The sequence below is a fragment of the Drosophila subpulchrella genome, unplaced genomic scaffold (genome assembly GCF_014743375.2).
Source record: "Drosophila subpulchrella strain 33 F10 #4 breed RU33 unplaced genomic scaffold, RU_Dsub_v1.1 Primary Assembly Seq38, whole genome shotgun sequence".
Taxonomy (NCBI): domain Eukaryota; kingdom Metazoa; phylum Arthropoda; class Insecta; order Diptera; family Drosophilidae; genus Drosophila; species Drosophila subpulchrella.
Genome location: NW_023665601.1, coordinates 506,878 through 578,966, shown reverse-complemented (window position 1 = coordinate 578,966; position 72,089 = coordinate 506,878).

Here is a 72,089-nt window from a genome sequence, read left to right as displayed (position 1 = left end):
AGAATCAAACAATTTCTGTGCTCAATTTGCAAACAGGTTTAATGGATTTAAAAATGAAAATAAATATCAGGGAAACAACTTACGATTTGATCAAAAAAGACAGAACAATAATACTAATAAAATGGGAAATTATTGGAGTAATAACCAGAATTATAATTGGCCACAAAAGGGAAATTTTTGTCAAAACGATAATCATAATAACAATCAAAAGCAACAAGGAAGAACGCTATGGTCGAGTACCTCGACTATCAGATACCCGTTACTCACCTAAAGGGACCAAAGGGAAATGGAGATATGCAAGCAGCAAAGCGAGATTTAAATGCGCCACCTACCGGCGGAAGACAGATTTAAGCATTGTGGGCGTTAGGGTAGGCGTGGCAAATTTTTTTAATTAATCGATAGGCATTGACGAGACCAATACATTTCAGTTAAAATTTTTAATCTAGCATAAAAATTGTGGGCGCCACAGGCTTGGGCGGTTTGTGGGCGTTAGAGTGGGCGTGGCATATTCGCATAACAAACTTGCGCTGCGTACAAGGCTACGGAATCTAAATCTGAAATCCCAATACTCTATCTTTGATAGTTTCCGAGATATCCGCGTTCATACTTACGATTTTTTGACGTTTGTGGGCGGTTTGTGGGCGTTAAAGTGGGCGTGGCAAACTTTTTTTTAAGTCAATCGATAGGTATTGATGAGAACAATTCATTTCAGTTTAAATTTTTACTCTAGCATCAAAACTGTAGGAGCCACAGTTTTGGGCGGTTTGTGGGCGTTAGAGTGGGCGTGGCACTCTACTGAATCTGCTCGCCAAATCTCAATAGCCTAGCTCTCATAGTTTCCAAGATCTCAGCGTTCATCCGGACAGACGGACAGACGGACAGACGGACAGACGGACATGGCTAGATCGACTCGGCTAGTGATCCTGATCAAGAATATATATACTTTATGGGGTCGGAAACGCTTCCTTCTGCCTGTTACATACTTTCCGACGAATCTAGTATACCCTTTTACTCTACGAGTAACGGGTATAATAAAACCAGTACAACAGCCCATGCGAAGGATACCAATCGCATTAGAAGAAAATGTGCGCGAAAAGATTCAGGATGCTCTAAGGCGAGATATTATTGAACCTGTAAATGGACCAAGTGCCTGGATTTCACCAATGGTTCTAGTTTTTAAAGAAATTGGAGACATTCGATTATGCGGCGAGCAAATCAAGCCATTTTGAGGGAAAATCACCCTTTACCGACATTTGAAGCGATCATGACTCAACTCAGAGATGCTAGATATTTCTCCAGGCTAGACCTCAAGGATGCATACCACCAACTCGAGGTACATGAGCAAAGCCGAGAAATAACAACGTTTATAACTCCGTTAGGATTATTTCGTTATAAGCGATTGATGTTTGGAGTCAACTCGGCACCAGAGATATTCCATAGAAGGCTTGAGCAATTATTGTCGGGTTCCTCAAATGTCTTAAATTACATAGATGACATCATCGCTTTTGGAAAAACTGGGGACGAGCACGATGAAGCATTGAAAAGAGTTCGTGGCATTCTAAAAGAAAACAAGGAAGAACGCTATAGTCGAGTACCTCGACTATCAGATACCCGTTACTCAGGTAAAAGGACCAAAGGAAAATGGAGATATGCAAGCAGCAAATGCGCCACCTACCGGCGTTTGACAGATTTTAGCGTTGTGGGCGTTAGAGTGGGCGTGGCAAAGTTTTTTATAAATCAATCGATAGGTGTTGACGAGACCAATACATTTCAGTTGAAATTTTTTATCTAGCACGAAAATTGTGGGCGCCACAGGCTTGGGCGGTTTGTGGGCGTTAGAGTGGGCGTGGCAACTTTTTTTTAGATCAATCGATAGGTATTGACAAGACCAATACATTTAAGTTAAAATTTTTTATCTAGCATGAAAATTGTGGGCGCCACAGACTTGGCCGGTTTGAGGGCGTTAAAGTGGGCGTGGCATATTCGCGTAACAAACTTGCGCTGCGCTCAAGCCTACGGATTCTAAATCTGAAATCCCGTTTCTCTATCTTTGATATTTTCCGAGATATCCGCGTTCATACTTATGATTTTTCGAAGTATGTGGTCGGTTTGTGGTCGTTAAAGTGGGCGTGGCAAACTTTTTTTGGTTCAATCGATAGGTATTGATGAGAACAATACATTTTAGTTAAAATTTTTATTCTAGCATCAAAACTGTAGGAGCCACCATTTTGGGCGGTTTGTGGGCGTTAGAGTGGGCGTGGCACTCTTCTGAAACAAATTTGCGCTGCGTAAGAAGCTCAGGAATCTGCACGCCAAATCTCAATAGCCTAGCTCTTATAGTTTCTGAGATCTCAGCATTCATCCGGACAGACGGACAGACGGACATGGCTAGATCGACTCGGCTAGTGATCCTGATCAAGAATATAAATACTTTATGGGGTCGGAAACGCTTCCTTCTGCCTGTTACATACTTTCCGACGAATCTAGTATACCCTTTTACTCTACGAGTAACGGGTATAACAACGCATTATTTAATGAAAAGAAATGTGTCTACAAAGCCTCTAAGTTAAATTTTTTTGCAAAATTAACACCATCACATCGTTTTGACCTCCAAAGAACAAGAAGGAGGTTCAGGGAAATTTATTCCAGAGCTAGCAAATAAAACTGACCCATTGCGACGACTGCTCAGAAAGGATGAGAAGTTCATCTGGGGTGCTAAGGAACAGGATGCGTTTGATAAACTAAAATCCTGTCTGGCGAAAATTCCAAACTTGCAGTATTTTAATCCAAAGCACAAAACACAGTTAATTGCAGACGCCAGTCCGGTTGCATTAGGATCTGTATTGCTACAATTTCATGGAGACGATGAACCGAAAATAATATCTTTTGCTAGTCGAAGCCTGACAGATGTCGAAAAGCGCTATTCGCAGACCGAGAAGGAGAGCCTATCATTAGTGCCTTCTACTATCTAGCTGGGATAGAGTTCGAACTAATTACTGATCATAACCCACTAGAGACCATTTTTTAACCATCTTCGAAGCCACCGGCGAGAATCGAGAGATAGCCAGCTTTCAAGGATATTGCTACGACATGAAAGGCGAACATGGCATTCTCCACGTTATCGAAAAGGCGACTCCGTCGTCCATGACGATCACTGAAATTGCAGAGTTAAGCATTCACGACGAGGATATCGTAGATGCAATGTCGTGCCTGCAGAACGAATCGTGGAACGCATCATCGTCAAACAGTCTGTTTCCGTTTAGACATGAACTCTCACTTATTGGGTCTTTTATGATGCGAGGAACCCTCATAGTTATTCCATCGGCGTTAAGACAGGCGATTCTATCGTTTGCACACGAAGGCCATCCAGGAGAGTCAGCTATGAAGCGATGATTACCTAACAACGAACACATCCTAGTTTTCATCGACTATTATTCGAGGTATATGGAATACAAGTTTCTAAAATCGATCTCATCAATGTCGTTAATCAGTGCCATGAATGAAATTTTCACCAGATTGGGCCATCCTAAAAAGCTAGATACTGACAACGGAAGACAATATGTTAGTGCAGAATTTAGGGAAAACTGTATGCAATGCGGAATAGAGCAAGTATCATCGCCACCTTATTGGCCTCAAGCCAATGGGGAAGTTGAGAATATGAACAGGTCGTTAGTAAAAAGGCTAAAAATTGCATACACCAACAAGAAGAATTTCAAGGAAGAAATTCCATCATTTGTTATAATGTATAATGTGACTCCCCACGGAACCACAGGGTCTGCACCAACGTAATTAATGTTCCATCGAGTAATAAGAGACAAGATTCCGGGTGTTCAGGATTTAATGAGAGAATACAGTGATTCAGTAGAAAGAGAACGTGATTTGGTAAACAAACAAAAAGGCAAAGAATATGCCGACAAGAGGAGAGGAGCCAAACAAATCAATGTTGAAGTGGGAGACAAGGTTTTTCTTAAAAATGTAATTTTTCCCCACAAGCTTAACCAAATTTGGACACCACCGAATACGTCGTAGAAGTGTCAATAAGTGGACCTCTGATGATCTATGAGAGCGAGAGAGCGAGTCATTATGACTCTTAATAAGGCTATACTTTGACTCTCATCTATTCTTGTTTTCTAGTCTAATTCTGTGAGCCGCAGTGAACAGACCACCGCGCATAAATATATATATAAAATCGATTAACATTTGTTGGTTTATTGGTACGGTTACCGGGTTAATACACATATTATAGTAAATTACCAGATTCCATGATGCGCTTATAGTTTCTACATCCCCTAATGGATCTCAGTATAAGGCAGCCGTCTTATTTATATTATGGATGCTAAATGATTTATAATCGCTTTTTATTGCTGCTGCTTGTGACACTTGACAGAACGAGAGCAATAGCATTACCATTACGGTGCTTAATTTTGAAAGTCTAGGGGAAAGTCTTTTTTTTATTTTTAACTATCTTTTCCATAAAATATTCTGCTTGTTTTACACCAATTAAAGGAAAAATTTTTGTTATTGGTCCTGTAAATAAAGTTTATTGTGTCTTAACTTTTACAACTCGAGCTTTATCATCTTTACCCTTGTGAACTTCTTCTACTTTACCCATAGTAACAATTTTCATCTTTTAAGAGCACAACCTGTCCTTTTTCTATATTTGGGACTCCCTTTTTCCATTTATATCTTTGCTGCAGTGTGTAATCCACTTCACCCAAAAACCTCTTTGCATTTTTTGAATCAGCTTCCACATATCAAGGCTACCAATTTTCTCATGGTCTTCTGTAGACTCAATCACATCTAATGGTGGTCTATCTATTAAAAATTGACCGGGTGTAAGAACTTCATTATCTTCAATATCGTCCCCCGTAGTATATAACAATCTTGAATATTTTCTTTGTAAGTCAAAATATTATCCGCAATGATAAATAAATGATATTTAACAGATTAAACACCTGCTTCCCAAATACCTCCGAAGTTAGGACCTGCCGGCGGGATAAAATGCCAATAAATTTTTCCGTTTTTAAATTCTGAAGCTACTCTACTATTATGTTTAATGGCTTTTAGATATTCCTCATCCAACTTCCGAGCAGCACCTACGAAATTAGTACCATTGTCCGAATATATATTAGTACATTTCCCTCTTCTAGTTATAAATCTTTTACATGCTGCTAAAAATACATCGGAAGCTAAGTCACAAACAGCTTTTAAATGAATGACTTTAGCACACAAACACTGAAATGTAACCTTTAAATGCCTTTTGTCCCCGATTTTTGAGCATTTCAGGTGATATGGTCCCGCATAGTCTATTCCTGTATTAATGAAGGGATATGAAGCATTTACTCTGTACTTGGGTAGATTACCCATTAATTGTTCACCTATACATTGTCGATATCTCACACAAGTAACACATTCTCATAACATTTTTTTGAGCGAATCTCTTAACCTTAATATCCAATATATCCTTTGAACTTGGTTTCTCATTAGATTAATTCCACCATGTAAGGTCTCTGCGTGAGCTTTTTATACCTGTTACTCGTAGAGTAAAAGGGTATGCTAGATTCGTCGGAAAGTATGTAACAGGCAGAAGGAAGCGTTTCCGACCCCATAAAGTATATATATTCTTGATCAGGATCACTAGCCGAGTCGATCTAGCCATGTCCGTCTGTCCGGATGAACGCTGAGATCTCGGAAACTATAGGAGCTAGGCTATTGAGATTTGTCATGCAGATTCCTGAGCTTCTTACGCAGCGCAAGCCCACTCTAACGCCCACAAACCGCCCACAAACTTCGAAAAATCGTAAATATGAATGCGGATATTTCGGAAACTTTAAAAGAAAGAGAATTGGGATCTCAGATTTAGATTCCGGTGCCTTGCACGCAGCGCAAGTTTGTTACGCGAATATGTCACGCCCACTCTAACGCCCACAAGCCGCACAAGCCTGTACAGCCCACAATCTCTCTACCTCCGGTAGGTGGCGCATTTCAATTTCGCCTTGCTGCTTGCATATCTCCATTTCCCTTTGGCCCCTTTAGCTGAGTAACGGGTATCTGATAGTCGAGGTACTCGACTATAGCGCTTTTCCTTGTTTAATTATCAAATCAGATAGGTGACATTTATCTAATCCCTTTAGTTCCAAAAAAAAGTTTCACTTGTGAATCACCTTGTGAATCCCGTGGGACATGTCCTCTTGCACAAGTGAAGAACAAGTGACGCTCCCTATAGAAAATTGTATGGGATGTCCGCATTTTCAAAAGTGAAAATTGAAATGAAAATTTTTCGAACTGCCACGGGATTTCACTTTTTTTTTCTTTTTTTTAAATGCTTTGCTATTTATTTATTGAATCTTCTCCCTTTGGATACTAACAATAATTGTATCAAATCTTAGACAAATTAATCTATCTCACAGTCATATGACTGCTGTTGTGCTAAAGGGGCCCGAAAGTTATAGCTGGCTTGGCAGGTCGTTGCGTTGTAGACGGGATCGGCTGGAAACCCAAGTCAAGCCTCTTGCGAGGCGATTGGGGTGCACAGAGAGTTTTTCGTTGTAGGACGCTTTTTGTTTGTCTATTTCATCTTTTACGGTAAGAATGCTTAGGTCCCTGTGGATGTTTTGGTTGCGAATATACCATGGTGCCCCAGTGATAGTTCGCAGGATTTTTGATTGAACGCGCTGTATAATGTCTATGTTGCTTCTGCTGACGTTTCCCCATAGCTGGGAGCCGTACGTCCAGATGGGCTTGAGAGTGGAGTTGTAGAGCAAAACCTTGTAGTCCAGACGTAGGGGCGAACGAGCGTTAAGAATCCAGTGGAGGCTGCTGGCCTTTAGTTTAAGATGTACTTTCTTGCGTTCGATGTGTCTTCTCCAGGTTAGTCGTCTGTCAAGGTGGACGCCGAGATACGTTACATCGTTGACTTGAGGAATCTGCGTATTATTCAATAATAGTGGAGGGCATGTTTGCCTGTTGAGAGTAAACGTTATGTGTTTACATTTTTGTTCATTTATTTTAATCCGCCAATCAGATAGCAACCTCTCTACTACGAGGAGGTGGTTTGCTAGCTGTGTTGTGGCTCGGCCTGGGCACCTCGAGCGACTTAAAATTGCGGTGTCGTCAGCGAACGTAGATGTTGTTAGCTGCTCGTTCGTGGGAATATCCGCTGTGTATGGGAGGAACAGAGTAGGCCCTAGCGCGCTTCCTTGCGGGACTCCGGCTTTGATAATGTAGTCGTCGGATGTTGTTGTATTGCACCTTACTGCGAAGGTCCTGTTGTATAGATACGACTCAAGAAGCTTGTGAGTGTAATCAGGCAAGTGTGTTTTGATTTTGTGCATGAGGCCATCTAGCCATACTCGATCGAAGGCTTGAGATACATCGAGGAATATTGCGCTGCAGTATTCCCGATGCTCAAAGGCTGTGCGTATTTCTGATGTTATTCTGTTAACTTGTTCGATTGTTCCATGGTTTTGACGAAATCCAAATTGATGGGCAGAGATAATATTGTGTGCTCCTAGATATGGTGTTATGCGAGTTAGAAGGCATTTTTCGAACAGCTTAGACAGACACGATAATAAACTAATTGGTCTGTAGGATGACGGAATTGTGTGGTCTTTTCCGGGCTTCGGTATCATAATGATGATAGATTTTTTCCATTTTTTCGGATAGTAGCCGAGAGTTATAATCCCATTGATAATACAAATAACCTCAATGGCAGAGTTTGGAAGTTCAATTAACATTTTTGGGGTTATTTGGTCACCGCCAGGGGCCTTTTTCGGTTTCAGTTCCCCAATGACTTTCGCGATCTCCTTTGGCTGAAACAATGGTGGTAGGGAAATAGATTCAGATTCGATTTGTGGTAGGAAAAATGAACCAGTGGCAGGGTTCGGCTGGAAGACGTTTCTGAGATGTAAAGCAAAAGTTTCGGCTCTATCTTCGTCGCTGCGGACCCAGATGCCAGATGAGCTTCTTATCGGAGTGACTGTTTCGATTGGAGAGCTCAGATTTGGGTGAGCCCTCCACAGAGGATGTTTTGTACTGGTTGGCGAAAGTTTTTTAATGTACTCCAGCTGTGCATTTTCTGTTTCTTGCTTTAGAGCTCGATTTAGTGTGCGAGTGGCTTCCTTAAGACGTTGTTTTGATGACGGCGATCTGTTGGTTTGCCAGGCACGTCGCAGGCGCCACTTTTCTAGGACTAACCGTTCAATTTGCAGATTAGTTTTGAAGTGGTTGGTTTGTGGTGTTGAGGCAGCCACTAGCCTCCACGAATACTTTTTCAAGAGCATCGGTAAAGCAGTCGATGTCCGCTTCGATGTTGAAGTGAGGGGTTAGTTTGATGTGTGAGCTTACATACTTTTTATATTTTAACCAGTTGGTTCTGTGCGACGTCAGCCTGAGGAGGTGATCTGTGGTTTAAGTGCTTTGAAGAAGAGTTATTAGCACTGGCGAATGGTCTGACGACTGGTCCGAAAGCGCTTTGGCGCTTATTATATTGCGGGGAATGTTTTTTGTCACCGCAAAGTCTATTAGGTCTGGAACTTTCCTGGGGTCTGTTGGCCAGTATGTGGGGCTGCCAGGGGAAACATAGTCTAATTTGTTGTTCGGTTTTATGATTGCATTGTATAATTGCCTTCCTTTGGGAGTCACAAGGCGTGATCCCCAGTGCGTGTGTTTGGCATTATAGTCCCCTGCAGCTATAAAGCGATCTCCAAGCAAGTTGTAGAAGTCCATGAATTGTCCTTCAGAAATTGTAAAGCGAGGCGGGCAGTAGACAGCGGCTATGGTGATGTTTCCGTTGCCTGACTGCACTTTGGTAGACGTGGCTTGCAAGTAATTAGTTGAAAACCTTTGGTGAAAGTGGTGCTTGATGCGTTCCCTGATTAGGATGCCGGTTCCGCCGTGGGCTTTACCATCTGGATGGTCTGTGCGGTAGAAAGTGTAGCCTCTTATTTGGAAGTTTTATTTGTTTATGAGGTGCGTCTCTACCAGTAGCATAATGTCGATATGGTTTTCATTCAGGAACTGTGTTACTTCAAGGTTGTGCCGTGAAACGCCATTGGCGTTCCACATTGTTATTCGTAGATCTGCCATCTGATTATTTGGACTGCTTAGCTACAAGAAGCAGTATCACCATGTTCTGGTTTTGAACCAGTGTTTGCATGGTCGTTTTCATGAATGACATGAGTTCCATCATACTTTGTTGCATGGTGACCATCATAGTTTCCAGAGTTCTTTGCGACTGTACTTGGATCTGCTGAGCGTTTCCTAGATTAGACTGGAGTGGATTTTCCGTCCCCGATCGAAGGGCATCGGCGTATGAGAATCCCTTCTGGGTATTCAGTTGACCAAATGATGATCTTGCAGCCGTGCCGAAAAATACTTCCGGCGTCGTACGCGAGTAAGTGTATGCATTTTGGGTATTCTGATGACGCGTTGCTATCACTTTTCGCATGCGGTCCTTTATCTCCTTGTAGATCGGACAGCCCCTGTAGTATGCCGTGTGGTTACCTTGGCAATTAACGCATTTTTTCTTTTTGGGGTCTTCTTTGTTGGCAAGCCAGTTAGCCGAATTGTGGAAGTCTTCACAAGCTACACAGACTGTTCGAAGTGAACAGTATGCCCTGGTGTGTCCATACTCCTGACAATTTGTGCATTGCACTGGGCCGTTCCTTTTATGTGGCTCTTCCACGTTAATTCTTCGGTGCAATAAGTATTGCAGGTTATAAATGGGGTGCACTTCATTTTTCTTCAAGACTCTGCTGTCTGGCTCCAGCTCGACCCTGAACAGTGGTTGCGGCTCTTTTTTCCTGTTTATAATGTTACTGACGTTCTTTGCAGAAAACCCTTTTTCATTGAGAGCATCGATAACTTCCTTGGCGGTTACGTCGGGCTCGATTTCTTTTAGTACCACTTGCAGGCCCCTGCTGCTTTTTAGTTGGTACGTGTAGTAGCTTTTCCTAGCTTCCTCCAGGTATTTGGATACTGCTCGGAAATGTTCTTCAGATTTGGTCTGAAGCTTGGTTTCATGGATATCCCCTTTTGTGACCGGAACAACATGAAAGTTTCCGTCCCCGGTCAGCGCAACAATTTTGTTGACCAGGGCGTTCGAGATTTTCTCCCTAATGTAAATTGGTGGGGGCTTAGGTTTCGGTTGGGTCTCCTGAGCCCGTTCTGGTTCATTTTCCGCTAGAAGCGCAAATCTATTGCTGTTGGATCTCCCGGGTAATTTATCTTCTATTTGAACACGGTTTATTTTTGCCTTGTTACCTACCGCGGTGTTCTGCGGGCTAAGCTTACGCTTGATATGGATGTACCGATCTAGTCCGGTCTGTATGGCCGGACCCGCTTGCTGAATTTTGTTTTGGTTTTGATTTGTTGTCGTGGTTTTTGTTGCCCTTGTATTTAGAGCTGCGGTTGCAGTCGATTCCGAAATAATAGTCGTAGCTGTGGTTGTTGTTGGTTTTTTTGCCGTAGCTGTAGTTGTTGCTGACAAATTTAGAGCGGATGCAGAAGTTTTACCGTTGCATGTTGTTGGTGCGCCAGGGGTCGAAACTGATGGTGGGGGGGTTTTGCATTGTTGACTCCACGCCGTCGGAGTAGGGGTAGCCGTAAGTAAGCATGGTGAGCAAGATCGTGCTCTTTGGCTATCGACCGACAGTAGGGTCGTTTTTTGCACTTCGCTATCACGCGTTGAGACATACGAAAAGTAACCGTCTCTTCGGCTCGCGGAGCTGAGTCTTTATTCTGTTCGTAGCTCATTGAGCTTTTATTAGCGTGGCACTTATTTATTATTATAAGATGAAGCAATGTCTGTGCTAGTCAAAGTCATTACACCGATTTTGTCAATTTCACTTGTTCCTTATACTCATTTTTCGTATTGCCTGTCACGTGCCGGTGACACGTCCCAAGTGAAATCACTTGTGAAAATCAGTATTTTTCCATGAGCTTTCACTTATGAAATCACTTGCAAGTGACACGTTTAGTACACACAATTTTAATTACATTTTAATTCATTTTAATTAAATCTTATTATTCAGATTTTCAATAAGGAGACAATTATTGTTAGTATTTCTGTTGTTTTGTTTTGTTAGTTTGTTTTTCACGTTCGTCATCGCCTTTCTCAAACATTTGTCCGGGTCCTCGGAGTCCTTGACCAACGTTCCTTAAAAAATGTATGGGCATATGATTTAAAAATGCGTTTTACTTGTTTATTTGTATATTTACCTTTTAGAGCTGTGTATAAACTCTTTGCGGGATTTTTTTTGGCACAAAACATTTCATCATTCACTTTCGGCTAACGGAACCCATTGAATACCTTCAAAATTTACGTACTTTAAACTAAGATCAATGCACAACATCATAGCCTTTATGTAGCACTTATTATATTATTATTATTATTATTATATTAACTAAACGATTAAAGTAACCCTGCTGCGCACAATTAAAATGGATGCTTCCCTTTTAATAACTCAAACAGAATGCACCAAGTCTTCTTCTCACCCCTTTACTTGATTTCTTTTGTTTTCTCTTCGCTGTTGGCGCGTGCCACTGCACCTATACCCTTTCTAAAGCGAAAATATCCGACTATATATTTTTTACTTCTTGAGTAAAATATACAATACGATTTTTTTTAAATGTTTTAAATACTTAAATCAATTTTAACGGATTTAATTTCTATAACTATAACTAAAAAATTATATTTTAATAAAAATGTATAACAAATAAACATAACATTATAAGTAAATTCAATTTACTAAATTTTACTATAATCAAATAGTTTACTTTTATAAAACAATATTAGTTTTTTTTTCGATGCTTTGAATGCTTTTAATATATTAGGGCATTCACATATCGCTGATCCACGAAAATTCCGCCGAAATATTAGTCGCTAGCCGAACATTACGGAGAGACGCAAAAAAAATAACGGACCGGCCGAAATTTGTCTCTGCAAGCGCGGAGTTCAGGCAGATTATAAGACAAGAAAGAGAGGGAAATCTCCGAATGTCTGCCTCTCTTTGTTGCACGATCGTTTTCGTAGGCGGTCTTCTACGCTGCACCGACTGCTCTGCTTACGTCAACAGCGGCACAGCGTTTTAGGCACAAAAAAAAAAAACAAAAAAGGTTTTTGCTTTCAGCCATGTCACCGCGTCCCTTCTGCAGAACTGAAGGGATATTATTGGGTGCTTGACCTCAAATCGAATATTGCTGTTGTGTAGCCTTCACCCCACTCTAAGAGCTCCATCTTTGTCTGTTTCTGACATAAACTGACGCTCCTGTTGTTTTTTAACAATTAGTATTCTAGCGATTTTAAATTCATAAACTGTCAGAATAGCTGGATATGAAGCCTTATTAATTTTAAAATTTATAAACCTTAACACCCAGGCTACAATCAGCTCTAATTTTTTAGGACTTGAATATCTTTCAAGTATTTTAGTAATTTTATTTTTTGTACTCGTTATTTCAGTATTAACAAATATATCTGTTTGTGCCTAACCGAAATAGACACTTCTGGGTCACACCGCGGGACAAGGGGGTAATGATCATGAAACCGCGGAGTTATGAATTGTGTTGATAACTGATTTATTCTTAAATTGAAACAATTTTCTATACTACTTGGAACATGGAAGTTAAGTGTAATGATTAGTGAAATAAGCTATATTCTAAAGTAGGGTCAGTGTTCCATTAAGTCGGTGAGACGGTGAGTTAGTGAGACATATAATATGCTGATCAGCAATTCTCATCTGCAGTGGGTCCAACTGAGCGCCTGGTACTGCTCCCAACTTGAGCACCCCAGGGTACGAACAAAATCTTCTATTTGTTCCAGTTATAACTTTGGCCAATGGTCTTTAGACATTGAAAACCATTAGGCCTGTACGCCGGGGGGTAGCGGGGTACGTCGGCGCTGATAGAATGGCTTGGGAGGCGACGGCGGAAAACTGGCGGCGTCGGCGGGCTGCTGCGCAGGGCTTCGGCGGTTAGCTGCTGGTGCGGCGGAAAGCGTCTAAGCTGTAGGGGAGAAAACCACTCGAAACGCGAATTGCCCCTTGACCGAAATGAAGTACGCGAAAAAGTTCACTTGTAAAATAGGCGGGGGTACGACCGCGGCTTATTCAATATGACTTCCAAAATGGAACTACTTAAGTCTAAGCTCCGCTCTGCGCTCTAAAGCGCAGCGGAGACTTCACGGAGGGGAGCTGGAAACAGCGCAGGAGAGCGGGAGCGCGAGAGAGCGGGAGAGCGAGAGAGCGGGAGAGCGAGAGAGCGGTGCAACTGGATAGCGGGGCCGGTCCAAATTCGCCGGACAGTGGGCCTGAATATTACGCCCCCCTTGCAATCGCTAGCGTTGCAAAAAAAAGGAGACGGAACTTCGGCCAGTCGCCTACGCCTTAAGCCTGCGTACAGGCGCCGGAGAGGATTCACCCGAACACCGTCTTCTGGGCTACTGGCAGTCCCTCGTCGACCATGTGGAAGCCCGGCTGTATCACTTTCGGGTAGACATCCGGATCAAGGAAATAGTGGCTGGCCGGTGGAAACGCTCATCCGCGAGCGGTAGCTCCTTAAACTTCTGGACGACGCTCTCACTGAGCGCACGGATGGGGGTGCGGATGCGCACGTTCGGCTCGATCTTGAGGACCACCTCCAGCTTGATGGCCTCGTCGACCTTCGAACGAATCGTCGCCATGCAGATGCTCTCATCGCCCACGTTTGTTGTCGGCAAACGAAACACGGCGACCAGGGATGCATCGATGGAGCTTGTCGGGGTGTACGGATCGATGAGTGCGGCGGTGTCGAACGTCTTCTCTCCGGTCTCGACGATCACCAAAGCAGTCGGAAGGACATTGACGCTATGACGCTGGAGAAGTGCCGCGAGCGACGGAGCTGGTGTCGAGGATGCTGAGCGCGGTGGAGGGGCAAGCGTTTGGCGAGTTGGCGGATCTTGCCGGCGCGAACGCTGCGGAGAACCGGGCTGTTGCTTGGAGCAAACCGGTCACCGCTACGACAGCTTCCAGTGGAGTGCTCGTGTGCGAGACAGTTCGCGCAGTACTTGCTATCCAATGCCTGAGCGCTACGTGGACGGGGAGCCATTTTCCTGTTTAGAGTGTGGATAAGGAAAAAACAAACAGGGCTGATTAACAATGACGTGGATAATGGCTACGGACTAAGGTGTGTACGAAACGCGGATCGTTACGAGGTAGTTTTGGACGGCTCTCTTGGAGGAAGAAGCACCTTGGTCACTGGACGTTTGACAATGTCGCGTGTCGTACGAATGTCGACGAATGACGACCAGATCGCCGACAAGCAGATTTTCTGTGGGGACTTGCCACTTGTTGCGCTTGTCGAGCTCTTTAAGGAACTCATCCTTCCATCGAGTGCGGAATTGTTGATGGAGAGACCTTAAGTGCTGCCACCGGTTCAGAATGGACTTGGATTCGCCCTTTACTTCAGTTTCCACTATGGATAGAAGAGGTCCACCAACAAGAAAGTGCCCTGGTGTCAACGCTAAAAGATCAGTTGGATACTCGGACATGGGAGATAGCGGTCTGGAATTCAGACAAGCTTCGATTCTCGCTAGGAGGGTGGACAGCTCTTCAAAGGTGTACTTCCGTGTAGCGGTGGACTTGTAAAACAAGGTCTTGAAGCTCTTGACACCAGCTTCCCATAGGCCTCCCATATGGGGTGCCCCAGGAGGAATGAATTGACAGGCGAGCCGCTGATGACTATACGCATCGGTCACAGACTCCTTAACGGCTTGCAGGAAGTCTCGGGAAAGCACGGTGGAGGCGCCGACGAAGGTCTTTCCATTGTCGGACTGGACTTGGCGAGGACACCCTCTTCTTGAGACGAAACGAGCGAAAGCGGCAAGAAAAATTTTTCAGTCGTTAAGTCGGATGTAGGCTCTAGATGGATGGCCTTTGTAGAAAAACAAACGAAAACCAACACATACCCTTTCGTAATGAGACAAGCTCTTCCGGTATAATTTTTTATATCAAACGGGCCGGCGTAGTCCATCCCTGTGTACGTGAACGGACGGGAGAAGGACACTCGCTCTTTCGGGAAACTTCCCATCATCTGGACTTGCAATCTCTTTTTGTGGATAATGCAGACCTTGCAGGAGTTAACCACTACCTTCACCAAGTTCTTTATTCTCGGAACCCAGTATCTGGACCGAGTGAGACGCACCACTAACTGGTTGCCACCATGTAACGTAATGAGATGCGTAAATTTGACCAGAAGCCGCGAGAGTACACATTCGTACGGCAGGATTATCGGATGTCGTTCATCATACCGCAAACTGTCGGAGGCCGTTACGCGGCCGCATGCCCTGATTACCCCTTTCTTATCTAGAAAGGGGTTCAGGGAGAGAATGGAACTCGCCGCGGGCACAGGACGCTTCTGACTCAAGCAGCGGTATTCGTCAGGAAAATACCTGCGCTGAGTGCAAATTGTCATGAGCTCTTCCGCGGCGGCAACGTCCTGGGCCTCTAGACGGACACCGGAAGGCGGTGATTGTCTTCGACATCGTTGGACAAATCGATGGACATACGCGAGGACCCGCAAAGCTCTATCTAACTTGGAAAAGCGATCTAGGAAATCTTCTGACGGCATAGACGCCACATGGACTTTAACGGCACGCTTTTCGATCTCAGTCACCGGCAGGTCGGTTCCCTGGCTGGGCCAATGATCGCGTGGACGTTGCAGCCAAGTGGGTCCATGCCACCAAAGCGGGTTATCCACCAGCTCTTGAAGGGGAACTCCTCGACTAGCCAAATCAGCTGGATTATGTTCGGATTGGACTCGGTGATCTTCGTCACCCTGTTGGCAACGAATGTAGTCCAATGGCACGCTGGTTTTGCTAACCATGCTAGCACAATCTCGGAATCGGTCCAACAATGGAATTTTGAGGTCAGCCCCGGCACATTTGGAAGAATGGCTTCGGCAATCTCGGACAAAAGGAGAGCCCCACATAACTCCAGCCTGGGAAGGGACACCGTTTTGACTGGCGCCACACGCGTCTTGGCCGTGAGCAAGTGCACCATCGTCTTATGGCCCACCTCTACGCGCACATAGATCGCAGCACCGTATGCCTTTTGCGAGGCGTCACAGAATCCGTGATGCTCTACGCGGAACTCTGGACGGAAGGAAACCCATCTGGGTATTCTGACCTGGTCTAGGACCGAATAGCTCTGGAGAAAGCTGTTCCACCTTTGGCACAGCTCAATTGGAAGTTTATCGTCCCAGCCTAGATTCTGAAGCCAAATGTCTTGCATAAAGATTTTGGCACACACAACAAATGGAGCGAGCCAGCCTGCTGGATCAAACAGCTTGGCAATTTGGGAAAGGACTTGGCGTTTCGTGTGGGAGATTTCCGTTGCTAAATCTGGTGGGACGAAAAAGAACTCATCGGACGTCGCCTTCCATCGTACGCCGAGAGTTTTGGCTGTGCTCTCAGTGTCGATGTCGAGGAAGTCGGTTGTCAGAAGATGATCGCTTTGGATATGAGCTAATATTTCTTTGTTGTTGGAGGTCCATTTTCTCAATGGAAGCCCCGCGGAATCTAGAGCACTTTGTAGCTCGCGAATAATGGACTTAGCGTCCTCGGCGGAGTCAGCTCCCGAAAGGACATCGTCTACATACATATGATTTCGAATGACATTGCTCGCTCTTGGATGGCTGAGCTGCACGTCAGTTGCCAACTGTTGCAGGACTCGAATGGCCAGGAATGGCGCGCAATTGACTCCAAAAGTTACCATCTGTAATTCGAAATCTCGAATGTGCCCCTCGCTGTTGCGGAATAAGATGCGCTGGAACGGGGAATGCTTCGGATCTACCCATATCTGCCGATACATTTTCTCGATATCGGCACTGTAGACGTATCGGAAATATCGCCACTTCAGGATCTGGATAGTTAGATCGGACTGTAAGACTGGGCCAGCATGAAGGATATCATTTAAACTGACCCCATTCTCTGAAGGGCTGGAGGCATTGAAAACCACACGTAACTTAGTGGTTGTACTTTCCGGCTTGAGCACGGCATGATGCGGAAGGTAATAACTGGCAAAATTATGGGTAGGACGGACTTCTTTCATGTGATTGAGGTCGAGATACTCTTGAACCACGGAGTCGTATTTGGCTTTCAGCTGACAGTCCCTCTTTAGGCGTTGCTCGGTTCTTAGGAACTGCGACAACGCGGAGGATCTGGAGTGACCGAGGGCGGATTTTTCGTTTTGGGGATCACGAAACGGAAGACTTACGATATACCTGCCGTTATCGTCTCTCGTAGTCGTTCGGAGAAAATTTTCCTCACCTGTCAAATCGGAAGATTTTGTCACTTTTACTGGCAGATCCTCCACCTCCCAAAATTTGGTGAGAAGCCTATCCAGGGACGTGTCAACCGTGTGGGAGATTCGTGTGGAAAATACGGAAATCTGATTTTCCCTTGGAGCAGGAACGGGTCGTGTTAGAATCCACCCGAAAATGGTTTCTTGACCGAGGAGAGAGCCACAAATATTCGGCCGGGTGCCGCTTAGGAGAGTGGATGGCAGTATGTCGGCCCCGACCAGAATATCTATCTGTGCACTCTCGTAGAACTTTGGATCCGCTAGTGACAGTTCGGGAAGATCCCGTAGAAACTGTTGCGGAATCGGACAAGATGGAAGGTTTCCAGCTAATTGAGGAAGAACATAGGCCGTCGTGTTTATTTGCAAGCCAGGCCTGGTCGGAGAACGGATGGTAAACTGACAGAGCTTTTTGGATTCAGCGGATACTGTCTGGTTTAAGCCTGATACTTGGGCTCGGGTTACCTGGTGAGGCAACTTAATTAGTTTGAAAAGCCGCTCAGAAATAAAGGTTGCCTCTGATCCTGAATCTATCAAGGCACGAGCTTTAAAATTCGACCCCAGGTGACATATGTCAATTATGGCGGTGCCCAGCCAGACGGATCTATACCCTGTCGCGAAGTAATTTTGGACTGTGGAGTCCGTGGACCCGGAAGCGGTGGCAACTGGTGTATTTGGTCTTGACCTGGGTCTCGGGGAGGGATTGGGAGGAGTTGCCTCTGTGCAGTAAGGTGTGATGGCGGCCGCGGCACGTAAATCAGCTATGAGTGCTTTCACAATCACGGAGCTGATGCCCTCGTGCGAAGCAGTTCAGACACAGCTGCTTCCTCTTTATATATGCCGACCGCTCGTCTACCGTCATCTGGAGAAACCGTGCACATGTGCGGACAAGATGGTTTTCCTTCTTACAAAGGTCACATCCTTTTGGATTGGATGCTACCCTTGTCTCGTAAGAATTTATTCTTCGAGGCGCTGCAGTGGGGGCGGATGTTTTTGGCTTTTCTATGGCTTCTTAGGTCCGGTGACGCTCCGTAAGGAAGGCGTTCAGTTCCTGCCACGTCGGAATCTCTGCCTTGTTGTGCAGTGACTGTTCCCACAAGGATAGCGTGAGCTTAGGATGTTTGGAGGAGCACATGTACACTAAGAGGCAATCCCAATTTTCGGTTTCTATTCCGGACATTTCTAAAGCCGTGAGGCAACCCTGGATGGTCCGTTGAAGATCACGGATAGCTGACCCAGATTCCTGATTAATGGACTGCACATTGAAAAGTATTTTTAATTGGCTATTTACTAACAACCGCTTGTTTTCGAAACGCAAAGTTAGGTTAGCCCAAGCTAAGCGAAAGACGTCGTTAGTAAGGGGGGAGTTCGACACTATCGTGTGTGCATCGCCGCTTGTTTTGGCATTTAAGTGAAACAGTTTCTCGACTGGCGTCAGCCTTGGATTGTTTATATAAATGGCCGTAAACAGATCCCTAAAAGTCGGCCACCGCAGATAATCTCCGGTGAAAACCTCGGTATCGCACGGAGGCAGCCGACATCCAGAGGAAATGTAAGTCTGGGTAGGAACAGCTTGAACTTGGGGAGCCTGGGCTATCATATCCGCGATCTGAGCCCCACATCTCTCGTAAACGGAATAGCAGTAGCCGTATTTAGCCTTGAGAACTGGCAAACTATCAGCTGCACTGTCTCCGGCTTCTGCTATGCACCCTGTGCATTCATCGTATTCTGCCTTGATGCGGTCCCATAACGCGCGTATTTCTTCGCGGCGGATGTTCAGCATGGACAGAGTAGGAGGGATCGGCGAAGGAGTGTTTGCTCTGGATTCAAACTCACTCAGCAGATCTGAGACCTCAGTAAATTTGCTTAGAGCGATTTGGGAAGGTGTTAGTGCCATTTTGACGTTTGCACGGGTGGCCCTTTTTCGGAGCGACGAGGTCTTGGCGGTTAGTTCGGGTGTGGGCGGATCTACGGATATGCCTGGGACTACGGCAGGTGGAATAGACAACTTGTTGTTATCACTTCCAACGGACATTTAAAAGAAATGACCTTTTTTTTTGGGTCAGAATCTGCTCGCCTTTGTTTATGTCGGATAAATAGGAAACCTGGCCACTTCTGGAACAGTCGAACGAGGTGTCGACAAAAAAAGTAGTGGATCGGAGAAATAGAAATTGGAAGCAAGTACCCACCTGGTTACTTTGCGGAATTAAACCCAATGATACGGATTAGGAACGGTGAGTGATGAGTCCGTATATCACCCGTGGAGAAATAATACTATAAAATTTAACCTTTTTGGTAGATGTATATTGTAATTGGGATCAAGTTTGGTATATATTTGTTTTTTAGTGCTGGTATTTTTTGAGTTTGAAATAAATTGAGGGGGAAAAATACCAAATATGTGTTAATATCTAGTCCCGGTGGAGTAATTGTATTATTTCGCCTCTATTTAAACGTCTGAATGAAGAAAAATACCAAAATATGCCAATAAGTTGTTGGTCGGAGGAAGCTATTGGTTGATTATTTAGTATTAGAGTATTGTTTTAATTTAATTTAATATTCCGAGGGAAAAAATACTGAAATATACCAAAAAAATGGTGAACGGAGGATGATATGCATGCGGCGGAGTGCTGGTATTATTTTCCCTGGCTAAATAAATTTTACGGAGTAAATACCAAATACCGAAAAACTACTAAAAAGGTTGACGGTGGTAAATAAAACACAATGACCAAAAAAATTTTCACGTCGGTTGGTGTAATTTTTATTTTATTATTTGTAACCGGATGACCGCCGGAAAGCTTTAATTAGTCAGAACGGGATGGTGGAGTTAAAATTATATGTGAATGTACGTAGATATTTGTGTATGTAGATTTGGATATGTATGTAGATATTTGTATATGTAGATTTGGATATGTATGTAGACATTTGTATGTATGATATGTGTGTATGTAAGTAATGTTCGCAGGTTTCAAATTTATTAAATAATTATTGCCGGCGGGATATGTGTTGTGGTGGACGTTTTCGATTTATTGTATGTGGACTGTATTTGGAAAAACGAAAAAATATGTGCAAGTATTTTAGCGGCTGCGGATATACAGTGAGAAAATCTTGAAAAGTTTTGGGGGCCTGAATTGGCAGAACACTAGAAATTTAATAATTCTCACTGTATGCTTGGCTTATATTTGCACAATATTTTTTCTAAGCTTGGAATTTTATTCTCGATTTTGTATATGTGTATGTAAGTATGGATGAGCGGCCAAATGCAATTAAAACAAGAAAGGAAGTTAGCTTCGGCAAGCCGAAGCTTATATACCCTTGCAGCTATAATTATTAAATTTAAAAACACAAAAAATGATATTCCCAATAGTATAAGATAATATGTCAAAAAACACCGAAGCTATAATTTGTTTCATATTATTTTCGTACCAATTTTCCGATCGTTCCTATGGCAGCTATATGATATAGTCGTCCGATTTTGATAAAATTAAATTCGAAATTCAGAACTAATTAAAAAATGTTATTTCCAAGCGTAGGAGGTTATATGTTAAAAAACACCGAAGCTATAATTTGTTTCATATTATTTTCTTACCAATTTTGCGATCGTTCCTATGGCAGCTATATGACATAGTCGTCCGATTTTGATAAAATTTAATTCGAAATTCAGAACTAATTAAAAAATGTTATTTCCAAGCGTTGGAGGTTATATGTTGAAAAACACCGAAGCTATAATTTTTTTCATATTATTTTTCCACAAATTTTCCGATCGTTCCTATGGCAGCTATATGATATAATCGTCCGATTTCGATAAAATTTAATTCAAAATTCAAAATTATTTAAAAATTGTTATTTCCAAGCTTAGGAGTTTATATGCTAAAAAACACCAAAGATATAATTTTTTTTCATTTTTTTGTCCGATTATTCCTATGGGAGCTATAAGATATAGTTGTCCGATCCGGCTGGTTCCGACTTATATACTACCTGCAAAAGATATAAGACTTTTGGGAAAGTTTCAGCCCGATAGCTTTAAAACTGAGAGACTAGTTTGCGTAGAAACGGACGGACAGACGGACAGACGGACAGACGGACATGGCTAGATCGACTCGTCTAGTTATGCTGATCAAGAATATATATACTTTATGGGGTCGGAAACGTCTCCTTCACTGCGTTGCAAACTTCTGACTGAAATCAATATACCCTCTGCAAGGGTATAAAAAGGAGTCGAAAAAAGTTGGCAATACGACCGCACGTAGCAAAAGGAAAATCGACGACAACTGAAAAATTTACGCATTTCTAATAACGGCTTGATGTGGTAAATAATACTTACCTTCTGCGTTTGCTTTAACCATATGCCCTAAAGACATGTATTCTGTCATAAACTTGCAGTACTGTTCTTTTAGGCTTTGATTTTTATACCCGTTACTCGTAGAGTAAAAGGATATACTAGATTCGTCGGAAAGTATGTAACAGGCAGAAGGAAGCGTTTCCGACCCCATAATATATATATATTCTTGATCAGGATCATAGAGTAAGAATCTATATAGAGGCGCCAATTGCTCTGCCCGAACCTCTGCCCAACCTCTGCTAAGAGCCAATTTAAGGCCAAGTTTGAAGCTAACTTAAGTGCGAAGCAACAGCAATAGGGTTTACGATTAATTACAAAACCAAAACAGTGAGCAAGAGCGGTGCAGAATGAGGTGGGAAAGAATTACAAGTTCGATCAAACTTTGAAAAAGAGGGGAAATAAGCTTTTTTCGCCTAGGTGGCATCATAGCCTCAATTTCGAAAGAGAGGGGCAGAGCAAATGGCGCCTCTATACATAATTACTCTATGATCAGGATCACTAGCCGAGTCGACCTAGCCATGTCCGTCTGTCCGACTGTCCGTCTGTCTGTCTGTCCGGATAAACGCTGAGATCTCGGAAACTAAAGAGCTACAATACTGGGATTAGGCATGCAGATTCCTGGAATTCCTGCGCAGCTCAAGTTTGCTTAAGCAGAGTGCCACGCCCACTCTAACGCCCACAAACCGCCCAAAACTGTGGCTCCTACGGTTTTGGTGCTAGAATAAAAATTTTAACTGCAATCGATTGACCCAAAAAAAAGTTTGCCAAGCCCACTTTAACGCCCATAACGTTTAAATCTGTCTACATCCGGTAGGTGGCGCATTTCATTCTCGCTTTGCTTATCTTTATTTCCCTTTGGTCCCTTTAGCTGAGTAACGGGTATCTCATAGTCGAGGTACTCGACTATAGCGTTCTTCCTTGTTACTTAATTTGTTCTCAAAATTTAAAAATTTACTATGGCTTGGCCTTTAGATTGCCCCAAGGTTTGCTCTACCTTATAAGGCATCTTAACAACATATCGTCCCGAAGAGTCTATGTGTGTTGTTTTCGTGAAATTTTCTTCACAAATTTCGGACTCCAAATCCTCCTTACGTTCTTCTTCCGATTCCCAAAATCTTTCCAAGTCCTTGCACTTCGTCGTAGTCGCAACTACCATGTTACTTCCTTTTGATTTGGTGCATCCAGACACTATCCAACCAATGTCTGCGTTTTGACCAGAAGACCGTATATCTTTTTCACTCCTTTCTGTCCTTTCAATTTTAGCATAAAAATCAGCTCCTATATTTAAGTCCACTCGACCTGGCTTGTTAAACTCGGGATCGGCTAACGGGTAATTTTGCCACCTCGTTTTATCAATATTTAATGAGTGCATTGGTAACGCTTTCATTAATTTTGGGAGGACAATTGCTTCCACTACTAACTCATTTTTCCTTTCTTTTAAAGGTTTAATGTTCAGTTTTATTTTATGCTTTAATATGCTTTTTTTATCGAGGAAGCTCCACAAATCTCAGTATAATTTTTTATTTTTGTAGCTTAAGTATTTGTGAAGCTTCCTCCGATATAATAGTACTTGAGATGCACTGTCAATTAATGCTCTGAGTTTTTCAAAGCCTCCACCAGCTAATTTCACATGAATCAATGCTGTGGCCAACAGGGCTTGTTCCTGTAGAAAAGAGGAAATGGAGCTGAGTCTTTGCTCTAAGAACTCCATGACATCAGAAAGTGCCTTAATTTCCTTTGTCATTTTTACATGACTCTCATATAAATTAAGAGAATCTTTGTTAAATGTCCGCAGTAAAATGGAAAAAATAATAATAAATATTTTATTTTCCTTATTGGATTCCAAATTTAGATTGGGTAAATCCATAAGCCTATTTATGTGATCAGAGAAATTTTTTCTTTTATTCTCGTACCGCTTGGTTAGCAACTCCCAAGCATCTTTATAATTATCTCCAGTGCCTAGCAGTAAATGGAAAACCACGTTCTTTACTTTTCCTTTTAACTCTGACTTGATATAATTAGATCCCATTCCTTGGAATTACCAAAGAAAGTGGATAATATTTGGCATTTTAGGTAATTCCTCTGCCCTTACAGCAATAGTTTCCTTAACCTGATTACTTTTATTGTTAAGTCTTGTATCTATAACATCTAAAATGATTTAGACATCGAATTTTATTTCGCTTATCTTGTCCTCAAATTCCGAGCTTTCAAAACAACTTTTGTTACGTGGGCATATTAGTGCCCGAGTCCTGAAAAGGACTTGGGCCGAGGGAGAGGCGTCCGATATTCTGGCACCATTTGCCGGCATAAGCTACGTCGTATTCGGGTCGTGGGATCTTGGTAAGCCTCTCTCCTCTCCAACATAACGAGAATAAATATTAAAAGTGCCTGGAAAACAATATCAGTTCATAAAGTTCGTCAGTCGTCAGTCCACACTGCCCCACAAGCTTAGCTGTAGCTTGATCGCAATACGATCGGGCTGTGTTTTGGCCATATTCCCTCCCCTTCACACATTCGTGTGCCAATGGATCGTCGCAGGCCGCGCAATACGATCCCCTATTGTCAAGGTTGTCCGTCAAAAGTTATGTCATTGTTCTTGACCTACTCCACTTTTCGCGTCAGCACACCCCCTTAATAAAGCTTTAGCACACAATGATTTCGAATACTTTTTCACATTACAAATTTATTGGATAATATTTAGGTCGGCGTGTGCCGGTGTTGAGTAACATAATTTTGGCTAATTCATATGGGGGTTACATTAATTGACAATTATTGTTTTGGCGGAGAGTATCGATTTGACCACCTGTGAAGGTGCACACATCAGCAAAAATGCTGACTATTCACGACTACAAACGTCGCTCAGAGGGCTCTTGCAATTGTCATACAATTACAAGGCTGATACTCGCCGCTGAAAAATTAACATTTAATTATTATGTATAAAAAAAGGTATAAAAAGAAAAGTATATCTAAATGATTATATATATGAAACAATTATTATATGTGGATATTATATATTATTACATGTATTCCTAACAGATTAATTCTTTGTCTTAACTAGGAAAGTATTAATATTGCCCAAAAACAAATTCTTATCCAGACGGGAGAGAACAATGACCGTTGGAACGGTTGAGATAATGATAGCCTTTTGTGTCTTATTGCAGTGGACAAGTGGTGAAAAATCTAGACGGAAGGTCTCAATATATAAGTACTCTAATTCACTCACTGTTATTGGCAGTTTGGCTTTGGATAACAAGTATAAAATTCTTACGTTAAATTGTGGATCGGAGTCTATTGTTTTTGCTAAAGCTTCTGATGTAATCATGGCGCACGGATATATATATGTATGTATAAGAAAAAGGAACCGTGTTCCGACAAACTTACCCTCTTTTTAATCCTGGGCGATGAGATCTCGACGCTCCGGATCCTGGGCTTTGGGAGATTTTAGAATTGGTTTATACATATATATACGTGCAAGACTTGATGGTGGCTTACAAAAACAAAACACAAAAATTACGTTACACAAAAAAAATAACACTATCGCTGTATAGATATGTATGTATGTATGCATTGTATGAGAGTTCCACTGAGGCACACGTCAGTTCCAATGCTCGGGCTGGGCTGGTCGGTGCAGCTCCAATTTCTTGTTCAGCGTATGTAATTGGGGATTCTGTTTACACTTGCATTCAGAAATGCATGTACTCGCAAATTGTTTTTGATTGTTTTTGGCGATTCACTTTTTTGTTTATAATATTTGAGTGCAATTTATTTATTATTATTTGTATTGTTTCTATTGTCTTTTTGCTGCTTTTATTGTCTTTTTGGGGTTTCACTTCACGGTATCGGCTCGGCTTATGCTCCAATGTGGGTCACCACTTTCTCTAGGGCATGATGTTGGTCGCGGCGTCTCTGAACAGAGCGCTTGTACATCTTGACCACTTTAAGGATCACTATAACCAGTAGTAGTCCAACGATGAGCTTCATGGTTTTGTTGACATCTTGAATATCATCTTGGTGGTCAACGATCTCTACGGTGTTAATCACATTGGCGGTGCTGCCAGTCACCTTGGACGTTTTGCTACCCATCTTGGGGTCTTTAGGCCATTCACTTGGTTTACTAGTTATTTTCGTCCTTCGGAATTTTGCTGGTTGACTCCCTCCAGATTGTGGTCGATCGCAGGACCGGTTATCGGGACTTTCTCCTGGGTGAAGTAGATCCTAGGGAAACGTCAAGACATCCTTCTGGACACCAGCTTTCTTCCAGTCGTGGTCTGTGTCGATGGGAGTTGTACTTCTAGACCACCGTCAGGGAGAGATCAGAACAATTTCTGTCTCTTCTCCATTTGGCTGGGGTCTTTTATACCGGACTAGAGCTTTCGCTAGCCCCCCATATTGGATGAATTAACTAGGTGTTCCCACCTAGGGGTACTGTTTCTCCATTTCCCCTATTTTAGGAGTCAATGGCCGGCTGGTGCACTTTGCCACCTTACTGGAATATGGTTACGAGCAGGTCGATCGTGGTCGTTGTTCTGGCCACGCGACACCCATGAGTTGTCGAATTGTATTTGCTGTTTTTGCTTTTGTCAATCGCAGTGTGGTTAGTCATTACGGCCCCTACCCTCAACTAATGGCAGTTGTTTTGCCGGGGTTAATCTTGGTATGGGGGAGGGCGTACGTAACAGGCTCGAAGTGATCGATGCGGCTTCGCATGGAATGACTTCGCAAAAGAAATCTTCGTACGGCCATCTCTTTAGATCTCCTTCTTCTCCTTTATTCTCTTCTTAGGCGCCCATTTACGTGTGGCTTCGACCCACTACCTCAACCCAGTCTCAGATGAGCTAGTCGGGCTTATTACTTTATTGTTTTAATATTGTACTTGTTTCTTTTATTATTATATATGCTGAAAAAGAAAAGCTTTCCGGCCTCGCACGGAAACATACATACATACATATTTATACCTGTAAATAAAAATATGGCTCATAATAAAAATATATAATATAGTTTTAATGAAAAAAAAATAATATATAAATATATATATAAAAATCAGAAATGATTAAAAGCTAAAAAGTTGAGAATAACCGTTTTTGACCGGGGGCTACTCAGCTGAAAAGTGAAAAGTTTTCCCATTTCCCGAAGAAAAATATATTAAAAAGTATAAGAATTGTTTTTTTTTTTTTTTTTTTGTTTTTTATTATTTATTATTTTTATATGTTTAACATTTTATATTAATTACAATGTTTTAATCTAAGTTTAGCGGCTCTTTCATAATGGCTGCTACTTCTCGCCTCGCCTGGATACCAAGTTGAGGGCTTCGAATGTAAAGTCTTCTGACCGCGCGGTTCATGCGCCGGCTCATTTTCCATGTTTCCCGTTGTATCCGGGCGATGTGTGCTTGGCTCCTTGTTAGTTGCTCCTGGACTCGGAGCAACTGGTTTTGGTCCTCCTCTTGATCTCGGCTCCGGTGCCGGATCTCTTGCTCTAGTTCACATGCCAGTTCTTCATCTTCTGACTGGTATCGGTGTATCCAGCATTGCTGGATATGGTCCTCGTTCAAGCGGATGGTATGGCAAAGCCCGTTCATCCACTCGACGAGGAGCGCCAGATATGATGCCTGGTCCCCGTACCTAACCTGTAGCCGACGAAGCCGGCGGGCAGCTCGGATGGCTTGGTTATAAGTGTTGGAGGACTGCATCATGTCTGGTGACTGGTCGGTCCCTGGTTGTGGCTTTTATAGCAGAACCGGGGCAGTTCTGATGACTGTTCTACCCATCATGTGATCGGGAGCTTCTATCAAGTAGTGCAATCCCGCAGTTCTGAGTTTGTCGCCTTTTGGAGTCGTCGGATTACGTTCAGAGGTTTAGGCGACATACAGGTCTTTAGCATGGAATACCCCGACACTTTTCCCTACTGCATTGCCCAGCTCATATAGCGCTTTGCCCTTACGCTGGAGTACCACACAGCGAATTCGATTCGGGCCAAGTTTGGCATTATATCCGTCAGCTTTGTTACTCTGCTTGTAGTTTTTCCTATAGACAACTTGTCCTACGGAAAACTCTACGAGCTTGCTACGGGTGTTATATGCCTTTTCTGCGCGTTCATGAGTTCGGTTTAATCCTTGGGTCACTTTTTGTCGGATAAGTTCCATTTGGTCTGGGAGACTTATCTGTGGATCTCCTGCCTGTATTCCCCCTAGTTTCCGTAGGATCGGGTAGGCTGTTCCATGGGTAACCATCCGCGTGCCGAACATTGCGTAATATGGTTCCATGCCTATTGATTCGTGTAGGCCATTCCTAAGGGCACACTCTATTCGACTTAGTTGGGTATCCCAATTTCGCTGATCGGTGGCAATTGTCGCTCGCAAAATTTGGAGTACAGATCGGTTTACCCTCTCAGCCGCGTTCGCTTGCGGGGAGTAAAGTCCAGTCCTTACGTGTCGAATAACGTAGCGGGTCATTAGCTCGCCAAAAATTTGAGACACAAACTGTTTGCCGTTGTCTGAGTGTACAAACTCGGGGACTCCAAATTGATGGAAAATTTTTGTCTCAAGGAATTTGATGACTTCTGCAGCTACTGCATGTCTCATCGGCTGCAGCCAGACAAATTTGGAGAAATGGTCTAGGCATACAAAAATCACCGAGTTCCCAGCTTTGGTCCTCGGGTATGGTCCCATAAAGTCGATGAACAACCTTTGGCCAGCCCGCTCCGTAACTCGCTGTTCTCGGTCATTTTTGTTGGCGGTCTTGGTGATCTTACAGACCTCGCATTCCTTCACTACCTTTTGGACATCTACAGCCATGCCTGGCCAATAGTAAAACTGTCTCAATTTGGCTAGCGATTTGTGCAACCCCCCATGCCCTGCGGTTATGGCATGATGTGCTCTCCAGACTAAATCAGGACGCAGCTCGGCGGGAACCCAGAGCTTCCATGCTCGGGCTTCATCCACAGCGTCGTTTAGGCAGAATCCCATCCGTTATATACATAGCCTTCTGATGTTTGAAGGTCTGGACTTTTACCTAAATTTTCGTCCACCGCCTGCACTAGGTTGACATAATCCGATGACTGGAACGCTGTCGAGTCGAGGTTGATGTGTATGTCCAGTTCTTCCGCCCCAGCCTTCCGTAGCTCGTCCATATGAACTCGTGAGAGCGCATCTGGGACTACATTTAGTGACCCTTTCCTGTGTTCTATGGTGAAGTCAAATGCTTGTAGCTTCAAACTCCATCGCGCAAGCCTGCCTGATAAGTCTTTCTGACTCATCAGCCATTTTAGACTAGCGTGGTCAGTGATCACTTTGAAGGGCATCCCATCTACGTAGGCACGGAATTTGGTAATGCTGAGGATAGCGGCATAGCACTCCAACTCGGCTATGCTGTAATTCCGCTGTGCTTTGTTCAATTTGGCTGACATATAGGCGATTGGATGTTCTCCGCCCTCGTCATTTGTTTGGAACAAAACTCCCCCCACTCCAGTGGTCGAGGCATCACATTGGATGGTAAATGGTTTCTTAAAATCCGGGGTGACGAGTACAGGTGCTGTTGCCATGCTGGTTTTTAAAAGTTCAAACGCCTTGATTGCCTCTTCTGACAACTCAAATTTCTTTATGCGGTCTTTCTTCAAACAGTCGTGCAGCGGTGCCGCTGTCTGGGCGTAGTTTTGGATGAACCTCCTGTACCAGCCTGTCATTCCCAGGAACCTCCGCATCTGTTTGGCGGAGCTAGGCTGGGGAAATTCCTGTATCGATTGTATTTTCGTGTCATCCGTTCGGATGCATCCTCCCCCAACTACATATCCTAAATATCTTGCCTGGCTGTAGCAAAACTTGCTCTTGTCTACATTTATCGTTAGCTCTGCCCGCTGTAAGCAGGCACTGACCTGGCTCAACATATCCATGTGGGCTTCAAATGTAGGTGAACAGACCAGTAAGTCATCCAGATACACAAATACATTCTCGCGTAGCGCCGCTGGTATAACTTTATCCATTAGTCGGCACATTCGCTGCGCGGCATTGCACAAGCCGAACGGCATGACTGTAAACTGATACAGTAGCCTGCCGGGCACTGTAAACGCGGTTTTCTCTCTACTTTTGGTTTCGAGAGGTATTTGCCAAAAGGCGTCTTTTAAGTCAATTGCGGAAATGTAATACGTTTCCTGTAGTCGGCTCAACAGACCCTCAATATGTGGTAGTGGACACGCATCTTTGATTGTCCGGGAATTTACTTTACGCGCATCGAGGCATAGGCGATTTTTCGGCCCTTTTTGCACCAGCGTTACTGGTGAACTCCAGCTGCTATTGCTCTCCTCGATCACGCCTAGACCTAACATGCGATCTAGTTCGGCGTACACCAGCTTCTGTTTAGCTGGGGATATCGGGTAATGTCGCTGCTTGATTGGTAGGTCCTCGTTGGTCACTTCAATTACATGTTGCTCTAAGCTCGTCTTTCCTAATCCTTTTTCTAGACAAGAGGGATATGTGTCTATCACTTGCTGCAGCTTACAATGTTGTTCTGGGGTAAGCTGTTGTGGGGTATAGGCGGTCTCGGGCTTGAGCGTATTGTTCATGTCTAGGTCGCCGGTCATAAGGTCGAAATCCGGTGTTGTTTCAACGGCGGCAACCTCGCGTCTACCCTTACCGAGGAAGGTGAGGCCAAACGTATCCCAGAAATTAATTCCGAAATAAAATCGCTGTGTCAGACCTGGCACAATCAAAAACTCTAGGTCCTTGGTTTCTCCTTCCCATTCCACAGGTAACGTTATGGCTCCGGTTACTTGGGTCTCGCCACCGCTTGCTGTGCGTACGCATTCTTCGCTTAGCTTCCTTATCGGCCGCGTCCGGTTTTCCAAGAAAGCGTGTGCTCCTCTGCCAATACAGTTCGCACTGGCGCCTGTGTCCAGTAATGCGAGTATCTCTTCTCCATCGACCTTCGTTTTAGCAAAGAAACGGTTGTCATTTTGCACGCTCACCACCGTGTCCACCACTTTTTGCTTGAGCCGGCGATAGTCTGCTCGGGCATCATATAATTTAAGTATTTTCCGTGTTGTTCGTGTCTCGCTGTCTGCATTTTCCGAGCCAGTGAAGATACGTTCACGAGCAAGTTAGTACTCCCTCTCTCGTTGTTCTAGGCTCTTATGGGGGGAGATTTGGTTGGGCTTCGGTGTTCTTACCGGAAAGGGTTGGTCCTGGTCCGCCCGGCTATCCCGGTCTTGCCTGACGGACTCCGCGCAAAAGCCGCTTGGTTAGCATCTGCATCCGTCCCGATTTTCTCGCAGAACCTGCAAGTGGCTTCGTGGAATTTGATCGGGCAGGATTCTTTCTTCGAAGGCTGCTTCCTGTAGAAGTCCGCTCCTTTGCCACACTTATAACACACGAGCGCGTGTAATGGGCCTCGGCATCCTTGTCCATCCTCGTAACGCCCTCGCGTATCTTTCCGCTGCCGGTTGAATTCCTCCACCGTGACCGCGTCCGGCAAGTCCTCCAGTGTCTGGAATTCCTCTATTTCGTTGACTGCAGCTGCGCAGGTTTCTTCCAGTACTTCTCAGCCAGCGATCAACTCTGAGACCCTCTCGTTTGAGCTCCGCTAATGAGGTTATTGGGGATGTTAGCAGCAATCCCCCCATCTGGGAGTTCATGTTGTCCTTTAAGAGCTCAACGAATTCATCTTCAGCGATTTTGTGCTTGAGCTTGAAATGCAAGTTATGCATATCCGAGACATAATCGCTAAAGGTTTCGTGTGGCCCTTGCTTCCTTTCCATCAGTTCCTTGACTTTCATAAGGTCACTCCCGGTAGTGGAAAATGCCCGTCTCATTTCTTGGGTCAATGAGTAGTAGTCAAAATCGTAATCTACTGCCTTGTCCTCCATCAACTGCCAATACCATTTCGTGGCTGCACCTGCCAACAGAAGATGGAACTCACGAAAGACTTGTTGGCGACTGAGGTCGTACAATTCTTGCAATCGGTCTACGCGGAACAGGAAACTTTCAACTGTCATGCCGCGACCGCTTCCATCGAACTTTAGGTTCCATCTGTCCAATCTGACGTCTTTTGGTCTTGGTCCCTGAAACGATGAGTTCCGATCGATCTCTGGGTGCAGTTGGTGACTCGTCTCCCTTTCATTTGTTCTGGATTGCCTGTGTGACGGGGTGTCCACCCGCCTGGGTGTTCTTAACCGGTGCATCTGGCTACTAAGCATGTCCTGCGTTACTGGTTCCAGAGGCGGGGTCTCTTGGTATATCAAGAAGCTGTCCGTTGGATTCGGAACAGTTCGGGGCGGCGAAGGCAGTCCCTTCTGCTCGGGTCTCCTGGATGTCGGAGACTGCAACTCTGTTATCTGTGCCTTCAGCGCTTCTATCTGGGCACTCATTCCACGCTGCATTTCGTTGCTCTGCCTCAAGAGCTCCATCAATCTTTGTTCACGTCGCTCGGCAGTCTCTAAGTTGTCCTCCTCGTGCCTCTGAAATTGGGGAAGCATACTTGATCTTCCTTTCGGCGGTCCTAGGGGTAAATTCTCCCCACCGGCGGCTCCTTCCATTTCAGTATATTGGTCCAAATTGTTTTCTTCGGACAGGGTATCTACCTGTCCTGGCTGATTCTGTGCGAGCTCCCACGGCTCTCTTTCAGATGAGTCTCCTAGCCTTGGCGCGCTCGCACTCCGGGGTTGGTGGTTGTCTCCGCGCGTTGTTGCTCGGGTCACTCTTCCGGTGCTGGGTTGGAATAAGACCTTCTTCTTGGCCCCCTTCATTTATATTATTTGACCTTCTTTAAAGGCCTCCGCTTTCTTTTTATAGATTGTCACTTCACTTTTTTTGCGTTTTGGTATAAAAAGTTCACGTGATTCTTTTCAAAACACCCGGTCAGCGATGTATACGCTGAATAAGTCGACAATAAAAATGTTTATAAAATGGGGGTGCTTCTCTCTGCTTCTCAAGTTTCTCTTCGGTCAAGAACCGTCCGATATTTACGCCCCAAAAAAAACAAAATAAATTTCCCTAACTAGGGGTGTTAGCCGCTTCTACACAACGCGGTTCTTTCCCTTTTTCTAGACATCCCAACTGTTCCAAACGGAATGGCTGTGTCTAGATAAGGAATCTGTCCAAAAACCCCCTCCCGCCAGTCGTCGGAAAACGAGTTGTTTGACCGATCATTCTCGGGCTCCACAACCGTCTCCTATTTCTCTGGACTCGAACCAAGCAAACGACCTGACCAACTAGCCTAATACGTTGTGGGGCGTCGGCCAGAGAAACTAAAAATCGTCCACCGCCCAAATATGTCAAGGGAAACAGCAAAGACTCGAACCAAGCAAACGACCGGACAAATGCCCAGTACGTTGTGGGGCGTCGGCTTTGCGTTTCCTGTCAGTTCCCCCACCCCCATTCTGTCCTGGATCGACAAACGAACAGTAGACCCGCACCGCAACTGCTAAATGCGTTACCGTAATGCTTGCGCTCCTGCTCTTTCTGGACTCGAACCAATTCAAACGACCGGGCAAATGCGTAGTACGTCGTGTGGCGTCGGCCAGAAAGCACCTATAAATTGTATTTACGTTAATTTTAACAAGTAGTCGTCGACACTTAGTTATAGGAATAGTATTATAAAAAAGGATAACTCATAGTTCTTGATTTGAGGAAGTTCTGGTAAATTTGTCCATGAACAAAACAGAGAATTTTTAAGGTTACAAAAATTTCAAAGTCAGGCCTCTATTCTGCGACAAAGTTCTGATTGAGCGGCCGCTCAACACTGACAGTCACAGAAGTTGGGGACTTTACAGTTACTAGCTCGACAAATAAGTAAGTACGCGTACATTTACAATTATTTAATCTCCCTGCTCTATAAAAAAGTCAAATTACCTATGGCAAATAAAGATGGAAGCTTTGCCATACTTAGGTGCATCCACTCCGTTACCGCAGGCATCGAGATGGTTGACCCTAATAAAATTCCTTAAGGAATATGAAAAATCCTAGCGTTGGGCGCCAATTCTGTTACGTGGGCATATTAGTGCCCGAGTCCTGAAAAGGACTTGGGCCGAGGGAGAGGCGTCCGATATTCTGGCACCATTTGCCGGCATAAGCTACGTCGTATTCGGGTCGTGGGATCTTGGTAAGCCTCTCTCCTCTCCAACATAACGAGAATAAATATTAAAAGTGCCTGGAAAACAATATCAGTTCATAAAGTTCGTCAGTCGTCAGTCCACACTGCCCCACAAGCTTAGCTGTAGCTTGATCGCAATACGATCGGGCTGTGTTTTGGCCATATTCCCTCCCCTTCACACATTCGTGTGCCAATGGATCGTCGCAGGCCGCGCAATACGATCCCCTATTGTCAAGGTTGTCCGTCAAAAGTTATGTCATTGTTCTTGACCTACTCCACTTTTCGCGTCAGCACACCCCCTTAATAAAGCTTTAGCACACAATGATTTCGAATACTTTTTCACATTACAAATTTATTGGATAATATTTAGGTCGGCGTGTGCCGGTGTTGAGTAACATAATTTTGGCTAATTCATATGGGGGTTACATTAATTGACAATTATTGTTTTGGCGGAGAGTATCGATTTGACCACCTGTGAAGGTGCACACATCAGCAAAAATGCTGACTATTCACGACTACAAACGTCGCTCAGAGGGCTCTTGCAATTGTCATACAATTACAAGGCTGATACTCGCCGCTGAAAAATTAACATTTAATTATTATGTATAAAAAAAGGTATAAAAAGAAAAGTATATCTAAATGATTATATATATGAAACAATTATTATATGTGGATATTATATATTATTACATGTATTCCTAACAGATTAATTCTTTGTCTTAACTAGGAAAGTATTAATATTGCCCAAAAACAAATTCTTATCCAGACGGGAGAGAACAATGACCGTTGGAACGGTTGAGATAATGATAGCCTTTTGTGTCTTATTGCAGTGGACAAGTGGTGAAAAATCTAGACGGAAGGTCTCAATATATAAGTACTCTAATTCACTCACTGTTATTGGCAGTTTGGCTTTGGATAACAAGTATAAAATTCTTACGTTAAATTGTGGATCGGAGTCTATTGTTTTTGCTAAAGCTTCTGATGTAATCATGGCGCACGGATATATATATGTATGTATAAGAAAAAGGAACCGTGTTCCGACAAACTTACCCTCTTTTTAATCCTGGGCGATGAGATCTCGACGCTCCGGATCCTGGGCTTTGGGAGATTTTAGAATTGGTTTATACATATATATACGTGCAAGACTTGATGGTGGCTTACAAAAACAAAACACAAAAATTACGTTACACAAAAAAAATAACACTATCGCTGTATAGATATGTATGTATGTATGCATTGTATGAGAGTTCCACTGAGGCACACGTCAGTTCCAATGCTCGGGCTGGGCTGGTCGGTGCAGCTCCAATTTCTTGTTCAGCGTATGTAATTGGGGATTCTGTTTACACTTGCATTCAGAAATGCATGTACTCGCAAATTGTTTTTGATTGTTTTTGGCGATTCACTTTTTTGTTTATAATATTGGAGTGCAATTTATTTATTATTATTTGTATTGTTTCTATTGTCTTTTTGCTGCTTTTATTGTCTTTTTGGGGTTTCACTTCACGGTATCGGCTCGGCTTATGCTCCAATGTGGGTCACCACTTTCTCTAGGGCATGATGTTGGTCGCGGCGTCTCTGAACAGAGCGCTTGTACATCTTGACCACTTTAAGGATCACTATAACCAGTAGTAGTCCAACGATGAGCTTCATGGTTTTGTTGACATCTTGAATATCATCTTGGTGGTCAACGATCTCTACGGTGTTAATCACATTGGCGGTGCTGCCAGTCACCTTGGACGTTTTGCTACCCATCTTGGGGTCTTTAGGCCATTCACTTGGTTTACTAGTTATTTTCGTCCTTCGGAATTTTGCTGGTTGACTCCCTCCAGATTGTGGTCGATCGCAGGACCGGTTATCGGGACTTTCTCCTGGGTGAAGTAGATCCTAGGGAAACGTCAAGACATCCTTCTGGACACCAGCTTTCTTCCAGTCGTGGTCTGTGTCGATGGGAGTTGTACTTCTAGACCACCGTCAGGGAGAGATCAGAACAATTTCTGTCTCTTCTCCATTTGGCTGGGGTCTTTTATACCGGACTAGAGCTTTCGCTAGCCCCCCATATTGGATGAATTAACTAGGTGTTCCCACCTAGGGGTACTGTTTCTCCATTTCCCCTATTTTAGGAGTCAATGGCCGGCTGGTGCACTTTGCCACCTTACTGGAATATGGTTACGAGCAAGTCGATCGTGGTCGTTGTTCTGGCCACGCGACACCCACGAGTTGTCGAATTGTATTTGCTGTTTTTGCTTTTGTCAATCGCAGTGTGGTTAGTCATTACGGCCCCTACCCTCAACTAATGGCAGTTGTTTTGCCGGGGTTAATCTTGGTATGGGGGAGGGCGTACGTAACACTTTTTACTTCATCTATTAAATCAAAAGTTTTGATTTTCCAAAATTTTTTTTAATTTATTCTAATTTTAAGGGAAAAAATATCGCAATTTAAATTATTTAAGGGTTTCATCGAGATACTTCCTTAAACTCCCCACATTGTTTTCAAAAATCAACTTAGCTGCCTTCGAAGTGGTTTTAATTTCGCATATTTCTGCCAATATTGCCTCACTTCTTCCAAGTCTAACTAAGTCCTTTTCATACTGAATCTTTAGAATAGTAAGTATCATCATCATCGCATCATAATGTTTTCATGTGAAATATTCGTGCTCAACTACACCGATCTTTAGCAAAACACTATGGTTATGTATAAAAACCTTTTGTAGGTCCAAAGATTTTTGAAACTCCTGTTGAGTTAAATTCACTTTTGCCTCTAAAACCCTGATTTGCTGAGTTAACATGGACTGCTTCTGCAAGAGATCAATGGTCTTGTCGGACTACATTTTCTTAATTTATATATAGTTTTATATATTTAAAATAATAATAATGTCGATGTCGTTGGTGATACTTTATAATTGATGCTGGCTGCTTGAAGTCGATGATGTTGATGATGCTTGAATTCGTCTTTTTCGGGGTTGCTGGTCTTCTTTTATCCTTTTTTATTGATGATTTTTTTTTTCAATTTTTTTTTGTGTTGTAATTTATTGTTGTTTTGTTAGCTTCAGGTTGTGTGCTATTTAGCTTTTATGCTTTGTAGCTTTATGCATTTTTGGATTGTAGGCACTTTTTTTAACACAACTAATTGGATTTTTTTTTGTTTGTGTTATTTTGTGGGCACTTTTCATATTTATGACGCACTTTTCACAAAATTTTGTATATTTATATCCGCTGTTTTGGCCACGGACACGCCTTACCAACTTATTTGTTTAAAAATATAAATCACTAAATTTCTTTTCAAAAAAGACTCATTGCTTGTCTTTTTGCATTTATTTTGTTCAACACTTTTGTCTCTTACCACTGGTGGGGGAAAACAATCGTGTGAATCTATTGCCACCTTTAGCTGAAAGTGTCTAGCACTTAGGAGCTTCCTTAAAGTGAAGAAAATCTCTGAGGGTCTGAGGGTCCAACTGTTCCGCAAGGAATCAAAATTGCTCGAATGACCAAAATGAAAGGGTAATCCTGTAATAAGGAGTTCTGTATAAAAACTGACTTTTATTTTTTTAAGTCTTCGCTTACGTAACTAACATAACTTATAATATACTTATATATGGTCTACGCCATGACCACATATGTTTTGCTTGAGCGGGAGCCTTATCAACGGTCTCCAGCAAAGCGACCCTTTATGCAGTGTGAGAACTATAAAGTGACATATCCATAGCACCATGTACTCCTATGTACATGTCCACACACCCACACATACATTACTCACAGTCACCCTCGAGACAAATTCTAAGAAGTAAGAATCGAGACACCCTCTAAGAAATAAGAATCCAAATTTAATTGTAAGCAAGCTAATGCAAAATTACCAAACTATAAGCAATCCAGAGGAAAATTATCATGAAACAAAAGCCCCAGCTTAGAGACTAAACGATTAGAACGAGCCGCTTTTCAGACTATCGGCACGTTTCTACAATTCAGGATGCTCAGATTTCGGGACCCAAGTCTGGAGTCCAAAGTCCAAATTCAGAGTCACTCAACAATAATAAAGCCCACACACGCAAAGCCCACTCACACACTTTAATGCTCAAAACCGAGGTATGATCGTAAAGGGGGTAGGAGTTAGATAGCGAGTTCAGTTTAAGATTTGTCGCTAGCAAGTCGGTCTTCTTCCAATCTAAAAATATTGTAACCAATTTAAGAATAAATTAAATAAAGTTTTTTTTTTATATTAAACTTGTAGTGCAAAAAATCTTAGTCGGTAGGATCTCAAAGTCCTGCAAAAAGTCATCGGATCTGATCATATAGGAAGGATAATACTAAACGACTAGTTTATCCTGATTAGCGAAAAATCCGTGAACAACAAAAAGACAATTATCGAGATCCGCTAAAGAATCTATGTGTTATTTTATCTTGGACGTTGATGCACTATGGTCAGTACAAACAAGTGGCCCTACGACACCAAGCAAAGCTTGTTACGCGCGGAGCCCATCATCGTTTTGGGCGAGTAAACATAATCGCGGACAAAGAAAAAGACAATGTAACAATAGACAATTAAAAATACAGGTCAATATACGAATAGACAAAATACATCAAATAAAACTAATTAGTTACTAGGGAGGATAGTATTATTGATTTAACGATAGGAAGTGAGTCAGTAGTAGATATTAGATAATATAGTCTATTTTAATCATTGCAAAGTACTCTAAAAGGTTCATGCATTGCGTAATTAGAGATACAGTGATTTAATACTAAAGGAATATAGTCTCTGGTGAATCTCTTTGGCACATTAAAATGCAGGCGACCCAGTAACTCGGGACTCTCTACATCACCATGAATAAGATTTCTAATAAACGTAATACCAAGCATAGTTCTACGGTTAGCTAACGATGGTAAGTTAATTAGAAGTAGTCTACTAGAGTAGGACGGTAGTATTAGGCTTGTATCCCAGTTAAGTCTCCGTAAGGCAAATATTAAGAAGTTTTTTTGCACAGACTCAATCCGGTCTATATGCACCCCATATTGGGGACTCCAAACAGGAGCGCAGTACTCAAGAATTGGTCGGACTAATGAAATAAACAAGGTCTTTGTGACATAGGGATCATCGAATTCCTTCAATCGGAAAATTTAAGTCTAGGATCCATGTAGACTCCAAGGTCGTCAGCATGCGTTATCCTATCTAACGCGCAATCACTCAAAGTATACGTTGAGTAATGGGGGCTGACACGAAAAAAGGTCATTAGTTTACACTTAGAACCATTTAAATTCAATTCATTATCCATGCACCATGTTTGAAATGCATTTAGATCCGATTGTAAAGCTAAACTTTGTGCGGGGTCATTATATTGCAGGCACAACTTAACGTCATCTGCGTACATAAGAACCCGTGACTTCGTTAAGACTAATGGAAGGTCATTTATAAATAATGTAAACAGGAGCGGACCAAGATGACTTCCTTGTGGTACACCGGACGTAACTCGGATTAGGGATGACAAAGAGTTTTAAAAAATGACCCTTTGAGTCCTGTCATTCATATAACTTAAAATCCACCTAAGAAGATCACCTGGAAACCCTAAAAGGTCCAATTTCCGGACTAAAATCGGGTGATTTACAGAATCAAACGCCTAACGCCTAAACTTCGTTTAATATGTTATAAAATATATTAGCCGCTTCATTTATATTAGTACTTAAGTACAGATTGGACCAATCCGAGCAAGCTATAAGGCTATTAATGAGTGCAAAGTTCGCTCTACGAAAGCAGGGGATGCGTTTAGCTATTTTTTCAGATACTTCATACACTTTTGTACCCGTGTCAATAGTCAGCTCTAGCGTTGGGTGATAAGGGTCTTCTGGTAAAGTAATTGCAGAGGTTCTAGCTATGCAGACACAATCTGGACTGGAAACAAAGCATAGATCCAGTAATCGTCCTAAGAAATTTAAAACATGATTTACTTGAGACAATGAAATATCAAGCAAACCGTCAAGAAAATCATGCTGCGTTGAAGGTAACAATATATTTGAGGTTTCGACGGTGGACCATGTCGCCCTAGGTATATTAAAGTCACCTAAAACTATTAACAGATCCCTATCTGATAGTTTACTTGAAATAAACTGGATAGCGGACAGATGATTCGCATATGTCGGGAATTCCGATGATGGCGGAATATATGAACATGTTATGCATATAGAAATACCCGGAAAGGATAGTTTTATACACAGAAATTCAATGTCATTGCTTCAGACGTTAATTCTGAGTCAACTGCAATTAAAACTCCACCTCCACGTCGGGACGGACGATCAAGCCTGTAAGTTGTGTACTTACTTGGAAAAACTTCGGAACTTAGAACTTCCGGTTTTAACCAGGTTTCAGTAAAAACAGTAACATGGGAAGACAAGGAAAAACTATCAGTATACAATTTGGTCAACTTACTTTGTAAACCTCTTGTATTCTGATAAGAAAGCTGAAGAAAAGAATCTAGTTTTTTGAGATAGATGAGGATGTAGATGTGGATGGCTCTTTAAAGGGATTTCCTACTTCCTTTGAACGAATTTTCTTTTTTTAGCTTCGTACTCTTTAACAAAAATGCCAACAGGCCAAAAATTGGCTGAGCACATAGTTGCAAAATGAGCACAGGGAACACCGATCTTAAAAGATGATACTTTCCTAGCATATGGAAAATTAAATCGTTCAACCCTTAGATCATCAATCTGAACTTTGTTACGGATATAGGCCGTAATGTCCAGGGATGAAAGGTCAGGATTTAGCCGAGAAACAAAAATTTGTTTCCGCTGCGGTACACAGGTGACTGTTTTAGGTACCACGCATGTGACAGGTTTTGGTACTACGGCATTTACGGCTGCACTACCAGTTTTAGTCGGTACTCCGGACGTTAAGTCAACATGCGGCGTTGGAATTATTATTGTATTGTTTATAGCAGATTTTTCCGGCGTCTCATGCGGCAAAATCTCGCGTCCTTTGCATTCGGAAACCGAATATTTTTTAGCTTTTGATCTCAGTACCATTTGTGCGGCGGCTGAGATCGACTGCTGTGCTGCAGACCCCGGATCGCCAGAGAGAGTTACACTAGCGGCTACCGTGGGTTGTCTGTCGACCGCGATCTTTTTACGCTTAGGAGAATCGGGTTCAGATAGCATACGGCTAGTGAGCTGCGACTCAAGCGCCACAAGCAGATCCGTATTTCTACAGCTGTTCCGGATTAATTCCGTAACAGTGCTTTTTGTAAGCCGCCTTATAGAGAGTGACTGGGTTTCATAAGCAATGCATTCATCACAATAGTAGCGCAAGCCACTTCTCATGTCGATTGCATCGCGTACCAGGCCCGAATAGCCAAGGCATTTTGCATGAAAAATATTCTCACACGAATGGCACGGAATGCTCTGTTGTCCAGCCGAAATTAACGACTTGCATTTCTTTAATTTGCAGACAGCCATTATCGCGATATTCCGAACCACAGTGCCAAGAGAATAAAGCTACGCAAGTAAAAGAGAGAGTTAGAGAGCGGGAGAGAATGAGCGGGAGTAAGTAAGCTGGGGGAGCGTAAGTTTTAGATCAGTGGTCGGCACACACATACCATCACAAGTTTGCCATGCATTAGTGTGAGTGTAAAAACACGAAGTTGGCGCGCAGCGCGCTGAAGCCTGACGTTTCTCTGTTTTGCACTAAAATTCTCTGCCGCAGCAGCAAACAAGCGCGCCGAAGATGAGAAAAAAAAGACCCGAAGACCCATGCCGAAGTCATACGAACATCAAAGTTATACGTGAGCGAGCAGAGGATGGGCAGAACACTTCCCTATGCTCACTAGATAGGCCGCTGCCGACCACAGTTTTAGATGTTCCAAAAACAAAGTTATAAGCGGGAGTGCGGGAGAGCGGGTAACTACCGTTTAGACACTTACCGCTCCAAACAGCGTTTAGAAGAAAAGAAGAAGGCAATTAAAAAAAAACAATAACAACAAACACTGCACAGAGATTAGACGTGCAAACTAATTTTGTTAATTTAAACACAAAACAATCACTATGCACTCGCGAAGCGAACAGATGTTGTTAGGGACATAAAAAGTTATATAGACGTATGAAAATATGAATTAAACCCCGATGGTTTATGGACAAAAAGAACAAAAATTCGGAGCGCAAGACAAAAACACGACCGTTCACTGAAAGAGTTAGTGTAGTTTTAGTTTTCGCACGCAAAACTTAAATTAAAAAACCAATTCGGTCAATACGCGCTTAAAAATTTTTTACAAATAATAATAAAAGTGCCAATATTGAAAATAAAACTTAATTTAAAATTCAAATCGGTCAATACGCGCTAAAAATTTAAAGTGCAAATATTGAAAATAAATAAAAAGCAAAGAACAAAAAAAAAAATTGCAAATCCTTCAGCATTACCAGACTTGTTTGAGATTCACTTGAATCAGCTTATCGGGCAAATCAAGGAGTTACCGTATTTCGATGGAAACCCATCGGATTTAAGTCGGTACATTGCCAGGGTAGAGTACCTACTACAATAAGACCCTACCCAAGACGCTCGACAAACTCACATCATCTATGGAGCCATCGAGAGGACCAACGTCGACTTAGCCCAAACAGTCATCGAAGAAGAGAAGTCTAACGCATGGGTAACCTTAATCAAAGCCTTTAAAGATCACAGGCCATACGAAGACATCATACAACATATTCGGGACACCCCATACCAAGGAAGCATTAGTTAGTTCGTTAATAAACTAAAATTTAGATCTTCGAAAGTACATAATAAGTTTGAATTATAATCAGACTTAACAGACAGGTTAATTTATACAAGGCTTTAGGTCATTGGCATGCAGACCCCTTCAATAATTATAAACCCAGGCGTCAAGATAATCGAAGGACTTCAGGAAGTACACATAAAAATTATTTTTATCAAAAATATAATTCTCATTCGCACGGTTATCCAAGATATAACAACAATAACAACTCAAGAGATAATAACAATTCAAATAATTCAAAAAATCCTCAAGGTTCACCAACTAAAAATCAAATTCCTTCTAAAGCCCACGGTAATTATCATGAGTTTAGGAGAAATCTAGACCAAGGTGGGGCCCAAAACCATTTAAATTTCCAGGCATCAACTTCAAATAATTCCTCAAACGCACCTGTTAAAAGACAAAGGGAGAATGATAGTGCACAGAATAGGGTGGACGTACATTTTCAGAAAACTGCCTCGGATATAGAAAGTGTTGCCCATAGTCAGAGTAATGATTAAAGGAAATATATCATATATCAATTTAATGGCGAAAATTTTTGGAGAAAATAAAGAACATAAAGAGAAGTTAAGAGTGTATATAATAAATGGATCAATGGAATTCAAAAATGGAATGTAAAATCTGCCCAACTAAACAAAAATTGTATTTCCATAACATTTCTGACAACTATGATCACTGTAGACGGCAGAACACGTAGTGGCGAAGCGCGCAAGAGAGCGTGCGAAGACAACTACTATATATAGCCGCAGAATTGAAAATCTGTCATTATGGTCCGATCGTAACGAGTGATACACCAATCGAAAGGTATTGCAAAAACTAAGAAGATTGCATACCAAGACTTTCGAAATATAGATTTGTTTGGGAGAAAAAGCGGTGAAAGTGTAAAAGTTAAAATTTAGAAAATTTGAGCTGCTGGATACGGTGGGTAACAAAAGCCCCCGGCTGTTTAGCTAGTTTTTTTCTTACTAAGAACACGCGTCGAATGACGATGTCCCGTTAAAAAGTAATTCAAGAAACAAGATTTTCTTCTTCTTCCCAAAATGAAAATGTTTGTCCCTCTGTTTGTGGGTTTGTATGCATCCCATCTTAGTTTTAGGGTTTTGAAAACCCTATGGGTGTATGAAATAGCTTGAAATAGAAAACGTTTGTTGTACGACTTTTGGAAAAACCCGCTAGTTTAGCTCAAAAAAAAAGGCAGATTTAAAATGCTTATAGTATCTAAACAACTAATGCTACAGAAACGTGCTATATATCTCTGAAAAGATAATTTAATTTGCTAAATACTCTTCATACAGCGAAATTGTTATGACTTATTATTATTTTTTAAAACCAGTTTTTGACTATTTTCTCAAAATTGAGTCGAACGATTTCTTTTTAAATTTCAAATCATATAGCCCTTGAGATTCCTCAACTTTTGATCTATAACACTTTTTGCCCTAAAAATTACCGCTTGGAAGATATTAAGCGATAAAAAGTGCAACCCGTGTCATCACCGTATACGAAATATTTCATATTTATTGGAATAAACAAGAAAAAAACCAATTTTATGAAAAATATTCTTATTCAATTTTTTCAAACTGAAAATCAATTATGGTTTTAGGGTCTTTTACTTGCATGAAGCTAATCGAAATAGGAAACTTGATCTATTTGTTCTACCACTTTGGAAAAACCCGCTAGTTCGGCGGGAAATGTAAGAAACGACAGATTTCTCTTAGAATCTGAAACTATACAGGCCTTGAGATTCCAAACTTGTGCTATTAAAATAGGTAATTGAAGCTATAAAACTTGTTATTAAAAAGTTAAGTATTCATATTAGATGTTTCTTAATATTCCCTTCAGTTCCAAAAAAAAAGTTTCACTTGTGAATCACCTTGGGAATCACGTGGGACATGTCCTCTTGCACAAGTGAAGAACAAGTGACGCTCCATATAGAAAATTGTATGGGATGTGCGCATTTTCACAAGTGAAAATTCAAATGAAAATTTTTCGAAGTCCTACGGGATTTCACTTGTTCCTTATACTCATTTTTCGTATGGCCTGTCACGTGCCGGTGACACGTCCCAAGTGAAATTAATTGTGAAAATCAGAATTTTTCCATGAGTTTTCACTTGTGAAATCACTTGCAAGTGACACGTCCCAAGTGAAATCACTTGTGAAAATTAGAATTTTTCCTATGAGCTTTCAATTATAAAAATATAGAATTTAAAATACATACATATTTAATTTTATTTTAATTAGATGGTATTATTTAAATTTTCAAAAATTGGACAATTATTGTATATGTTTTTTTGTTTCGTAAGCTTATTTTTAACGTTAGTCATCGCCGTTCTTAAACCTTTGTCCGGGTCCTCTGGATCCTTGGCCAACGCTCCTGAAAAAACATATGTTTAAAAAATGCGTTTTATTTGTTTATTTGTATATTTACCTTTTATAGCTGTGTTTAACCCTTTGCAGGATTTTTATTGGCACAAAACATTTCGTCATCCACTTTCGGCTAACGGAACCCATTGAATACCTTCTAAATATACGTACTTTAAACTAAGATCAATGCACAACATCTTAAACTTAACGTAGCACTTACCTGACTTTATTAAATTAACTTAAAGAGACGATTAAAGTAACTCTGCTGCGCACAATTAAATGGATGCTTCCCTTTCAATCACTCAAAAAGAATGCACCAAGTCTTCTTCTCACCCCTTTACTCGATTTCCTTTGTTTTCTCTTCGCTGTTGGCGCGTGCCACTGCACCTACACCCTTTCTAATGCGAAAAATTTCCGACTATATAATTTTTACTTCTTGAGTAAAAAATACAATATGAATTCTTAAAAAATGTTAATACTAAAATGTTTCTAATATTGAAATCAATTTTAACGGACTAAATATCTATAACTAAACGAAAAAATTATATTGAAATAAAAGTGTATAATAAGTGAACATAACGTTAAATTTACTTAATTTCACTATAATCAAATAATTTACTTTTATAAAACAATATTAGTTGATTTTTTTGATATACAATAATGCTCCTAAAATATTAGGGCATTCACATGTCGCTGCGCGACGAAAATTTTTCCGCCGAAATATTAGTTGCTAGCCAAACATATCGGAGAGACTCAAAAAAAAAAAAAATAACGGACCGGCCGAAAGTTGTCTCTGCGAGCGCGGAGTGCAGGCATATTATATTATAATGATTAAGAAAAGGGCACTTAAAACTTTTTCTATGGTACCAATTTTTTTTAAAGTGTAAAAATTGTTTTTTGCACTTTTTTATTTTCTTACTTGAGTTCTGATAAACCGAATTCGGTCATCAAAGACTCATTTTACAGGTAATAGAATGCCCTTTAACTTTCTTGTACACATCATTGAGATCCATTCATTAGTTTAGAAGCTACAATTCGTCAAAGTTGAAAAAGTGGGAAAAAATGCAAAAACGCTGGCATAAATGGCTTCTTTAAAAATACACGCCTAAAAACCAAAATTAGTTTAATGTTGTTTTCTTGAAGGCTGAACCTTAACGGAGAATATGCGCCATTGATCAAGACAATCCGTTGGTAAAGCGATTTTTTACAAATTTTTAAACGTATATACCCAAGTTCAGTATTCGGGAGCAGCGGCCGTTAAACACTTTTTTAAATTTTCAGTGTTGGGGAACGTAAGAATTTGGTGCAAGTTGTAATGCATAACGTCATTTTTCTTGCAAAAAATATATGAAAATGATTTCCTCGTAACTGCAATCGCATACTTTTTAGCTTGCCCAGCCCTAATAGCAAAATGAGTCTTTGATGACCTAATTCGGTTTATCAGAACTCGAGTTAGAAAATAAAAAAGTGCGAAAAACGTTTTTTACACTTTTAAAAAAATTGGTACCATAGAAAAAATTTTAGGTGCCCTTTTCTTAATCAGGGAGATGTACCTTACCGGAAAACAAAGGTTTCCTTGAAGCCGTATTTCATCGATTTTTTTTTGTAAACTGGTGCTATTGAAAGCAGCACTTGTACGCATTGCGCCAGACATCTTCAACGTCAGTCCCTTATTGAAAATTCAGCCCGAATACTTGTGTTCTCACTTAGTTTAACCAATTTTAATTTAATAAGCACCTCACAAAGTGAGTTAAGATTTAAAAATAAGAGATACTGTTTATCAAGTGCAATATTTCATCATGGTCAAGGTTTTAACGAAGGACATTACACATCTATTTTACGAAAAGAAGGAAATCTATACAAGGACGATGATGCAACAATAACTAAATCTCCTTGGCCCCGGAACAGCAAAGATATTTTTATACTTTTTTATGCGGAGAAATAAGTCTTTAAAGTTATGATATATAGTTAAAAAGAAGTAGAAAGTGTAGTAAACATAATTTAAGTTATTGCATAAAATATTTACATATGTTTTGGTTGACAAAAATCCCCTACTGAACCGTCCTCGAGGGTGCCGACTGGTAATGACGCTACAGTGCCTAATTTAAGGTGGCGTTCAGCTAAGATTAGGGGTTGAATCTGTGTGTTTGGTTTTTCAATAGCCAAGCCATATGGGGACGACTCCTAGTCATGGTATTGGGGTACTTAAACTCTTGTGCAAAAAAACTTCTGATATCAAACAAAAACACCTCTTAACGAGGTAAAAAGTAGTGGCGAACGTGCCTTTAACAAAAATTTCTGATATCAACAATTGGGACGAAGAATGATATTACATTCGATATAATAAATAAACTATATGAAATTGATGTATTCGGCATGCTACAACAGAAAATTTACGTGTAGGTAAATACATTTTTACTGTTGCGGGCCGAAATCATAAATTTAATATAGTTTATATGTTTTATCGAATGTAATATCATTTTTCGTCACAATTGTTGATATGAGAAATTTTGGTTAAAGGCGCGTTCGCCACTACTTTTTACCTCGTTAAGAGGTGTTTTTGTTTGATATTTTAATAAGCAGAGATTATTTGAAAGAAAGTAAAGCAAAAATAAATTACGAAGAAGAAAAAGTAATGTTAGGAGACACATTACTTTACATAAAGTATGGTAAAAATGATATAGGAAAGGATAAGATCGCAGTAAAATGCCTTAGTCCACCATAATTTGAGAAAAAGATTGAAGAGGATAAGACCGCATTAGAATGCCTTAATCCGCCCTTATCAAAGGATCAATTATTTAATTTTTCCATTAATAATGAACAGCGGATATTCCCACGAACGAGCAGCTAACAACATCTACAATGGTCGGCATAAGTATTTTGACAAAACAAAAGTTAAATATACTCATAATTTAAACTTATTTCTTGTAAACTTTGGCATCAATGGAAAGGTAATTTAAATGCCCTTTGAATGATACAATACATTTCTTAACCCATTCAGTACTTATTGAAAAGGTCGAATTTGTGTAAAAATCTACTTTTTAAACTTTTTTCCTCGACTTGAAAACTTAAATTTTTTGATTAAAAAAGTTTCTTCAAACAAAAATAATAGTAAGTGCAAAAAGAAGTTTTCAAAAATCATTTTGCTTATATTTTTTATGATTTTTTGAAGGTGACAATGTCGAAAAAAATTTGTATGAAAAAGAGAAAAATACGACTCAAATGCATGTTTCTAAGCATTTTCAAAAAATCATAAAAAATATAAGAAAAATGATTTTTGAAAAATTCAAGTTCAAAATTCAATTCAAGTCAAGTTTTCAAGTCGAGGAAAAAAGTTACAAAAAAAAATTTTAAAGTAGATTTACACAAATTCGTCCTTTTCAATAAATACTGAATGGGTTAAGAAATGTATTGTATCATTCAAACGGCATTTAAATTACCTTTCCATTGATGCCAAAAGTTTACAAGAAGTAAATTCAAATTATGAGTATATTTAACTTTTGTTTTGTCAAAATACATATGCCGACCAGTGTACGTTCGCTGACGACACCACAATTTTAAGTCGCTCGAGGTGCCCAGGCCGAGCCATAACACAGCTAGCAAATCACCTCCCAGCTATGGTTTAGCTCAAAAAAAAAATCCAGATTTAAAATGCTTATAGTATCTAAACAACTAATGCTACAGAAACGTGCTATATATCTCTGAAAAGATCATTTAATTTGCTAAATACTCTTCATATAGCAAAATTGTCTGAATATAAAAGATTTAGAGTTATGACTTATTATTATTTTTTAAAACCAGCTTTTGACTATTTTCTCAAAATTGAGTCGAACGATTTCTTTTTAAATTTTAAATCATATAGCCCTTGAGATTCCTCAACTTTTGATCTATAACACTTTTTGCCCTAAAAATTACCGCTTGGAAGATATTAAGCGATAAAAAGTGCAACTCGTGTCATCTCCGTATACGAAATATTTCATATTTATTGGAATAAACAAGAAAAAAACCAATTTTATGAAAAATATTCTAGAATCTGAAACTATACAGCCCTTGAGATTCCAAACTTGTGCTATTCAAATAGGTAATTGAAGCTATAAAACTTGTTTTTAAAAAGTTAAGTATTTATATTAGATGTTTCTTAATATTCCCTTCAGTTCCAAAAAAACAGTTTCACTTGTGAATCAACTTAGGAATCACGTGGGACATGTCCTCTTGCACAAGTGAAGAACAAGTGACGCTCCATATAGTAAATTGTATGGGATGTGCGCATTTTCACAAGTGAAAATTCAAATGAAAATTTTTGGAAGTCCTACGGGATTTCACTTGTTCCTTATACTCATTTTTCGTATGGCCTGTCACGTGCCGGTGACACGTCCCAAGTGAAATTAATTGTGAAAATCAGAATTTTTCCATGAGTTTTCACTTGTGAAATCACTTGCAAGTGACACGTCCCAAGTGAAATCACTTGTGAAAATTAGAATTTTTCCTATGAGCTTTCAATTATAAAAATATAGAATTTAAAATACATACATATTTAATTTTATTTTAATTAGATGGTATTATTTAAATTTTCAAAAATTGGACAATTATTGTATATGTTTTTTTGTTTCGTAAGCTTATTTTTAACGTTAGTCATCGCCGTTCTTAAACCTTTGTCCGGGTCCTCTGGATCCTTGGCCAACGCTCCTGAAAAAACATATGTTTAAAAAATGCGTTTTATTTGTTTATTTGTATATTTACCTTTTATAGCTGTGTTTAACCCTTTGCAGGATTTTTATTGGCACAAAACATTTCGTCATCCACTTTCGGCTAACGGAACCCATTGAATACCTTCAAAATATACGTACTTCAAACTAAGATCAATGCACAACATCTTAAACTTAACGTAGCACTTACCTGACCTTATTATATTAACTTAAAGAGACGATTAAAGTAACTCTGCTGCGCACAATTAAATGGATGCTTCCCTTTCAATCACTCAAAAAGAATGCACCAAGTCTTCTTCTCACCCCTTTACTCGATTTCCTTTGTTTTCTCTTCGCTGTTGGCGCGTGCCACTGCACCTACACCCTTTCTAATGCGAAAAATATCCGACTATATAATTTTTACTTCTTGAGTAAAAAATACAATATGAATTCTTAAAAAATGTTAATACTAAAATATTTCTAATATTGAAATCAATTTTAACGGACTAAATTTCTATAACTAAACGAAAAAATTATATTGAAATAAAAGTGTATAATAAGTGAACATAACGTTAAATTTACTTAATTTTACTATAATCAAATAATTTACTTTTATAAAACAATATTAGTTGATTTTTTTGATATACAATAATGCTCCTAAAATATTAGGGCATTCACATGTCGCTGCGCGACGAAAATTTTTCCGCCGAAATATTAGTTGCTAGCCAAACATATCGGAGAGACTCAAAAGAAAAAAAATATCGGACCGGCCGAAAGTTGTCTCTGCGAGCGCGGAGTGCAGGCATATTATATTATAATGATTAAGAAAAGGGCACCTAAAATTTTTTCTATGGTACCAATTTTTTTTAAAGTGTAAAAATTGTTTTTTGCACTTTTTTATTTTCTTACTTGAGTTCTGATAAACCGAATTCGGTCATCAAAGACTCATTTTACAGGTAATGGAATGCCCTTTAACTTTCTTATACACATCATTGAGATCCATTCATTAGTTTAGAAGCTACAATTCGTCAAAGTTGAAAAAGTGGGAAAAAAATGCAAAAACGCTAGCATAAATGGCTTCTTTAAAAATACACGCCTAAAAACCAAAATTAGTTTAATGTTGTTTTCTTGAAGACTGAACCTTAACGGAGAATATGCGCCATTGATCACGACAATCCGTTGGTAAAGCGATTTTTTACAAATTTTTAAACGTATATACCCAAGTTCAGTATTCGGCGGGAGCAGCGGCCGTTAAACACTTTTTTAAATTTTCAGTGTTGGGGAACGTAAGAATTTGGTGCAAGTTGTAATGCATAACGTCATTTTCCTTGCAAAAAATATATGAAAATGATTTCCTCGTAACTGCAATCGCATACTTTTTAGCTTGCCCAGCCCTAATAGCAAAATGAGTCTTTGATGACCTAATTCGGTTTATCAGAACTCGAGTTAGAAAATAAAAAAGTGCGAAAAACGTTTTTTACACTTTTAAAAAAATTGGTACCATAGAAAAAATTTTAGGTGCCCTTTTCTTAATCCGGGAGATGTACCTTACCGGAAAACAAAGGTTTCCCTGAAGCCGTATTTCATCGATTTTTTTTTGTAAACTGGTGCTATTGAAAGCAGCACTTGTACGCATTGCGCCAGACATCTTCAACGTCAGTCCCTTATTGAAAATTCAGCCCGAATACTTGTGTTCTCACGTAGTTTAACCAATTTTAATTTAATAAGCACCTCACAAAGTGAGTTAAGATTTAAAAATAAGAGATACTGTTTATCAAGTGCAATATTTCATCATGGTCAAGGTTTTAACGAAGGACATTACACATCTATTTTACGAAATGAAGGAAATCTATACAAGGACGATGATGCAACAATAACTAAATCTCCTTGGCCCCGTAACAGCAAAGATATTTATATACTTTTTTATGCGGAGAAATAAGTCTTTAAAGTTATGATATATAGTTAAAAAGAAGTAGAAAGTGTAGTAAACATAATTTAAGTTATTGCATAAAATATTTACATATGTTTTGGTTGACAAAAATCCCCTACTGAACCGTCCTCGAGGGTGCCGACTGGTAATGACGCTACAGTGCCTAATTTAAGGTGGCGTTCAGCTAAGATTAGGGGTTGAATCTGTGTGTTTGGTTTTTCAATAGCCAAGCCATATGGGGACGACTCCTAGTCATGGTATTGGGGTACTTAAACTCTTGTGCAAAAAAACTTCTGATATCAAACAAAAACACCTCTTAACGAGGTAAAAAGTAGTGGCGAACGTGCCTTTAACAAAAATTTCTGATATCAACAATTGGGACGAAGAATGATATTACATTCGATATAATAAATAAACTATATTAAATTGATGTATTCGGCATGCTACAACAGAAAATTTACGTGTATGTAAATACATTTTTACTGTTGCGGGCCGAAATCATAAATTTAATATAGTTTATATGTTTTATCGAATGTAATATCATTTTTCGTCACAATTGTTGATATGAGAAATTTTGGTTAAAGGCGCGTTCGCCACTACTTTTTACCCCGTTAAGAGGTGTTTTTGTTTGATATTTTAATAAGCAGAGATTATTTGAAAGAAAGTAAAGCAAAAATAAATTACGAAGAAGAAAAAGTAATGTTAGGAGACACATTACTTTACATAAAGTATGGTAAAAATGATATAGGAAAGGATAAGATCGCAGTAAAATGCCTTAGTCCACCATAATTTGAGAAAAAGATTGAAGAGGATAAGACCGCATTAGAAGAACATCTACAATGGTCGGCATAAGTATTTTGACAAAACAAAAAGTAAATATACTCATAATTTGAACTTATTTCTTGTAAACTTTGGCATCAATGGAAAGGTAATTTAAATGCCGTTTGAATGATACAATACATTTCTTAACCCATTCAGTACTTATTGAAAAGGACGAATTTGTGTAAAAATCTATTTTTAAACTTTTTTCCTCGACTTGAAAACTTAAATTTTTTGATGGAAAAAGTTTCTTCAAACAAAAATAATAGTAAGTGCAAAAAGAATTTTTCAAAAATCATTTTGCTTATATTTTTTATGATTTTTTGAAGGTGACAATGTCGAAAAAAATTTGTATGAAAAAGAGAAAAATACGGCTCAAATGCATGTTTCTAAGCATTTCAAAAAATCATAAAAAATATAAGAAAAATGATTTTTAAAAAATTCAAGTTCAAAATTCAATTCAAGTCAAGTTTTCAAGTCGAGGAAAAAAGTTAAAAAAAACAATTTTAAAGTAGATTTAATAATAAATAAATACTGAATGGGTTAAGAAATGTATTGTATCATTCAAACGGCATTTAAATTACCTTTCCATTGATGCCAAAAGTTTACAAGAAGTAAATTCAAATTATGAGTATATTTAACTTTTGTTTTGTCAAAATACATATGCCGACCAGTGTACGTTCGCTGACGACACCGCAATTTTAAGTCGCTCGAGGTGCCCAGGCCGAGCCACAACACAGCTAGCAAATCACCTCCTCGTAGTAGAGAGGTGGCTATCTGATTGGCGGATTCAAATAAATGAACAAAAATGTAAACACATAACGTTTACTCTCAACAGGCAAACATGCTCTCCACTATTATTGAATAATACGCAGATTCCCCAAGTCAATGATGTAACGTATCTCGGCGTCCACCTTAACAGACGACTAACCTGGAGAAGACACATCGAACGCAAGAAAGTACATCTAAAACTAAAGGCCAGCAGCATCCACTGGATTCTTAACGCTCGTTCGCCCCTGCGTCTGGACCACAAGGTTTTGCTCTACAACTCCACTCTCAAGCCCATCTGGACATATGGCTCCCAGCTATGGGGGAACGCCAGCAGAAGCAACATAGACATTATACAGCGCGTTCAATCGAAAATCCTGCGAACTATCACTGGGGCACCAAAATATCCACAGGGACCTAAGCATTCTTATCATAAAAGATGAAATAGACAAACAAAAAGCGTCCTACAGCGAAAAACTCTCTGTGCACCCCAATCGCCTCGCAAGAGGCTTGACTTGGGTTTCCAGCCGATCCCGTCTACAACGCAACGATCTGCCAAGCCAGCTATAACTTTCGGGCCCCTTTAGCACAACATCAGTCACATGACTGTGAGTTAGATTAATTAGTCTAAGATTTGATACACTTATTGTTAGTATCCAAAGGGAGAAGATTCAATAAATAAATAGCAAAGCATTTTAAATAAAAAAAAAAAAAATAATGAATTAAAAGAATGTAATGAATACAGCGTAAAACACTTGAGTGAGGAAGAAAAAGAACATTTAAAAAAGGTTTTATTTGAATATAATGACATTCAGTACAAAGTACTATTAAACATTGAATACAAACAAAGCATGAAGACCCAGTATATAGAAAACCATACAAATGCCCTCAAACTTTCGATGAAGAAGTTAACAAGCAAATAAATGAAAAATAAATCAAAATCTCCCTATTGTTCACCAATTTGGATAGTTCCAAAAAAGAGCGATGCATCAGGAAAACCGAAATTTAAACTAGTAGTAGACTACAGAAATTTAAACGAGATCACTGTCAATGATAAATTCTCTATGCCCAGAATGGATAAAATATTAGACAAATTGGAAAGATGTTAATATTTCAATACAATTAATTTAGCCAAAGGATTCCATCAAACCCAAATGGAACCAGAATCAATAGTTAAAACAGCATTCTCAACAAAACATGGTCATTACGAATATACCCGAATGCCATTTGGCCTTAAAAATGCCCCCGTTACTTTTCAAAGATGTATGAAAAATGTATTAGAAGATTTAATCTATAAAGATTGTTTTGTATATCTAGATGATATTATAATTTTTTCCTCTTCATTGGAAGATAATATTCTATCATTGAAAAAGTATTCTAAAAATGTGTAGATGCAAATTTAACATTACAGTTAGATAAATGTGAATTTATGAAAAAGGAAACAGAGTTCCTAGGTCAAATAGTAACTACTACAGGTACAAAACCAAACCCAAAGAAAGTAAGGGCTATCATTAAATTCCCAATACCAAAAACCCCAAAAGAAATTAAATCATTTCTAGCATTGTGTGGATTTTATCGGAAATTCATTCCGAACTTTGCTAATATCGTATAACCAATGACAATGAAATTAAAGAAGGGTGCCACAATCAATGCTAAAGACAAACCCTACACAGAAGCATTTGAAAAAATGAAAGTCTTAATTACATCCGACCCCACTTTAACTTACCCAGACTTTAGTAAACCATTCTCCTTAACAACGGACGTAAGTAACATGGCGATAGGAGCAGTATTATCACAAAATCATAAACCAGGTTGTTATGCGAGCAGAACTCTTAATGAACTTGAAATAAATTATGCTACCATAGAAAAATAACTTTTAGCAATCGTATGGGCCACCATATATTTTAGGTCATATTTATTCGGCAGATCTTTTGAAATACTAAGCGATCACAAACCTTTAGTTTGGCTAAACAACATTAAAGAACCAAATATGAAACTACAAAGGTGGAAATGATTCTCAAATTAAATATTTGCCAGTGAAAGAAAATTATGTCGCCGACGCATTATCCATAACCAAAATAGAGGAAACTATGTTAACAGATAATTTTTAAGAAAACATACCAGAAGAAACAGCTAGTAATGCAGATGCAACAGTGCACAGTGCCCAAGGGGACAATCAAAACTATATATCTATAACTGAGAGACCATTTAATTATAGATGGGGCGGGGGTCGCTTGATCGCTGAAATAGATAAAGTCCCAAGAAGGAAGGGTACTCAAAAAACACGGGGGTACTTTGGGGTTTTTTGCGCGACGGGCATAGGTGTTTATTGGTACACTTGGACATAAGAACTCATTAAGCCTAACTTAACTTAAGCGCTCCAGAGCGAAGCGGAGACTTAGGGGAGAGATGGAGAGGGAGAGCGGACGGCAGTGTGAGCGCGCGAGATGAAGACATCTGGATAAAAACTGCCGCTCGACACTGCCTCCTGAAATTAAACGCCCTTTTGACGTAAACAATCTCCCCTCCTTTCGAGGACACCCGTAGCAAGAACCCCAGGATAGTAGGCTCAGGAATGTGTTAGAGGTGAAGATAGGTCGTCCGTATGTAGGAGAGTGTGGTGGCCCCTTCCACACTTATGGCAGTGATGACCAGTGCGGCAGGAGTCCTTGGAATGATTATGAGCCATGAAATTGGAGCAATACTGGATATGTACTTCCTGGAGCCGATTCTGGGGGCTTAGCCGTAGAAAGTGGTGGCACTTCCGTAGAGGATGGATCTTTTGGCAGACTCGGCATTGGTAGGATTTAATACCTCGAGTACGTCTGCCATCCAAGGCGGGGTATGGAACCCAATATTCGGATGGAGTATTTTTAGGAGGGACTTTTTGGACGAATAGGACGAAATGATGTGTGGGACTGAGGCGGATACTGGCCTTGGAGGGTCGGATGGAATCGGCAGAGTAGTAGGACCGCTGTTTCGATGCAGCAATGTGTGATGCCGATCTTGGCAAGTGAGCGCTTGTGCAATATTGGAATTGATGGCTACTTGCAAAGCAATTGGATCACGACTGCTTCCTTTGAATATAGGCTAGGCGATCGTCTACCGTCATCTGTAGGAAGCGTGGATCGCAGCCTTTGGGTATCATAACTAATCCTGTGTTGAATGAATTTATTTTTGGAAATTCTGCCACTCGATTTGTGTCTTTGGACTGGACGTGGAGGAAATTGTCAGATCGGAAGCTATCGACGGCCTCAAGAGTTCGATGGCGCTCCGTCAAATAGGAATCAAGCTCAAGCCACTTAGGAATTTCGGCTTTATTTTGGATGGATTGCTCCCATAATGAGAGGGTGAGCTTAGAAAGTTTTGTCGAGCACATATAAACCAGGATAGGTTGCCAATTCTTAATATTAATACCGGAAAATTTTAAGAAAGTTAAGCAACCTTAAAAGTGCGTTAAAGTTTCTTTAAGGCTGCTCCCGAATCCTGTGCTATGGATTGCACATTGAAAAGTGTTTTCAGGTGACTGTTAACCTGCAATCGCTTATTTTCGAAACGCTCAGTTAGGTTTTTCTAGGCTGAGCGAAAGCCATCATTGGTGAGTGGGGATCTTGAAACTATGGAATGAGCTTAGCCACTTGTTTTTGAATTTAAGTGGAATAATTATTCAACGGGCGTTAGACTCGGATTGTCTATGTATATTGCCGTAAAAAGGTCCCGGGAAGTCAGCCAGCGAAGATAATCGCCGGAGAAAACCTCTGTGTCGATAGGAGGGAGCCGACAGCCATAAGACGTGGAATTTTGGGACGGAGTTACTGGAGCTTGAGGTATTTGGGAGGAGTCTTTTTGGATTTGTTCCATGAGCTGCGCGGCAACCTTTCATAAGTGGAGTACGTCTGGTAATACTTGGATTTTAGTATGAATTTCGTGTCTGCGACGCCCTCGCCTGCAGCTATAACGCAGTCGAAGCATATGTCGTATGCTGCCTTTACCGTTTGCCACAAGGAATTTAAGTGATCGCGTCGGATCTTACAGGCGGACAACGTTGGGGTAGGAGCACCTGGAGCGTTCACAGTGGCCTCAAAGTGGATCAGACATTCAGCTGTGGCCATAAATCGGGTTAAAGCGGATTTGACTGAATTTGCCATGATTTAAATAAATTAAAATTTTTAATTCAGAAGTAAGGAAACGGGCTAGAATCCAATTGGAATTTAGGAACCAATCAAGATTGTAAATATATACGGTCACACTGTCGGATAGGCAGAGTCAATAAAAATTTATTATATCGGATGGTCGGACTTATGTAAAGAATTACGGACTTTAATTTTGTTTGTTTGGAAGGAACATTTATTGTGAGCCCTTGACCCACTGTGCACTGGCAAAAATATCGATATACGTATGTATGTACACTGTACACATGTACATGTACATATGCGGGGTGCGAATAGCGGAATAACCCCTGCAAGCATTTTCTATCGCGGAAGGCACTATTAAGTGACTTCTAGAAGATGAAAACGATCGTCCGCGATATCGCATTCGGATCGCGGAAGTGACTCCCGTCGGGAAGAAATGTGCCACTTCGGCGACACTTCTACAAGTGTCGCCGAAGTCACTTCTGGAAGTGTCGCCGAAGTGACTCCGAGAAGTGTCGCCGAAGTGGCACATTTCTTCCCAAAGGGAGTCACTCCCGCGATCCGAATGCGATATCGCCGAAGTAACTTCTGGAAGTGTCGCCGTAGTCACTTATGGAAGTCACTCAAAAGTGACTTTACATATGCTTGTAGAAGATACCTAGAAGAGTCTTTCCCAATTGGAAAACAAAACCGCACTGTCCACAGACAAATCACGCAACGAAATGACGCTCGGGCGAAAAACAACGGCGTGGGTCAAAAGGAAGACCCAAAAACTTTTCAGAAAAAAAGGGGTAACGGAAAATTACAGCGACCTCTTTTTATCGCGTGTTTTACTCACTACTATCGTCTTTTTATCGTGCAGAAGAGTCTCAGAAGTTACATCTTCGCGATCCCGACCCTTTTTGTTTTTGTAAAATGTGTACTATCGCCTTTCTATCGCGCAGAAGTGTCTCAGAAGTTACTTCTTCGCGATCCCGACCCTTTTTGTTTTTCTAAAATGTGTACTATCGTCTTTCTATCGTCCAGAAGTGACTTAGAAGTGACTTCTACGCGATATATGTATATTTTGTTTTTTTAAAATGTGTTCTATCGTGTTTTTATCGCGCAAAAGTTACTAAAAAGTGACTTCTGGATGACAGGCGATAGAAATATCGCCCTTTTGCTTGCAGGGACGCTGCGGGAATTGTGAAGACTTTGCTTATGTTTGTTTGTCGGTGCGTTTGTTTGTCACCTGCACAACTAAATTGCAGACGATTTGCTGGAGTAAATTTGTGGATATTGTAACTTTGTTTCTTATTTTAGAAATAATTTAGCCGTATTTGTAGGCCGAGAAAAGTAGTCGGAGCGGACTGTATTAGAAAGAGTAGTTAGAGTGGACTGTACTAGAATACTTATGTAAATATACACACGCAGCTGGAACACAGTAAAAAACCAGGAAGAACGCTATAGTCGAGTACCTCGACTATCAGATACCCGTTACTCAGCTAAAGGGACCAAAGGGAAATGGAGATATGCAAGCAGCAAAGCGAGATTGAAATGCGCCACCTACCGGCGGTAGACAGATTTAAGCGCTATGGGCGTTAGAGTGTGCGTGGAAAAGTTTTTTTGGATCAATTGATAGGTATTGACGAGACCAATACATTTCAGTTAAAATTTTGTATCTAGCATTAAAATTGTGGGCGCCATAGGCTTGGGCGATTTGTGGGCGTTAGAGTGGGCGCGGCATATTTGCGTGACAAACTTGCGCTGCGCACAAGGCTACGGAATCTAAATCTGAGAGCCCAATTCTCTATCCTTGATGGTTTCCGAGATATCCACGTTCATACTTACGATTTTTTGAAGTTTGTGGGCGGTTTGTGGGCGTAAAAGTGGGAGTGGCAAACTTTTTTTTTAATCAATCGATAGGTATTGATGAGAACAATACATTTCAGTTTATTCTAGCATCAAAACTGTAGGAGCCACAGTTTTGGGCGGCTTGTGGGCGTTAGAGTGGGCGTGGCACTCTACTGAAACTTGCGCTGCGTAAGAAGCTCAGGAATCTGCACGCCAAATCTCAATAGCCTAGCTCTCATAGTTTCCGAGATCTCAGCGTTCATCCGGACATACAGACGGACATGGCTAGATCGACTCGGCTAGTGATCCTGATCAAGAATATATACTTTATGTGGTCGGAAACGCTTCCTTCTGCCTGTTACATACTTTCCGACGAATCTAGTATACCCTTTAACTCTACGAGTAACGGGTATAATAAGGAGTGCAAATCTTAAGGAAAAATGTTATGATCGGGAATTTTTTACTGTGGCTGAGTTATATTTTACACACAATTGGCATTGAAAATAATTGAGAATTATTTTAGTTAAATAGTAGCACTGAAATATTTACTGGAATTGTTTCAAGTGTACAATTGTGGGCAAAGGAAACTAGAATATTGTCGGGCACAAATATCGGAGTTGAAATACATATATGTCATATGTCATATGTCATATATGTCAAACAGAAAGTTATTCGAAATAGGCTTCGAAAAACTGGCTGTATGACCGGCAAAATATAGTAAGTGGAACTTATATGGAGCGGTTCAAGCCTATTGGGAAAAATCAATGGAAACTCCAGGAGAGGAAAATCCAAAGATTTTAAAATTCGGCTCGAAGGACCAAAATAATGGGGCGGGGGTCGCTTGATCGCTGAAATAGATAAAGTCCCAAGAACGAAGGGTATGCAAAAAACACGGGGGTACTTTGGGGTTTATTGCGCAACTCGATAAGCCTAACTTAACATAAGCGCTCCAGAGCGGAGGGGAGACTCAGGGGAGAGATGGAAATGGAGAGCGGACGGCAGTGCGAGCGTGCGAGATGTAAACATCTGGATAAAACTGCCGCTCGACACTGCCTCCTGAAATTAAACGCCCTTTTGACGTAAACAATTACTTACACAAAATTAATTTAAAAAATTAACAAAAAAAATTTTTAATTATTTATAAAGGAATGACAGAGACTTCAGCAAGAGAAATAATTAAAGAATATTTATGCACTTAAAAGAGCGCGATTTTTTTTCATAATGACTCAGATTTTCTCACATTCCAAAAAGCTTATGCAGAAATTATAAATGTAAATCATTTAACAAAATTAGTAAGATGTACGGCCAGACTTGAAGACATATTGACATATCCAGATTTTAAAGAACAAATTTTGGAAAGACATAAGGAACTTTTACATCCAGGAATCGAAAAACTACTTAATGGCTTAGAGAAAAATATTATTCTATCTTGGACGTTGATGCACTACGGTCAGTACAAACAAGTTGCCCTACGACACCAAGCAAAGCTTGTTACGCGCGGAGCCCATCACCGTTTTGGGCGAGTAAACATAATCGCGGACAAAGAAAAAGACAATGTAACAATAGACAATTAAAAATACAGGTCAATATACGAATAGACAAAATACATCAAGTAAAACTAATAAGTTACTAGGGAGGATAGTATTATTGATTTAAAGATAGGAAGTGAGTCAGCAGTAGATATTAGATGATATAGTCTATTATAATCATTGCAAAGTACTCTAAAAGGTTCATGCATTGCGTAATTAGAGATACAGTGATTTAATACTAAAGAAATATAGTTTCTAGTGAATCTATTTGGAACATTAAAATGCAGGCGACCCCGTAACTCGGGACTCTCTACATCACCATGAATAAGATTTCTAATAAACGTAATACCAAGCATAGTTCTACGGTTAGCTAACGATGGTAAGTTAATTAGAAGTAGTCTACTAGAGTAGGATGGTAGTATTAGGCTTGTATCCCAGTTAAGTCTCCGTAAGGCAAATATTAAGAAGTTTTTTTGCACAGACTCAATCCGGTCTATATGCACCCCATGTTGGGGACTCCAAACAGGAGCGCAGTACTCAAGAATTGGTCGGACTAATGAAATAAACAAGGTCTTTGTGACATAGGGATCATCGAATTCCTTCGACCACCTGTTGATAAATGCAAGCACGCCCCTGGCTTTATTTACCATAGTAGTAAAGTGATCGGAAAATTTAAGTCTAGGATGCATGTAGACTCCAAGGTCGTCAGCATGCGTTATCCTATCTAACGCGCAATCACTCAAAGTATACGTTGAGTAATGGGGGCTGACACGAAAAAAGGTCATTAGTTTACACTTAGAACCATTTAAATTCAATTCATTATCCATGCACCATGTTTGAAATGCATTTAGATCCGATTGTAAAGCTAAACTTTGTGCGGGGTCTTTATATTGCAGGCACAACTTAACGTCATCTGCGTACATAAGAACCCGTGACTTCGGTAAGACTAATGGAAGGTCATTTATAAATAATGTAAACAGGAGCGGACCAAGATGACTTCCTTGTGGTACACCGGACGTAACTCGGATTAGGGATGACAAAGAGTTTTTAAAAATGACCCTTTGAGTCCTGTCATTCAAATAACTTAAAATCCACCTAAGAAGATCACCTGGAAACCCTAAAAGGTCCAATTTCCGGACTAAAATCGGGTGATTTACAGAATCAAACGCCTTACTAAAATCAGTGTAGACCACATCAGTCTGACGGTTCTTTCTAAAACCACCTATAACAAATGAAGTAAACTCCAAAAGGTTGGTTGTCGTTGACCTACGTTTTATATATCCGTGTTGACAAGAGAAATTAAGGGACCTACAACTGTGTTGTAAATGAGCCGTAATAATGTTCTCAAAGAGCTTCGGTATAGCTGATAGCTTTGAAATACCTCTGTAATTACATGCGTTCAATTTACTCCCTTTTTTATGAAGCGGGATACCAAACGACTCCTTCCATCTGTGTGGGAAATCGGATGTTTCTAAAGACAAAGTAAACAGTTTGTGCAATGGTCTACACAAAGTCTCAGCGCAATACCTAAGCACACATCCAGGGACTCCGTCAGGACCCGGAGAGTAGACTGGCTTGACCCTTTGCAAATCTAAAAGAAGTGAGCTTTTACTTATAACAGGACAACAAATAAAGTTTGATTTAGGAATGACATATGGGTAAGACTGATCTGGAGGACTTGATGTTGAATAGGTGGTTTGAAAAAACAGTGCAAAAAGATCGGCTATGGCTTGATCAGTGCTAGCAGCCGAATTTTCAAATTTAAGTGATGATGGGTAACTAGAAGATTTACGCTTTGTGTTAACAAAATTATAAAACTGTTTTGGATCCAGTGTAAACTGGGTCTTGCAACGAGCTAAATAGTTTTTATAACACTGGGCGTTAGGCACGGTGAAATCAGACCGAGCACTTAAGTATCGGGAAAAGGCAGCTTGTGAACGAAGCTCTAAACTTTTTGTAGAGTCTAGACTTTACATTTTTAAGTCGTGCCAGCTCTTTGTTAAACCACGGAGGTTGGTTTGAAATTTTAGGATAATACGTAGGAACGCATTTATCAAAAACTTCGTTATAAAATATATTAACCGCTTCATTTATATTAGTACTTAAGTACAGATTGGACCAATCCGAGCAAGCTATAAGGCTATTAATGAGTGCAAAGTTCGCTCTACGAAAGCAGGGGATGCGTTTAGCTATTTTTTCAGATACTTCATACACTTTTGTACCCGTGTCAATAGTCAGCTCTAGCGTTGGGTGATAAGGGTCTTCTGGTAAAGTAATTGCAGAGGTTCTAGCTATGCAGACACAATCTGGACTGGAAACAAAGCATAGATCCAGTAATCGTCCTAAGAAATTTAAAACATGATTTACTTGAGACAATGAAATATCAAGCAAACCGTCAAGAAAATCATGCTGCGTTGAAGGTAACAATATATTTGAGGTTTCGACGGTGGACCATGTCGCCCTAGGTATATTAAAGTCACCTAAAACTATTAACTGATCCCTATCTGATAGTTTACTTGAAATAAACTGGATAGCGGACAGATGATTCGCATATGTCGGGAATTCCGATGATGGCGGAATATATGAACATGTTATGCATATAGAAATACCCGGAAAGGATAGTTTTATACACAGAAATTCAATGTCATTTATTTCGTCGGACGTTATTACTTCAGACGTTAATTCTGAGTCAACTGCAATTAAAACTCCACCTCCACGTCGGGACGGACGATCAAGCCTGTAAGTTGTGTACTTACTTGGAAAAACTTCGGAACTTAGAACTTCCGGTTTTAACCAGGTTTCAGTAAAAACAATAACATGGGAAGACAAGGAAAAACTATCAGTATACAATTTGGTCAACTTACTTTGTAGACCTCTTGTATTCTGAAAAGAAAGCTGAAGAAAAGAATCTAGTTTTTTGAGATAGATGAGGATGTAGATGTGGATGGCTCTTTAAAGGGATTTCCAACTTCCTTTGACCGAATTTTCTTTTTTTTAGCTTCGTACTCTTTAACAAAAATGCCAACAGGCCAAAAATTGGCTGAGCACATAGTTGCAAAATGAGCACAGGGAACACCGATCTTAAAAGATGATACTTCCCTAGCATATGGAAAATTAAATCGTTCAACCTTTAGATCATCAATCTGAACTTTGTTACGGATATAGGCCGTAATGTCCAGGGATGAAAGGTCAGGATTTAGCCGAGAAACAAAAATTTGTTTCCGCTGCGGTACACAGGTGACTGTTTTAGGTACCACGCATGTGACAGGTTTTGGTACTACGGCATTTACGGCTGCACTACCAGTTTTAGTCGGTACTCCGGACGTTAAGTCAACATGCGGCGTTGGAATTATTATTGTATTGTTTATAGCAGATTTTTCCGGCGTCTCATGCGGCAAAATCTCGCGTCCTTTGCATTCGGAAACCGAATATTTTTTAGCTTTCGATCTCAGTACCATTTGTGCGGTGGCTGAGATCGACTGCTGTGCTGCAGACCCCGGATCGCCAGAGAGAGTTACACTAGCGGCTACCGTGGGTTGTCTGTCGACCGCGATCTTTTTACGCTTAGGAGAATCGGGCTCAGATAGCATACGGCTAGTGAGCTGCGACTCAAGCGCCACAAGCAGATCCGTATTTCTACAGCTGTTCCGGATTAATTCCGTAACTGTGCTTTTTGTAAGCCGCCTTATAGAGAGTGCCTGGGTTTCATAAGCAATGCATTCATCACAATAGTAGCGCAAGCCACTTCTCATGTCGATTGCATCGCGTACCAGGCCCGAATAGCCAAGGCATTTTGCATGAAAAATATTCTCACACGAATGGCACGGAATGCTCTGTTGTCCAGCCGAAATTAACGACTTGCATTTCTTTAAATTGCAGACAGCCATTATCGCGATATTCCGAACCACAGTGCCAAGAGAATAAAGCTACGCAAGTAAAAGAGAGAGTTGGAGAGCGGGAGAGAATGAGCGGGAGTAAGTAAGCTGGGGGAGCGTAAGTTTTAGATGTTCCAAAAACAAAGTTATAAGCGGGAGTGCGGGAGAGCGGGTAACTACCGTTTAGACACTTACCGCTCCAAACAGCGTTTTGAAGAAAAGAAGAAGGCAATTAGAAAAAAACAATAACAACAAACACTGCACACACTGCACACTAATTTTGTTAATTTAAACACAAAACAATCACTATGCACTCGCGAAGCGAACGGATGTTGTTAGGGACATAAAAAGTTATATAGACGTATGAAAATATGAATTAAACCCCGATGGTTTATGGACAAAAAGAACAAAAATTCGGAGCGCAAGACAAAAACACGACCGTTCACTGAAAGAGTAAGCTTTTTTTTTTATTTCCCTGATTATCAAAAAGTAATTCAAAATATAATGAGTGAATGTGAAATTTGTAACATTCCTAAAACAGAACACAGAATTACCAAATTGACATTTGAACTTGCTCCAGAAATTCGAAATATAAGAGAAATATTTTTCATGGATTTTTCTATGGTGGGTAACCAACAATTTTTATCATGTATCGACATATATACAAAATATGCTACTCTAGTAGAAGTCATAGGTAGAGAATTGTTTCAAGCCAAAAGAGCTATTATGAAAGTTTTCAATGAAATGGGAAAACTACAGGAAATCAAAGCAGATAAAGATTCACCATTTTTGTGCCTAGCCTTACACAATTGGTTAAATTCGAAAGGAGTACAAATACAAGTAACAAAAAGAAAAAACGGTATTTCGGACATAGAAAGGTTTCATTAAACAGTAAATGAAAAATGAAGTATTATAGTGTTAGCAGTATATTAGAGAGGTTCATAGAATAAGCTGTATGCCGATGACTATTTAGTATTAATATCATTTACATGCTAACTTCCGCATTTATGTACCAATTCCGATATTCCGATTCAATGTAAAACTAAGTTAAGCTAATATATGACGATAAGGATATTGTAAAGATCGGAGAACGGTCACACTGCGATATAAGAGAGACTAGCGAGCACATGTGTAAACTTAAGCCAATATAGAAAATACGAATAAAAAGTGAAATAGAACGGCGATAACAACTTCAGAAGTGGGATAGACACCTTTTAAACACCCGCCTACGTAAACATTTCTGGTCATCCGAGGACACACAGTTTTTTTCCCTTACAATTGCGATCGCGTACGACGCCATTCTGAAATGGACAAGAAACAAATTGTTGAGTGGCTACAAGCCAATGAAATCTTGTTCCCAGCAAGTGCAACTTTAAGGCAATTGCGCAAGCTTGCGTTGGATGCCGGTTGCCAAGAAGCGGCTGATATCCCGGAAAACACATTGGAGGAAGAAGACGCCAAAATTGATATACTAAGTCAAGGAACCGCTAGCGAAGACATACACATACACACATTGGAAGAAGAGGAAGCATTGCTTGACGCCGCCATAAGGGTGGCTGAAAAGAAAAAGATATTGGCCGGATTGATGCAAAACAACAACAAGACGACAGATGACATTAGAATGGTAAAGCAGCTCATGGTCCCGTTTTCTGCCACTGAAAATGAGGAAGCTCCTAAGTGGATTTTGGATTTTGAGAGAATCTGCAGAGATGTTAATGAGTGTAAAAATTTTCAATTGCGCTGCGTACGAATGCTTATGAAACCGGGCACAGATGCGGACTTGTTTGTGCGTGTTGACCGATCGAGTACTTACGACGAATTTAAGAAAAACTTTATAGAAACATTTGGTCATGGCAGTTCAACTGCTGATATTGTATTGCTGTTAAAGGAAACCATTTTTAACCCTGCGAAGAACACCGTTATGGGATACATACTTCTTATGGAGGAAATTGCTATGCGTGCTAACATCGACGAAAAATTGACAGTCCAGTTCATCATTGATGGTTTTCGTGATCGTTCAGCCAATATCGCCCTATTGTACACAGCTACAACAATCGGACAATTGAAAGAGTTGGCTCGGAAGTATGCAAGTCTAAGTAAGAAGTCGCACAATTTTTCGCACCGCGCAGAAAGATCTAGAAATGAGCGGAACACAATCCGCTGCTATAATTGTTCCGCTTATGGGCATTACGCTTCGTCGTGTACTGCGTCGAAACGCGAGAAGGGGTCCTGTTTCCGTTGTGGATCCCTCCAACATATGCTGAAGGATTGTCAACAGAAGCCTACAATTAATCCGCGGATGGTGGGCGCAGCCAACAACCAGCCGATTCGAGATGACGAAGAGGGGCACAATATGTTTATTCCGATTGTTAACCAGGTAGGAGTATATTTTTACACTGATTGTCAACAGAAGCCTAACGTAACCTTACTTTCTGCCATGTTTGATACGGGAAGAGCCATTAATTTAATTCAGCACGCTGCGATTCCTTATAGTAACTTTAGCGATGTATTGTTTCCGACGGACTACTGTGGAGTTAATGGATTTAAGATTAAAACTTTCGGGAAAATACTTGTTAGACTTGTTTTTCAAAACAGAGAAGAAAAAATTTCATTTTTTGTTGTACCCAACAACTATGTTGCAACTAATGTTCTTTTAGGACGTAAGTTTTTGGAAAAATTTGGAATAAAATTGATTTTTAAGGATAAGATAAAAGAAATTGTAGAATTGCATTTATTTAAGAATATTGAAACAAATCGAGACAGTGAATCATTGAATAGATTGAGCATTGACAGTGAACCATTGAAGAGTTTAGTGAATATTGAAACATATCGAGACAGTGAATCATTGAATAGATTGAGCATTGACAGTGAACCATTGAAGAGTTTAGTGAATATTGAAACATATCGAGACAAAGAATCATTGAATAGATTGAACATTGACAGTGAACCATTGAAGAGACTAGTGAATATTGAAACATTAAATAGATTACAGAATATTGAAACAAATCGAGACAGTGAATCATTGAATAGATTGAACATTGACAGTGAACCATTGAAGAGTTTAGTGAATATTGAAACATATCGAGACAGTGACCCATTGAAAAGCAGTAGAAGATTTGAAGAATTATGTAATGAGAGTAAAATAGAAAGTAATGATAGCATACCATACATATATAGTATTGATGTATTTAAGGATGATGAAAGTATTGACATTGACCCGAAGTTAAGTGATAAGGATAGGTGCGAGCTTAATGAAATAATAAGATTAAATTACTTAAGTTTATCCAACATCCCAGCTATCCAACATAGATATGAAATGAGACTAAGACTTAAGTCGGAAGAGCCTGTACGATCTGTACCAAGAAGACTTTCATATCAGGAAAAGAAAGAAGTAGATTTAAAAATTGATGAGTTATTGAAAAAGGGATTTATAAGAGAAAGCAATTCGCCCTATAGTTCCGCTATTGTACTTGTTAAGAAAAAATCCGGAGAAAAGCGTATGTGTGTAGACTATAGACAACTTAATAAGATAACCATTCGTGATGGATACCCGCTTCCCCTCATAGATGACTGCTTAGAAAGATTAGAAGGAAACAAATATTTCACACTTTTAGATTTGAAAAGTGGATACCACCAAGTGAAAGTAGCAGAAAGTTCAGTGCAGTATACAGCTTTTGTAACACCCTCCGGTCAATATGAATACACAAGAATGCCTTTCGGACTCATGAATGCACCCGCAGTATTCATGAGATTTATTAACTTTATTCTGCAACCTTTGATTCGCGAAGGAAATGTGATAGTCTATATCGACGATATTGCTATAGGTTCGAAGACATTGAATGAACATTTTACGACGGTAGGAAGAGTTTTACGAATTTTAGCTGAGTACCGATTAGAAATTAAGGTAAGTAAATGCCAGTTCGCTTACGAAAGCATTAAATTTTTAGGGTACACACTCAGTGGAAAAGGAATCAGTCCAAATTATGAGCACACATCAACTATTAAACATCTTCCGATACCAAAAGATCGCCATGGAATGCAAAAATGCTTAGGATTATTTTCTTACTTTAGGAGATTTATTCCGGCATACTCAAAAATAGCGAAACCATTGCAAGAGCTCACAAAAGTAGGCGCTAAGTATGAACTCAGTGAAGATTGCATCAATATTTTTGAATATCTTCGGGAGAAATTAATTTCATTTCCTATACTATCTTTGTACAACCCGAACCGAGAAACTGAATTGCATTGCGACGCAAGTAGCGAGGGATTTGGTGGAATCTTATTGCAAAAACAGGATGATAGCAAGTTCCACCCAATAGCCTACTTTTCACAAAGAGCAACAAAATTAGAGGCAAGATATGAAAGCTTCAAATTGGAAACTTTAGCTGTAGTCTACTCATTACGAATATTTAGAATATACCTAGAAGGAATTCCATTTAATATAGTGACAGATTGTAATGCAGTAGTATTATGTCTAGGAAAAGGACGCCTTAATTCAAGTATTGCCAGATGGGCTTTAGAGTTGGCCAATTATAATTATACCCTTAAGCATCGTAGTGGAAAATATATGACACATGTTGATACATTGAGTAGATACCCTTCAGCCTTAAATGAGAATTTTGAATATGAACCTGTAGTGAATATTCAGGGAAGAGACAACAAAGATCAAATAGTTTCAGTAATTGACAGTGACGACATTAATCTTCAGCTTCAGATAACGCAAAATAGGGATAGTATTATAGTAAAATTGAAAGAACAATTAGAACTTGGAATTGTGAAGAACTTTATATTGAATGATGGAATTGTTTATAGATTAGGTGAGAACGATATTGAACTGTTATATGTACCAGCTGAAATGGAATCCCATATAATTAGAAGAGTTCATGAAAATTTATGCCATTTAGGTACAGAGAAATGTTTAAAGGAAATAATGAGACATTATTGGTTTCCGAACATGAAATCTAAAATAGAAGCATTTATTGGAAATTGTTTAAACTGTATCATGTTTACGGTACCCACACATGCGAATAATCGAACACTACATAATATACCCAAGCGACCAATTCCTTTTGATACATTACATATAGATCATTTTGGACCATTGCCCTCAGTCATATCGAAAAAGAAACATTTGTTAGTAATTATTGATGGATTTACCAAATTCGTTAAATTGTTTCCGGTAAATTCAACGAGTACGAAAGAATTACCCTCAGTGTTGTTATTTGGAGTTCAGCAGAGAGGTTGTAATATTGACGCATTAACAGAATACTTAGATGATAGAAATGATATACCACAGTGTGATTTAGTAAATGTCCGCAAAAACTCTTCAGATAAAATTGAACAGTGTCAGAAAAGAAGCAAGGAATATTTTCAGAAGAATCACAAAAATCATGTAGAATTCGCAGAAGGCGATTTTGTTGTAATGCGAAACATTGACACCACAATTGGTACAAATAAAAATTTGTGCCAAAGTACAAAGGACCATACATCGTTAAAAAAGTTTTGCCAAACGATAGGTATGTTGTAAGTGATATTGAAAATTGTCAAATTAGCCAAATTCCCTATGATGGAATTGTAGAAGCATGTCGGTTGCGGAAATGGGCAGATTGGCGTAATCAGTGTGAAAGTAACTCCTAAAATGTTAATCTAATACTTATGTCTAATTTATTTATAACTAACCAACTTTGTGCACATATATATCATAACTATTCTAATTAGCTTATACGTACAGATACAAAACTAGAAACTCACGATCGAGGACGATCTAATTGTCAGGATGGCCGAGCTGTTAGCAGTATATTAGAGAGGTTCATAGAATAAGCTGTATGCCGATGACTATTTAGTATTAATATCATTTACATGCTAACTTCCGCATTTATGTACCAATTCCAGTATTCCGATTCAATGTAAAACTAAGTTAAGCTAATATATGACGATAAGGATATTGTAAAGATCGGAGAACGGTCACACTGCGATATAAGAGAGACTAGCGAGCACATGTGTAAACTTAAGCCAATATAGAAAATACGAATAAAAAGTGAAATAGAACGGCGATAACAATAGGAAGTGAATCAGACATTGAAAACAGATATTCTAAGTTCGAATTAATTCTTTACATTTACAATTACAAAACAAAACATAATGCTTCATATCAAATACCAACTCACATATTTATGTATGCAGGAACTCCTGATTATGACACACAAGAAAAGAAATAAATAGATTAGTTTGAATTTAGAGCCACCAGTGTTAGTATATTCTCGTGTGAGATGTTTGAACTTGTTAAGATTGGTCATTCTGAATCGACTTAGGTTTAACCGATGTTTACCGCTTCGGATCACTCCGATTGAGCTATACCATAGAGAGGGAAGGGAAACTGTGGTACCTAAGATAAATTGTGTATTTCAAGTTAAGCTAACTGATGTACATTTATAGAATAAAACAACTCTTATTGCGTTCATCGCTCATTGTTATGGAAAGGCGATTGTTTGCTTGTTGTTAAAGGCATTACCCTGGGATAGCAAGGTCGGCGTCGGCCACGGCAACTGGCACTCCGGCCAGCTCTGCAACTGCGGCTGGTGATCGGCAGCGGCCACGGATTCCAATGGAAAGTGGAATTCCTGCAAAGAAGGCAAGTGGTACTCTGCAGCCTGATGGATCAGGGCAGATTACGAATTCTACGACTGTACAAGTGGGGGCCCTAATGGAAAGGATCGCGCATTTAGAAAAGGAGTTGGTCAAGGCAAGGGCAAGTAAAGGACAAGCCGAGGTCTCAGGACACGCCGTTGGAATCGGGTTGAGCGGCATGTATGAGTGAAAATTTGCCATGTAGTAGTGGAGCTTCACAGGAGGCATTGCGTGAGAACCTGCAACGGCACACATTGAGTGATCTGCAACTGGAAATTGAAATGACGCCATCTTTAGATGGACAGTTGCCGGCACAATTGAGTGCATATTTGCCGCCACAATTGAGTGGAAATTTGGCACCCACGCCGGGTAGCCATTGCTCAAAAAGGCAACCAGTCACACGGACCTGTTCAACAACAACTATAAGCCACTCTCCGCCATTGTGTGTTACCGCCACGGTGCAGCCAGAACTTGGTTACGTTCGGTCACTAAGGGAGCCACAACGCAACTTGGAGGTATCTGTGCCATCGCCTGGATCATATGGATTGACATTGGCGAGTATACCTGGATGGACTCCACGTAGATTACCTGATGTTCCCGAGATTGAGGGTCAGCCTGAGGAATGGCCAATATTCCAGTGCGCGTTCATGGTTACTACGGCGGCTTAATAGTGTGCAGCATTGGAGAACAACCAGAGGCTAGTGAAAGCCTTGGAGGGTGAGGATCGAGCGGCAGTAAAGTCGCTGCTCATACACCCCAGCAACGTGCAAGCTGTAATGAAGAAGCTACGATTCCATTATGGGCGTCCGGAGCAACTGATCCGTAGCCAACTGGACAGCGTGCGAGATGTGCAATCAATTCAGGAGCACAACATAGCCAAGATAGTTCCGTTCGCCACAAGGGTGAGCAATCTTGCGGCGTTGTGAAGAAGCTGAGGATCTGTTTCCTGTGCCTGGAGAGTGGACACACGGAATCCGTCTACGGATGCCACATGAGGCATCACCACCTCTTGCACGAACGAGCTGGATATTCCA